General features: G+C 42.6%; 1 protein-coding gene and 1 long non-coding RNA gene across 2 annotated transcripts in view; both read left to right on the forward strand.

The window, feature by feature from the left end:
• The window catches only part of CALM1 (calmodulin 1), an 11,544-nt gene extending 9,514 nt beyond the window's left edge, over nucleotides 1–2,030 (forward strand). The window contains exon 6 of the mRNA XM_054275172.1: nucleotides 1–2,030. This exon is cut by the window's left edge and continues 1,352 nt beyond it. The gene's annotated coding sequence lies outside the window, so the exon portion shown is untranslated.
• Nucleotides 2,031–29,693: 27,663 nt separating this feature from the next.
• On the forward strand, nucleotides 29,694–38,441 carry LOC128936638 (uncharacterized). The gene is made up of 3 exons (XR_008482995.1): nucleotides 29,694–29,802; nucleotides 30,592–30,629; nucleotides 38,170–38,441. It is a non-coding gene; the product is annotated as an uncharacterized LOC128936638 (long non-coding RNA).
• The last annotated feature ends 33,648 nt before the right edge of the window (nucleotides 38,442–72,089 follow it).

Raw genomic sequence — 72,089 nt, forward strand, 5'->3', positions numbered from 1 at the left:
CATTTATCTGCCCGCAGAAAGAAATCAAAAGGACATTTTACAGTATATATTAAAAAAACCAAATTAAGCCTTTTTGGAAACCGGGGCTATTATGTCTTGACTTTTCAAACACTTGCATGAATTTTGTGGGGTGGAGAAGAGGACTAGGGTTAATTTAAAAACGATCTTGTTACTTCTGCTTTGCATGCACTAGCAGTGCTTAGTCATTCCAGTTCTCTGAATAAGTGTTCTCTGATCCTTCAGCTTCCCCATGAATGAGTGGCAAAGCAGCCGTGTGCACTCTTCTTTGTCTGAAAGAAGAATGCTTCTTCTCTTTCTTTTTTCTTATTTTTTTTTTAAGCAGAGCCTCCACGTGGAAGGCTTTTATGCTTGGGAGGGAGGGACTACAGCATAATTACTGACTGCAAGTTTTTGTTTCCAAATGTAATGGGTTGAAAACCGTAGTTGTTTGATTGTATTTGGTTTTGGAGAATATTGATACCATCTCTAGGAAGAGATACAGGTCTCCATTCATCCTGTCTAACTGAGGTGCGTGTGTTAAGAACTTGATTTGCTCAGTGGGAGGGTCAAGAGACACCTCCAGAAGGCGATTGAGACTGCCTGCCTTCAGTAATTCTTATTTTTTCCCCTGGGGGGTGGGGGGAGTTCTGGGTGACAAAGGACCCAGACACCTTAACCAAGTGCCTAAAAGTTAGATGGGCTGAATGTAGGCAATTGCTTAGGTATCTATTTGTTGCAAAGGCTTAGTACCATGGCTGTGAATGCTGTCCAAGCAAACTGGCCTCAATGATGGGAATGTCTGACTACCATTGGAAAGTAGATTCTTGCATAGCAGCTGCAAACTACTACTTTAGTAGTGCTTGAGAATGGCTGCACTGATTCTGTAGACCAGCTACTAAAGAGAACGTACTCAAGAGACAGGCAAGGTAGGAAGGATGGTTGCAGCTCTGAACTAATTACTTCTGCCTGGGTGTGCAGAGATCTTGTCTAGTAGGTAAATGCTTCTTACCATCTATCTGTCATTCACTCATGGTTGGTAGGGTAGTTCACCTAAGAACAGCTGCTTTTAGCTTACTCAGTGTGCTCTGTGCTTGCTAGCAGAGACCTCATCCTGCAAGAGGTTCTTGGCTTGATTAGAAATTGTCTGGCAGTGTGCAGTGTTGGTATGCCCTGTAACTGAATCTGCCTGGAGGTATCTAATTATTAACTGACTTCAGTACCACATCAACCTCGAGTAAATGTATCCTCTGTACAGGACTTAAGCTCTGTTCCCTTCTGCATAGTGAATAACTAGAAAAATGAAATGGTGTCATCAAGGTCTTTTTTAATTTTTTTAAAACTTTTTTTTCCTGTGAGTGTGTGTGTGTGGCTTTAGCTTTTTCCAAATGTGAAAGTGTGGGCTGGATACACTTGGTGCATGGCTTAGAAACATGGGACTGGAAAGAACTTCCTGGGTCATCAGATCCAGTCCCCTGCTATTGCAGGCAACCGTGTCATATAATCCTTTTAATAAACTGATCAAGCTTAAACACCTGCTTGTAAGTGGCTTGTTTTCATGGAAGTTCTGTAACTCATGTTGCTCTCAACTGATGCAAATAATATATGAAATATGAAGTTAATCAAAAGGTCCTCCAGCTTAGCTTTAGGTTTATCATTACATTTATTTAACTGACTTTCTTGAACCTGTTATTATTTGCACAACACTCAGGAAAGTGTTGAGTCTTTACCCCTCTTGCTATGAATAAGAGTTGGTGTGCTTGCTTATTTTTTTTAATGGAAAAGATGGATGTCTGGCTTGTTGAAACCTGTTAGATATGTTAATTGTCAAGGCAAGAAACAATTGAGTTACTTGTATTTGATACATAAATTTAAGGCTAGAGTATACATAACCATTTTTAAAACACATCAACTTGCAGTGTAGTTTTATATTTAATACTGAAATTGTACTGCTAAAGTTTAAACTGCTGTTAATCATATTCCTCTTCTGATCATAATGAAAAAATAAAGGGTAAGAAAATGCTTAACATAGATTATTCATTATCATGCTTATTTTATTAATAATTCAAGCATGGAAACATCTCCAGGTATGGGGCGTTTGTTCTGTTTGCTGGGATGGGCTGGAGTGAGGGGTGGGGAGGGTTACTGATGTAGGAAATTCTTAACCCCCAACCATTTGTCTTACTTGCACAGCTCCAGAGGCACAGACATGCTAAAAGCTGTTTAAGAAAGGACCCTGTGCCTTACTGATGCCTTGGATGCATGGGAGGGTGTGGGGCTGCTCTGTGGGCAGGGGCCAGTGCTGTGGCTGCCAGGCCCTGTGCCCTGCCCAGAGGGTGAGGCTGTGTCCTGGGCCCTGGAGTGCAGCACCTGTGTGGTGTGAATACAGATTCTTCTTCCCAGATGACAACATCCTAGACTAAAACCAGTCTCGGGGGTTAGAAATACCAGAGTCAATACAGCTTGCTTATCCCCTGCCATGAAACTCAGTGAAACACTTTGCTGCAATCCAGTTAGGGTTTGGGTTCTTTTCATTTCATAGTGTTGTTTTGGTTTGGGGTTTTTTGGTTTGGTTGGTTGGTTTGTTCATGGAGGAGGGAGGAGGAGCTGCTTGGGATATGGTTTTATTGTTGTTTAGGGGTTTTTTTCAATTTGCTAAGTGAAATCTGACACAGGACCGTGGTAGAACCACAGCATGTTCTTCTGATACACAGACATACAACTATCGAGTGAACATTGGCAATGAAGACTGCTGCCCTGGTTCTCCTGACTGACATTTAGGAAACCAAATATTTTATTTCAAGTAGAGTGGGTGGATCTTTAAAATCAGCAAGAAAATATCAAGTTGTGTGGGGATTTTTTTCCTAAAAGCTTTGCAATTCCAAAATATTAATGATGTTGGGTTTTTTAAAACATTCAAATACAAGATTGTGAAGTAATGAATTACAAGATGAATTGTATAAAGAACTGGGATTCCAAAGATTCTTGATGTTGTTGACTATAGAAACTTTGCATGAAGGCTCAAGTACTTAGTAGATTTTATGTTTTTTAAGACCCCCTATCAGTGAGTATCCTAGAGTAGCAGTCAGAGGACATTTGAAAGAGTTGGTAATTTCTTTAATAGTAATAAATTGGGTTTTGAACTGAAGTGAACAGGTATCCCAATAAAAGGCAGACCTGCTGATTAGGTAGACACCAAGAAAACCTTTTACAGTCTCATAGATGACTAGGCAGAGTTGTTATCTAGCAGTAAATGAGTGTGTTGCTCTCTGACTGATGACTGTAACCAGGAGCAGAGCACACTTCAAAGCACAGCCCAGCCCTTTTGGCCTTACAGCTGTTAAACTGCAGGAGAAAAACCCACAAACATTTAATACAAAAAAATCATATCATGGGGTTAAATTTCTCCCACATCCCTGGGAAGACCAGCACCACGGAGCAATGCTACAGAAAGCTGAGAAGCAAGTCTCCCAGCATTACCACCAGTGACCCTCAAAAAGAAGTTGCAAGTTGTCCTTTCCAGCATCCCTGTAGGTGAGGGACAAGACTAGATCTGCCTGGCAGTGGGTACCACAGCCTGGTAATTTTTTGTTTTGATCTTTCATAGAAGTTTCATTGACTGGGAAATCTTGCACAGATCTCCTCTGAAGAGCTTCATTCATTTCAGTTGCCTTAGAAGTCAGCATCCACTGAAATACTGAAAGAATTATTCATAGTGCAGCATTTTCCTGACAAAAGCAACTCCTAAAATAGTGGTTGAAGTACAATATGAAAACTGTTCTAATAATCTAAAAATTAATCAAAATTATTTCTGAATATTATTTATTTCCCAATCTCTCAATATGATATAGTTCAAAAACAGATTCTTCAACAAATGTCATGCTTGCTCTAAAATTTGTGGTGTTTAAAATGAACACAATATTTGAATAGGAATCAACTGAATCAACTGAGAAAGCATAAGAAGGCATTAAAAAGCATTCCCCATTTTACTAGTTTGCAGTAGGATTGGCAATAATAATGCTGTCAGTGTAGCAAGTATTATTAAAAAGGGTATGGTGAAAGAAATGGATGGAGGGAGAGTAAAAAGAATACCTGTCACTGGAACTGCTTTGTAGTCTTGTCCTGCAGAGTATTTGTTGTCCATAAGGCTATAAATATTTAATTGTGAGCACCCTGTTTTTTTTAGCAGTGGTGCTGTTATTCAGTTTTTGCAGTTTTCCTGGCTCCCCATAGCTCCACCTTGCTCCATGCTAACTTAGTATTTACCTGAAAATAACCTGGAAAAGCTGTCATCCTGCTGCTGATCAGAACTTGCCAAATGTGCTCTGCTTGTTCTCAGCTTAAAAAAAAAAAAATATTTAAAATAATAACTTCCTCCAGACATTCTTTAGGAGACAAAATATAACCACAATTTTATTGAGGTTTTACTGACTATCTTGTGAAGTGAAATTTTAGCCCAGAGTATTTAGCTGTCTAGGAATCTCTGTGCAGCATCAACAAAATTAGTTTCTCAAAGGTTTTGACATAAAATTTGATAGATATTTCCTAATAACTAATTTTTTTTCTTTAGATATTAATAAATAAAAATTCCTACACAAATATACCAGATGCCCTGACAATCAGTGTATATGATGCTGCCCACCTTACATAGCTGAATTAAAGACAAGTAGATTCAATCAGTAAACTAAATCAGTAAGTACAACAGATTTTTAGTATCAAAGAAGATATCCTGCACTATCACAGTTACAAAAGCACAGCTAAAGTGTGAAAATTGCCTTGCTGATTTATTTTCCATCAAATTAATTTGTAGAGGAAGGTAATTTCTTAAGTAGATCAGGTTATTATTCTTTTCTGTATTAAACACTTGCACATGTGGAAAATACTATAGAAGAAAAAATGGTCTTAGAGCTACAAAATTAAGTACTCAAATTTAAAAAGAATCCCAAACAATTAAGGTTATCCCTGAAACTCGAGACTGGCCTATTGCAAAACATCATGGCACTGTCTTATCTCATTCTATACTGCCTTCAGCATCTTTCCATCCATGTATTAAGCATTGCATTGCAACTTTCCCTTTGAATTCATCATTCTATCCATACTCTAGTCACTACCCACTATGCAGCCCTTGCTCCAAAGTCAGAATTATTATTTTCTTATGGCTCTTAGGTGTCTGAGTGCTTCACAAATGCTGTGTTCTTTTAAGGACACACAGTGAATTGAGGACATGCTTTATCCTCCCAAACAAAAGGAGCCAAGGTGCGCTGAATTCCAAAGCAGTATTTCTGAGAGTTCAATCTGAGACATTTTCATTTGTCAGAATCATAATCATGCCTTATGTGTGCTACAAAGACACCTTGTCAGTAAGAGCATCTTTCAAGTCTGAAAACCATTCTAAGCCTCTGGGTCAGGCCATTGGAGTTCAATGTTATTGGAAGAGGCGTCTGTCTGTAGACAGCAGAGTCTGAGTGGTCGATCCCACCCCTCAGAGGGCTCCAGGGGTGCCATGGCCTGCATTGCCCAGCAGGTCAGCTGCCTTCTTTCAGCCCCCATATCACTCCCTATGTGTTGCCTTGCTCATTCAAAAGAAGAAAATATATCAACTATGCAGTATTTCTTTCATTGTGCCAAATCAATTCATGCCCAGAGCAGCAGGGAAGAGAACAAACTGAAGAAAACAGGGTAATTTCATGCTAGGACCACAAAATAGGGGGGTGCTGGTGGAGGTGATGGTTTGTGAGAGGAGAATAGGGGAATAAAAGTGGCAAACCCCCTCAGTTGCAGCACTCTGTGCTTTATAGCATAACCTTGTACTTTCATTGCTGTTTCAATCCTGTAATTTATTACCACAAAAGGGAAAGCAGAACTACACCCCCAGCACAGGAAACTCGGTTGTGTGGCATCATGGTGACACCCCAGTGAGTCACCATCCGAGCTGCTGCCAGGGGGTTCCTCACAGACCTCTGGGACCTCTTGAGGAACAGTGAGCAAATCTCCTCCACTTCCTCAGCCAGCCCAACATGGGAGGGAGAGCTTTGCCCACAGATTTGCAGAGGAGAGGTGGATTCAGGACTGATGGAGCAGCTCAGAGCTCTGCAGGAAGCTGTGCTTTCATGGTCCTAAGCTTTTCCACACATCCCCTGTAACCATGACCCCATACCTCCTGTTCTCTTCCTGTCCTGCCTGCTCCCTTCCTCTCCATTTTATTCTCTACCCATGTTGGGCCCAGCTTGTACCTCTCAGACTTTTCTAGGTCTCCTTGTCCCACAGTCCTTGCTCCTTTTTCATTTCTGCAGTCATGGGCTAACCCCAATTGGGAACTCAGCCCCACCAGCCACTGGCTTGCTCCCCTCCCCAGTGGGATGGGGGAGAGAATCAGAAGAGTAAAAGTGAGAAAATTCATGGGTTGAGATTTAGACAATTTGATCAGGAAAGATCATGCACATGCACAAATAAAGCAAAACAAAGAATTAATTCACTAATCCCCATGGGCAGGTGTTCAGCCATCCCTAGGAAAGCAGGGCTTCATCCCACATGATTATTTGAGAAAACAAACACAATAACTCCAGCAACATCCCCCCTTCCTTCATCTTACCCCAGACTTTATTGCTGAGCATGATACCTAATGGTATGGAAAAATCCAATGGTTTGGATTGGAAGAGACCTAAAAGATGACTGAGTTCCAACCCTCTTCCACTAGACTGGGTTGCTCAATGCCCCATCCAGCCTGGGGTGGGCATCCATACCTTCTCTGGGCAGTTCCCTTGGAACAGTTAAGTCAGCTCACCTGGCTACATTCCCTTTGTGCATCCTCGGCCTGCTTGCTGCTGGGGTGGGGTGAGAGGCTGAAAAAGTCTTGATGATGTGCAAGCACTGCTCAGTGATAGCTAAACCATCCCTTTGTTGTCAACATTTTTTGTGTCACAAAAACCGAGCACCACACGAGCAACTATGAAGAAAACGAACTCTAACCCAGCCCAAGACAGCACTCATCTATTTCTCTCACTAATGAGGGCTGCCAATGATGTATCTTCTTCCAAATCTCCATTTCCACAACTTTTGGTCCTAATTAGTTGATTTCTCACCAAACAACTTTATTCTCTGTGTTTCCTAAGACAGGGTGATCACTCAGGTCAGGGCACAGACTAAAGTTTTGCTGTGCTCTGCTCAGGCCCCAGGTTGCAGGTGTGGATCTGAGCCTTGCCTGACTTGCTTGACTCACAGCAGCAGAGAGCTGTGGTTGCAAAAAAAGAAGATACAGCACAGGCTGCCCCAAGCTGCAAGCTGGAGATACTTAGTCTAGGGTGAGGCAGCTGTTGGAAGTCCACCACAGTGCTGCCTGTGAGGGTCCCCTGCTCTGCCTCACCTCTTCCCTGAAACACTGCTTTTGTCTCAGAAGAGTTACAGCTTTTGTAAACATGGAGTGCACCACTCATATCTTCTGCACCACTCATATCTTCTGCACCGCTCTCATACCTTCTTGCACTCACAAAGAGCTTTGCTGTCCATTTTTGAGCAGAATCACACTAGATGTAAGCTTAGGCAGTCACTTCATCCACCACTGATATTCAGCTATCTTGAATCTAAAATGTGGCAGATTTATAAGACACAGTCTTTGCACATGGGTTGTTCCCAGCAGACATCAATGCATTGTCTTTTGAACTTAGGGCTATAATGTGGGGCAGAATAAGTCTGAAACAGGGAGGAAAATTATACCAGGGTCTGACACAGAGATCCCTCCCAGCCCTTTTCTCCTACCAACCCTCCTCTCCATTTGTCTTCCCTAATCTCCATCTCTTCTTATGTATCATGACACATTTTATCTATTCTACAAATCCCACCTCATTGAACCTAACTCTGTTAATAGGCAGCTTTAGATTAGGACATCAGTTACTATTTGCTAAACTACTGCAGGAGTACCCACACAGAAAAAGTACAAGTAAGAAGCTCTCAACTGCAGAAGTCTGCCCACACAAAAAGTCACATAAAGTTTGATTGCACTGATATTAAATTATTGTGGTAGTTTGAAGTTTTATGAAGCCATATTTATAATAATGTCATTTTAGTACTCTGTACTTAAACACATTAGACCTGATTCCATACAGTAGGTAGTTGCTATTTGGGGGAAAATAACCTTCCTACTCTGATGTGGCAAAAAGCTTTTTCATAGCAAAGCTGTGGCCACTAGAGAGTATATATAAATGAAAAGGTAGTATCTAATAAAATATATATAGCTAGGTACCTTTTCCAGACTTTTGCAGTACATTGCTTACTAAGAAATAATGGAATGTAATTTAGTGTTTCTCTTTTTAGTAGGATAGGGAACAATTCCGATTCTAGTCTACAATTAATGTCCATCACATGCAAGCTACTTCACATGGCCAGTCAAATGATGGTTTTAGTTCAAGGATGAAATATGAAGCTATCTGTTTGCAGATTGTTAATTACTAGAGCAATACTGAGCCTCACATGCAGCTTTGGTTCCTAAGATATTACTCAGAGGTCATATAATCTACTTGTATGGCAATGTAGGTATTTTTAGTGATTTACAACATGCCAGGTATTGTCTTGACCAAATTTGAGATTTAATTAATATGAACAGTTAATACAATAACAATTGGAACCAGCATTAGGTCACCCAGCTGAATAGGTGAGAAAATAGAACCATTTTTTTAGGGCTATTGCTGGCTGTACATTGTTGACTGCTAGTTTGGGAATTTATTTCATCTCTTCAGTTTTACTCTATTAGGTTGGCAAAGTCCTCTTACCTGCAGATTTTCTAATGAATTTGGTATACTTCTTGCTGAGTGAATTGGTTGCTGTTAAATATTTCAGTCTGGGATTTGACCCATTTTGCAAATTTATCACCTTCCAGCAAATTTTATCTCAATTTTATGTTTCCAAATAAGAAAAGTTCATCACTCTTTTCAGCACAAACCAGCGAGAGCACCACTCTGTGATCATTTTGTTCTGTTCCTGCACTGACAGCTCAGCGCCCATGAACTCTGGCAATTAGGCATGATTAGCTGAACAAGGCAGATTCATCATTAGCTCAGAATTTCTTTGATTCTGGCGATCTAGGTCAGACAAAGTTTTACAAAATGAGGCTTTGTGGTTTAACTTAATTTTGTATTATAAAAAGATAAGAAAGATTTAAAAGGAAAAAGGTGTTACTGACATAAACAAAGGTAGAAAAGCCTGACTGATGGACTTAGGGAGGAATAAAAGATGAGTGTGTTTGGCAAAGCACTCACACAGAAGAGCTCTGCTAAGGATGATGAGAGATTTCTGTAGAGCCAGCTCTGGGAGAATCCCTGCAGAGAATAGAGGCAAGTGGGGGCAGAAGTGTGTGAGGGAAGATCTAAAATAGATAAAAAATAGATGAAACATGCAAATGGCCTTGGGAATGCAACCTACTGCAAATGATAGCAGCCCTGCTGCAGAGGCAAAGCTGCCACAGCCTGTGTTAAGCTGAGCAAGGGTTTGGGGAACAGTGACTTGGGAGGAGTGGGATGCAATCCTTTGTGTTTCCAGTTCCTGCCATGACTAGGGATGGCTTGGCTTTCTGCCTAGTCTTCAAAGCTGACTCTGTCTCTTGTGCTGCAATCCATGTTTCCAAGCTGGGTACTACTTTTTTAGGGTGTTTGCTCTATATCCAGTTATTCCCACATGCATAGTTCTCCTCAATTTTTAAAATATTAGCAGACCTGAGTTTAGGACTTATCTTACAAGGGACTAAGCTTGAATATGAGCTAGTTGATTGAAAACTGTCAGATAAGAGCTTAAAACAGATATGGAACACTAATGAGTGGTTTAAAAGACAGAACTATATTCTTCAGTTCCTTTTTTAACCCCTAGCCCTATTTTTCTATTTCATCCCACCAGTTTTAAAACTAGTGAAACAGAGACTATGAAAAAGGTATAGCAGGTCCCAAATTAACACTTAGCGGCAAAATCAAGTGCAAGCACTTTCCTCATTTTGAGTAGTTTAGGAAATAGTCCAGAGAGAGGAATATGGTGCAGAAACATCCAGACCAAGTTCATTGGTTCAGATACGACTTGCAAGTTGAGTTACTGCTAGCAAATGTCTGCTCTCAGTCTGCAGAGGAGATCTCCTTGTAATGTTACCTCACCTATGGTTGCCTATTTCCCTTTCCCAGGGGTTGCTGTGGTGGGGGACCTACTGTCTCCCAGTCTGGTGCTACTCCAGCTGCTAAAGAGATGTCTGTCCTTGCTTTCAGCAGGCTGAGGACACACAGCAGTGACTTTAAACAACGTGGCTCTGCAGGCCACCCTGCAAACAGAGCCCAAGGCTCCGCGTGGTGCAGTGGTGACCAGGGGCTGCTCGAGCAGCAGGGTTTGGCCAAGTGTCCTGATTGGCACCCTTTGTGGAGGGACAGGGACTCACTGCTGTGGTGACACACATGCTGGCCTGCTGCAGACTTGGGCCCACCTACCTGCCAGGCACCACTCACTTCCTGGGCAGGTTTTGCAGCCTGTGCCAAGCACAGGCAGGGGATGAGCCCAGCCCAAACCAGCCATGAGAGCCCCACACAATGCTCCAGCTGCTGGGAATTATTTGAAATCCCTTCTGGCTGTTCCACAGGACTGGGCTGGAAAAAGAGATTTATTGTTATTGTTGATACCAACATTCATGCAAACAGGCTGGTGTGAGGTCCCCACTCACTGCTTTTATTGTCCTTCACAAGGAAGTCAGCCATGGAGCTGGCTCCTTCCAAAGCTTCCCTGTGCCCACAGGAGCAGAGCAGCCACCAGGCCGGACCCTGTCACCATCTGATTGCTGTCCCCAGCCCGGCACCTGCGGCTCACTGGCCCTGCACCCAAATGCCTGCCCAGGAAATGTGACAGGACATTTGCATGCTGGCAGGTGGGGAGGACTGGGGGAAACGGCTCAGCAGCTCCCAGTGCTGCCACCTGGGATACAACCACAGAGAAGGAAACACCTTACGGCTGGATGCTGGCAGTACACAGCATCATTTCGTTTCATTTGTGAATGAAACATCGACAGCTGAACCATCAGAAATTGGCAAATTCAGGTTTAAACTTTATTAGTGACTTCTCTCTTGTTAATTAAATGAAACACCCCTATCTCTCTCTGTCGGGACCCAGGACATCCCTCTTTCTGTCCTGCCAAGACCCTGCCAGGGGGCTCAGAGACCCTGGCACAGAGCCCAAAATGCCTGTGGTTTTGATTATGACCCATGGAGCAAGTTACCAACCTTACATGAAGATCTGCAAGCCATGACAAATTAAGTAGAATGATAGTGAATTTATCACTAGGTGAAAAAGTAGATTTTGGGGTTTTTAGAATGGGGATTCAGAGGCGCAAGATGGTGGGATCTGGGCATGTCCAGCCTTTCTCCTTCTTCTTTGTGGCCTCCATCTTCTGCTGTGATGTTGGCACTTTTAGACTGGTTTAGAGTAGAAGCTTGCTGTCTAACATAGGTGATAGGTATTGGAAAGTAATTGTAAATATTGTATATGTAGTTTTTAGTATAAAGACATAACACCGCCCCGGGGGCAGGCAGTGTGCCTGGACTGTCTTGCTGAGCAGACCTCAGCAGGACAGGAGAAAGACTTTTATAGATAAGATACAATAAACAACCTTGAGACTGAGAAATGAAGAGCTTCTTCAAGCTCTTCAAGAAATGACTTCTTCTTCAAGCGCCGGGCTGGGAAAAGAGACTTTCCAACTCTTCTCGGGGTCACTCTGACAAGCAAGAGATCCCAACATCCCTCTGATCCTCAAATACAGTATATTTGATATTCATGTGCACAGGGAAATTTTACACCTTTAAACCTCCCCATCCCCCAGCTATTTATGTTATCTCAGTCACACAGTTCACTGTTTTTTCCTTTCTGGGTCAATATGGACATCTTTAGTACTTTTACAATTGGTCTCTATAAAAATTAACAGGGAAAACATATGCCAGAAAAGAATGGTCATTTAGATCAAGGGGTAATTCTAGAAGGACAAATGGAGGGCCCCAGGGAAACCTACCTTGGAAATTAAAGTTTTCCTGGCATTGGAATAATGGCAAGGATTTATGGCAAAATTGTTGGTTTTCCTTTGTCCAGCCAGTCTCCCTTTCCTAACTGAAAAGTTGTCTCATTTTTTGGCTTGAATTTGGCTGTAGATTTTAAATATTGTGTAGCAATTACAGATCATGCTCATTATGCCCACAGCAAACTAAGCAGCAGAAGAGCTTTCAATCAAATCCATCAAATTCTGGCTGTCTTATGCAGCTCCCTTGCTTTGTTTTGGGGGTTTTTTCCCAGCTAAAACACCCTGAGTGTTTTGCAGTGATGCTATTAGGGAACTGCCTGCCTGCATATAAACAGCATTGTCACATTATTTCCATATGTCCAAGTGATTAACTCAGCTTCTGCCTGCCTTCATTTTGTCTTTTTTTAGATAACTAACAGAATTTCTTAAGTGTGTACTCAGGTCAATGAGCTCAAGAACTAATGGTCAAAGAGGAGGACTTACTGGGAAATAAAAAGAAGAGCTCAATAAGGATTTATGACCCTCTGTCTGGTGAGGTTGAAGGCTGATCTGAGGCAATAGTGACAGGTATGCTATTATCATATGCCAAATATTTAATTTTTTGCTGGAACAAGTTCGATAGTGACAGTTGACTTCCCCCAGGGCAAGTGGCCTCTTATGGATGTTATCTTCACTGTCAGCCTTGTTGGATGTCTTGAAGGACAAGCTGAGACCTAATTGGGAGCTGGATAGCAAAGGGCTCATGCATAGGGATCAGCCCTGGGCTGTGGGTAGGTGGGATAAGGAAACCTGGTGTTATGAGTTCCAGGCTGTATGTGTTATGGGGTAATTAGAAGATTTCTATCTTCAGGGGTGCACAAACTCTGTTATCCAAACAGTCATTGCCTGAATTATTCACAACCCACTTAAAAAGATAAGGAAATTAAATATAAGATATATGCACATAAATCATGGTGAGATCTTCCCAGTTCCTGCTGTGGCCAAGAATGAAGCCCAGCTTTCATTACTAGCTCCTTTTCTCACCCCTTTCTAACTCAGAAAACAAAATGAAAAGCAAAACATCAATTTTGGAGCAAATATATTTGGGTTGGTCACTCTTCAAGATTAATATTATGGAGGAGATTGACTATCACCTTTATGCCTTCACCCATTAGTGGTTTTTGTGGGTTTTTTTTCTTCCTTTAAATGAAAATGAACAAAGAAATTAAATGCAAAATGTGGAAGTGAACAAGTTCCAGGATATGTCAAAGAGAAGTTTCTAATCTCCTCGTTGTGCAACAGTAGGGTTAATATAAAGTTATATAAAATATTTTCTCTAGTTTAACTCATGCCTTGCAGACTATCCAGGGACCAGGTTTCCAAAGTCAGTAATATCTCAGTTGAAATGAGAACAGCAACTGCAGAATGGCAACAATTCTGGAAAAACATCCGTCCTCTTTTCAATGCAGTGCTATTCTGTAAATCCAGTGCCTACATGGATGATGTTAGAGGATGCAAGGTCACAGACCAAAGGAACTTCAAAAATATACTGTGCAATAATCTCCTCAAGGAAAATGCACGTGTATCTAGCAAGTGTCTTGTCACTATTAAGAAATTGGTAAATTGAAATAAGAGAAACGACTGTGAATGGTGCTATAAAAGAGATCCTAGTATCAAAGAAGGCTCAGGATCTGGGGTTTGGCTCAGATCCTAAAGACAGTCCAAAAAGCTCTGTGGATGGCTCAGTAAATTCCTAGGCATCAGCAGTATTTGTAGGCAACAAGATTGGTGGATTCAGTGTATGTACATACTTTATGATACGGAAATATTGCAAAATCATTTTACATGGCTTGATCTGCCTGGCTGTGATATGACACTTTCATGGATGGCTAAATGGGTGCACCCTTTTTGACACAGTGAAATAGTGCAGGTGCTCACTAGTGTTTGGATTAGCTCTTACCAATGCTGTATCCCCTCAGCTATAATTTGTGTTAACAGCTGATGCACTTGGGGCTGCACTGATGAGGTCGATATTTCCAGGTGCTCTGCAATCCTATGAGGTGCTGAGAGATTTCTAGTGAAGTCAGTGAGAGGGAGACTGTCAGCCTCTGGCTGGCTTGAGGCTTTGCAGAACACAAATTAGGTCCTATCTACTTCTCTGCACTTTAGCTGGAAATGCTCACTCCTTCATGCTGGGTAGTTATTGCTCTGCTTTATTACACCTTATGAGAAACTAACAGAGTAATAAGAGTCAGGGTTTTTATAATTGTATTGGAATAGTGATTTAACAGGACATCATGTTTTTCTGGGGAGACTTTACAAAGCTTGTTTTAGTAATTTGGAATGAAAACACACAAAGCAGTGCCATCCCATTACCCAGTTAAAGATCATTGGAACAAATACACAACAACATATATAATAGAGTTGGACGGCTTATTTATTTGGAGTAAAATACTGAAGAATTGCTCCAATTAGACTGATGTTTGTCCAGACCATCTTTGTAGGACTTGAAAAGCAATTACTGTGCTCTTCTTGCTGTTCTTTTCTGGATTTTTCTTGCTCTCCTCACACTTGCTTGATCTCCTAGCTTGCTTGGTTCATGGCTACTGCATCCATGTAATTTAAGAAAAGACCTACAAACTGGGCTGTTGTGTTTTTGCTTTGTATATGTATTCAAACAAAAAAAGGAAAAAGGCAGTATTTGAAGATAGACAGAGTCTACTGACATCACCATAGAGATCTTTCTGAGGACCTGGAAACCTGTCAAATGAGGCATGGGAAACAGGAGGACACATACTTTCCCCTCCACTCTTCATTCGCACAGAAAACACCAGGGTTTAAGCTCTCTCTGTGTCTGGCAATCTCCTGGACATGAACATTTTGCGCAAGATCACACAGGAAAAGATGGCATGCTCTTGAATCTTAAGAAGACAACAGTCCACAGAGATGCTGCCCTGCTGGAGCCGGCCTAGCCTGGGTGTGCAGACCTGGCTCTTGGTGCCACTCCCACACTCTTCCTGCCTGCAGTGCTTGCTTCTGCTGCTGGTTTCCTGGCAGGCAGCTGTACTGCAGCTGCAGTGGAGGTCCTTGCTCTGATTCCCAGGGTGGATTTCAGGTTTCAGTCCTGCAGTAAAAGCCATCTCAGGACTTTTCTGGAAGTTGCATCAACTCAGGGACTGGTAGCATTGATCAGGAGAGGATGTGAGCCTGGGAGGTAGCCCCCAGGTGCTTTATCCCTCAGGATTTGCCCATTCCAATGTAAATCATACCAGTGTTTAGATTTAATTTGCTTTCTTCACATAAATTTTACTTAAATTTAAGGTTTACGGCTAACTGCCTCTTTCTGCTTTGCATCATATAGGATGAACATAATGTTCTATAAAACATTGAATGATGTTCATTCAGGAGGGCTGCAAAAAATCATGACCTATTCAAATAATAACTGCATACCTCCTGAGAGCCCTGATAATATTTTAACCATCATCATTCCCCAGGCTAGTGAAAAAACCCTGTATCACCCTATGTCTGCACATGTAGCCCTGGAATGATTCATCACACTTCCCTTTTTCCTCAGAAGCTGCCTGCACAACCGTGTGGACCTCATATGTCCTTCTGCAGAACTGAACTGGGCATCTTTTCAGAATTACAGAGAAAAATGTTCACACCATAATCACAAGAGGGAAGGAGCTTTGGGTTTTTTTGCAGGTATTTGGACATATGCATTTGTTTGCTACAAGCTATTTCCAGCTTCAGTGGTGAATATAGTAGTGAGAAAAGGGTTAATAACTTCTCTGCAGTTGCTAGGTAATGCTGTCTTATCATTGGGACCACTTACTAGTTAGTGACAGCCTTTCTGATGATGTAATGCTTAAATAGTCATTGTGGAGTGCATTAAATTACATTTTTATTTTTCTTGTTTCCTTTAGAAAGCTAGGAAATGAAACATAAAATGATATTATGGCTGCATAGATAAATCAGCCAAAAGCCAGAAAATACAGGAGCTGAACATTAGTCCAAGGAGACATCTTCATCTCTGAGAGAGTGAGCTCTTTTTGTAATGGATTGTAGTACAGCTTCTGTTAAAAAGTATTGTTTCTTCATAGTTCTTGGACCAAAGTAGGTTGAAATGACAAGTCCAAATGATGGGTCACTTCAATACTAAGCATGGAAATACCAAACAGGCTTTATTACAGTCAAAAATTCTTTGTATGCTTTTCTTTTCTTATTTTTGTTTAATTCAGCAATTAGAGCCACTCAGAAAACAAGAGGCACTGTAGGGATTCAGGTTGCTTTTGGACACAGACCAAACCTCTCAAACCCACATGCAGACCAAGGTGCAGCCAGAACTCATGCAGTCAGGTCAGTTCAGAGGTGCATTCTTTGGGTATCAGATCCAAAGAAATTGCTAATTTGTTTCTAGGTAACAGGAAAACACATTGAAGTGAATACAGCTATTCAATAAACATTTCATTCTCATTTCTATTCATTTCCCTCAGCCAAGTGGTCCAACTCCATGTCCCTCCTTTCCTAGACCGGGAAATACTGCAGGGAGGAGCTGAGTCTCAGTGGGGTTTTACACCCTTAGAATCCTCAGGGTTTGGGAGTCCTTGACCCTGACAGTGGCAGACCCCACCTGTGCTTGCTTCCAGCCTCCTGGGACCCCTTCCTCCATTCCCTGCCATTCCCCTGCTCCCTGGGGACTGGGGCTGCTTTCACAAGGCAGCACAACCCCAACCAAGGCTGCGTTAAAGTGAGCACAGTGCAGGCTCAGCAAGTAATCCCAGACCAGCATTCAAATTCTTCCTCCACATGGCCTTTTCTTTTTCTCCACGAAAAAGAAACAGTATTGGGAGTCTGGGCACTTGGGGCAATTGCAGTGTCTGACCATCTTTTCATGCAAGCAAGGCAAATCCCCTTGTGGATGCTGTTCCAGAGGCAGGACAGGACCTTACACTGGATTAGACAGCAGGCACATCATGGAGAAGCTGGTATTTACCTGGCTGCCACCAAACAATGGAGAGAGAAAGGTACAGTTAAACACCAGGTTCTTTTTTTCACCTCTTTGCATGACCATTTGTGAACCTTGTGGTGACTAGGAGAAACTGCATGCTCACTCAAACCTATATGAATGTGCTGAACTAAGCCCAGATGCTGCTGAGAGGGGCTGCCTTAGCCAGCAACAGTGACAACCCAGCATCTTTGTACTTCCCATTTGTCAAATTAAAAGGTCCTATTTCAGGCTTTCCCTCATGTATACTCCTACAGTGGACACATGAAAGGAGACCAATTGCTCCCTGACAGAGATATGTGTGGGACTCAGTGTCAGGAGAGAACTAGAAATCTGCAGGCTTCAGCACCCAGCTTTTGTATGCTGCTGACAAAACTAGCAGGAATAAAATATGCATGCTGGAAAGAAAAGGGAAATAATTGTTTCCTTACATGAGCCTTTCTCTGGGATCTAGGACATGCAGTCTTAATAATGGTGGACACTCTGCAGAAAACAATACACAGGGTGAGATCATTCTTGTAGTCAAGTTCAGTACAGGCATTATTTAACAGGACTGTAGAGCACAGGGATTGTTTGCAGGGCAAGTCTCTCCTGTGACAGGTCATTCAAATGCTCGTGGCAAGTGCAGTTACTGCTGATATGACAAAGTGGTGGCAGGAAAATAACTGACTACAGACTGTGAGCCACTTTAGATAGAAAGATTTTATTATGCTGAGTTTTAGCCCATATGTAGGTAGCTATAAAAAGTAGGATGAAGTATCACCATAGCTGGGAATGGCATTACCAGTCACATTTTATTCCATTTGATTAGATAGGAGAGTTCATCCTACTCACTTGTTTGTCTCATCTCAGAAAATATAATCCTCCAGTACAAATACCTGCAACAAACCATCATCCCAGCTGAAGGAGCAGAACTGTTTTGAAGTTGTCCTGTTGTGCACTTGTGTTTCTCCCCACACAGAGCAGGTGGTAGGTAGATGCCTGCTGCAATGCTGAATGTCTGCACGGAGGGCTGACAGACGCGTTTGTGAGGTGAAGTCTGGTGTTCTGATTTGCTCATTTCTGAATCCTTCATTAACAGTGGTGCCATGTCTGATGCATGAGAAGCATTTGAGAGAGTTACAGAAGCAGGCTTTAAGGGAAGAAGGTTTAGCTCCACAAATCAAGACCAGAGATAATCCCAGCTGATGATTCTCTCACTGTTTCCCACTTAAGTAATAAAATCACAACAGAGAGTGAAAGAGGATGGTAAGTGATTGCGCCACATTACTAGTGAAACTGAGCTATCATGCTGATACTCTTTGCAAACACTTTTCAGTTGAAGGTTCAGTGCTCTCTGCAGCCATCAGTTCCACCAATGTACACTTATAACCATGGTCTCTGAGCTTCCTGCCTGTGATGCTGGCAATTCTTGCTGCCCTGCATTCCAGAGAAACAACACAGCATGCCAGCAGTCCTCCTGTCCCCTTCCAAGTATAAACCTTGTCAAAATGTGGGCCAAAATTCTTTACCTGGTCTGTAATGCATCCAATTGCAGATAACCACAGCCACCTGAATCAGTACCTGGTGTAGTTCTGGTGGTGCTCCTTGGAGTGAGCAGTGTTTCCTCTTCAATTTCCTTTGGCTTGGGAGAGGCAGAACATTGTCCTCATTCACTGGCTTTGTTGCAGCAGACATGGACTTTGCTTAGCTAACATGAGAAATACACAGATCAAACCAAATAGTGGAATAAGCGTGTATTTCCAGTTTCTATTTTTCTAAGTGTATCTGAATCTAGACCAGTGTCTGCCCAAAATGTCTCCTAACACTTTGTGGCTTCTGCATGGATCCACAAACCTTCCCCCTTCTTGCAATCATTTTCTTTGACTATGGCTTATTCTGCAAGTGACAAGATTTTAGCTCATATAAAAGCCTTCTCCAAAGCTTTCTTTTTGTCCCTACTTGCACCTTGCCAGGTTAATGCATTCTAGCAACAACATCTGGCTTCTGTGTCCAGCTGCTGCCAGTTTCCAACCTCTGTTGTCCTCCACCCAAGCCCTCTCATGGTAGCTTTGTCTGCAGGATTGGGCTCCTGACAAGTTATTTCCATTCTGTGCATATGCCGTGTCATTCTCATCAAATGGCTGCACAGGTTTGTTCATGCCTCTGCCCTCCTCAATAAATCTGCAATTTGGGAAGCAGATTTCATTTTGCTGATTTTTTCTGACTATTTATTATGCTGGGTTTCTAAGGCACTTGCACTTGGCTCAGTGATTCCTCAAAAAGGGAATGGTGCCTATTGTAGTTAACCCTGTTCAATGTCTAATGAATAATTAAATAGCATGTTGCCTGTAGCTCAGCTTTGTCAGTTTGGTCAGTGGATTGCTGGTTTGCTGCTTCTATCAAACAAAGACCTTGCTGTGAAGCTTGCTTAAAATTCAGCATTTGCTAATTAGCATTGTTTCGAATGTAATTCTAGAGTGCCACTTCTTCAGGCAATTCAAGAGAGCAATGTAGAACTTCAGTGTCTCTATGGAGACCACATATAATTTCAAAGACAGAAACAACAGTTTAATGCCTTGTAATACTTAAAAAAATCACCAGTAGCTCTTTCTAAAATACCCCCAAAATACCAATAAGAAAGGATGGGGCCCTGCTCATATACAAAGCCAATTTGTTGAAGATCACTGAATTGTCATAGAGGTGATTCAGTGAAACTAGTTGAGGGCTAAGTTAAAGCACCAGGATTAGTCTCAGGGGTGTAAATTAAATATTGAATAAATATTTAAAACGCAAAAGATCAAATCATTAGGCACATGTGCCAGCTGTAGGAAGGTAAAACCATTTTGTTAGATTTATGTACAGAAACACCAAGAAATAAATTCAACAGCCCTGCTAACCATCTGGCTCCCAGGACCTTAAGCCACAAGAGATCTTGATTTCAGAGGCAGAAGTGGAGAGGATAAGATCACCCACACTGAGCATCTTGCCTCCAGCAATGCCTTGTATCCAATTCCTCAGAGAAAAGCAGCTCTGGGGTGACACAAAGGCAGAATCTCCTGTGCAGAACCAGTGACCATGACCACACAGGCAAGCTCTCCTGGATGAGCAATGCAGGATTTGTGTACAAAGCTGTGCCTCCTCCTGTACAGAACACTACAGCTGCTCAAAATCCAGGGCTGAAACTGGTGGTGCTGCAGCCCAACAGGGAGAGGAGAGCTGACTGCCTGCAGCAGGGCACTGGGATAAACGCAGCTCCTTGGGATAAATGCAGCTCCTTGGAATAAATGCAGCTCCTGGGGATAAATGCAGCTCCTTGGGATAAATGCAGCTCCAGGGCTTGCAGAGGGGTCACTGATTCCTGGGAAACTCTCAAAACACTGACAGACAACTGTGCTGGGTATGATATGGGGAAAATAAGCAGAGCAAAAGCCATGTTCCCTACAACTGAAGAGCAAAATAAGCTCCTGAGGAGCAAAATAAGCTTTCACAGCAGCTGTGAAAGAGCCCTGTTCCAGTTCAGATCTGCCCTTAGCACTGGGCAGCTTCTGGGAGCTTCCCCATCTGATGGCATGTCAGGACAGCAGGAAGGGAGGGAAAGGGAAACCAGGAAAGGAGGAAGAGACAGGAGAGAGACTGGGTGGGGAGCAAAGCCCTTCTCAAATTTGGTGGAGATGCCAGATATGAGGAGGGAGAAGTCCTATCCCACAGTCAATGGGGAAACAGCACCTTGAAATGCCCAGCTCTGTATCTGGCAGACTTTCGGCAAAAATGCTTCGTGCCCTGAATTTCACAGGTCAGACAGAATACAATGAGTTTAAATCTCACCATGCAACCTGTGAGAAGACACAGGAAAAAAGGTATGCTACTCTGCCTGAAAAGAGGCAGCAGAAGTTAAAGAAAGCATCTAAAACTGAGGTCTTTATTGCTTAAAGGTCCCTACCTTTTCCAAGGTTTCCTTGAAAATGTCTGCTCTCCCGGTGTGAAATATCCTAAAATTAATAATGCTGTCTTCTCCAATGGTGCATTATAATCAGAGTAGGAGTTTTTAAAAAACCAAGCGGAAATGTGTGGTGTAATTTCTAGCTGAGCTGATCAGAGATCAGCTCCCTTACATCCTTAGAGGTATTTTAATGTAGTAGGATTCTTTATTGTACCTTGTTAGATCACAGGAAAGATTTACTACTCAAAAATTGTAAAGGAATACATTTTACCATATTCATTGTCTCATTTCCGTTGCCCCTTTGGCAATAATGTTCATTAGTGTCTATAAAAATAGACATTTAATGAGATGTTTACTTCATTTAATTAAAGACTAATATTTTTTTGCCTGGAGTACAGTATCTGCTTAGTCTTTTTTTGTACATTAGATACAAGTTAACTACATAACTCGATATTAAGAGGGATTTTATTCTTTAATACAAATAGTTCTGGCTTTTTCCTTATTATTCACTTACTGTTCCAGCTGATGCCAACTCAATGCACTTCATGTTTCATATGCAGCAGCATTTTTCTAGAAGAAACAAATGCTTTTTCCACACCAGCTCTAGTTTTTAGGTAGCTTATTAGGGATTTCTTGTCTTGCAACATCTTCATATGGTGCACTAAGGTATAGGCAGCTATAGGATGAAAGGAATGTTTTGGTGAGGGCAGATTTCACAAGTCCTATTCAGCATATAGAATCACAGAATCACAGACTGGCTTAGGTTTCAAGAGACCTAAAAATCATCTGGATCTCTCTGCTGTGGGCAGGAAGACATTTCACTAGACCAGGTTGCTCACGAGCCCCATCCAGCTTGGTGGCTCATTCCACTGCTGTCTGTGCCAGCTTGATGCTCAGCTCTCTCATTTTTGTTTCCTCTTTCACCTTTATCTTTCTGCTGTCCCAGTGCTACTCTTGCTATATGTGAGCAGTTATCAGAGCCTTCAGCATCCATGCTGAAATTCTTTCCTCATGGAAGCTGCTGCTTCACCCTGGTCCAGCCACGGAGCTGTGCACACTGCAGCTGTCCAGTGTCTGCATGAGCACACAAAGGGTGCAGTTCTGCAAGCAAATGTCTCACAACCACAGGTTTGAGTCTTGCATCACAGCTGTGAGCTGAAAAGAGTGAATAGCTGGGAGCCCCAAATCCACAAAGCAGGCAGTGTACCAGGGCAGAGCTGGCCATGCCAAGGCAAACAGCAGCAGGGTTGAGTCAAGCCAGATGTATTTTTCCCAGAGTCTTACCCTCAAATATCATCTTTTTTAATCAGCCAACATTTAGCCTGAACTTATGCCTCATCAAGACAGCCATATTTTTGTTGAACTTTTTTCTTTTCTGGTGGATCAGCATTACTTGACAAGGAAAAAAAATAAAATAAATATCCCATTAGAAATGCTATCTCCTTTCAACCCAGCTCCAGTGAGAGAATGCTTCATGGACCCAACAGCTGGAATCAGCTGGACTTGGTACCACTGAGGTATCCTGCCTGGAGCCAGAGAGGCCCCACCTCTCTAACCAGATGTATAACCATTTTGAAAACAAAAAAATGAGGATCCCCCCTTATTCCACTTTCTTTCTGTTTGCTGGCATAAATAGATACATGACTTAACTCAAGAGTCTGTGTGATGCCTTCTGACCCACTGGATTGCACTTCAGATCTCTGCTTCAGACCTCTCTTTTAGTATCATACCTCTTGCACTTCAGACTGGGTCAACTATTATTGTGTTAAGAATATTATAAGTGTTTTTAAAACTGTAGTGAATCGAAACCTACCTTTTCTTATGTGTCCCTTCCTCCTTTCCAATGACATTGTTTGGGCAATATATCATAAAAAATACCTCACTAGTGTGATGTATGGCACTAATCTATCATGTGAGCAGTATTTTTTCGTGATATATTAGAACAGTGCATCATTAAAACATCATTGATGTAGATACATATTACTCAGCTACCAACTGGCTAGCAGCAACACATATATATAAATATATGGGAATTACACAAATTTAATGTATTAAATCAAAAGTGCATGGACTTGAATCTAAAATAGTAATATCCAAATACTGTTAAGAATGGTCTTAGGTCATATATTAATAGCTGTAATGAGAGATGCCACAAGACATTTCAATTAAAAAAAAGAAATGCTGTTTAAATGAAGTGGTGGAAGCTGCCCTGCTGCCACCCACATTGTTTTCCTGTTTCAGAATGGGCCAGAGAGGAAAGCAAAAGTACGAATGAAAAGATATAGGGCAATAGTCCAAAGGCATCACTGCCTCCCACAGTTTTGATGGAAAATAGGAAAAACAAGAAAAGCAAATTAAAACATTTAAATGGAGAAAAGCAATAAATTTCTTTTAGAATTTGCTGACAGCTTTGGATCTTTGTCATATGCCTGACTTTGAAGGTTAAACAGGGTCCCTGATCTTTATTAAACTGAAGGGAGGTGGATCATGTGTGTGGGCACCAATAAGAAGAATAAAGGGAAACATGATGTATGTGATTCATTAGTGTCTAGCAAATTATGTGATTTTTGTTCTAAAGTATTTGTTGAATTCCCAGTCTTTCTCTAGAATGATTTCTCTTGCCCAAATGAAAATATGGGGTCACATCTGTTGAGGGAAAACTGTATTGACAGAGCCCTTTCCAGACTATTTCCACTTATGCCAGAACATGATGAACCTGCTGTTTCTCAGTGTTGTTTGTTCTTCCTGGCCCCTCATCTTTTGGGAGTATTCAGGAAACAGGGGTTAGGAAAAGGCCATTGCGTTATTCTGTAGGAGTCCTTTTTGCCTCCAAGTGCAAGACAAAGCAGAAGCTGTGTTACGAACCTCTGCCTGCTCTGGTTCCATTGGGGGATGTTTTTGGTTTTGCAGGAATTCTCAATTACCTGGAAGCTAATTTTTTTTAATAATCTGCTTTTCATTTTACAGGGTAAGGATATTCTACATGGTTAGTAATTTCATTTTATAACCCACCTTTGAACCATAGAAAAATTAACAAATTTTTCAGAAGCTTATTACAACAAAGCATAACAACTCCTTCATCCAAACTCAAGAAGCATACAGTTGTCCAAGCTGGAATTGCAGTTAGTAAGCTTCCTCAGTGTCTTCCTAGAATTTTAACTCTATTTACCTTCCAGATCTTCCAACAGTCCTTCACATTTGTTAACCAATTTTAGCCAGTCTGATTTCTTGTATTACCACATTACTAAATAACCAAATTTTCACTGCCCACTGTCACAGCACAATAGATTAATCTCAGTAATATAAAAAGTCATAGAATAATTTGGCTTGGAAAAGACCTTTAAGACCATCAAGTCCAACCATTAACTCAGTTCTACCTACTCCACCATTAAACCATGTCCCTAAGTGCCACATCTAGTGTCATTTAAATAAATCCAGGAATGGAAGATCACTTCTCTGGGCAGCCTGTTCCAATGCTTGATAGGTCTTCTGGTGAGGAAATTATGTGGACAGGGTTGGGAAAGGATAATCCAAACTCCAGAGTAATCTCTAGGGTGCAGATGTGCCATGATATGCAGAATGAGAAAGCTGCACATGAATATTGGACTGAAATCTTGAGACATTGTGGTTCAGTGATGAAACCACAAATTATTCAGCTCAGTTAACAGAAGGAGAGAGACAGAGGAGTGAGGAGCAGCAGGTTCAGCACCATGAGGAAACCACTTGGTAGCATTTTGTAATGGTGGGGGAGGAGGAGAGTGTGTTTCCAGTGCCTGAGGCATCATTTTCCACACAAAGACCTTTCCCAGTGCACTGCCTCGAGTACATCCTGCACTCCACCAAGGCACTCCACATTGCCAGGCACTGGGTCATCATATGCCCTATAACTTGCAATAATTAATTTCCCTTTCCTTGGAAAGACTATGTGACATCAGTGAATATCATTGACACAGTGAGGTGGCAGCAAATATCCTGGTTCTGCTGTTAATAATGCAATACAGGACCCAGAAAACAAAGTGCCTTGTAGTTTAAAGGTCTGGGAACATGATGTGCATGTAAAAAATTGGTAGTACAAACTCATTTGTTCTTTTGCAGTTTGGGCCATATTTTTTCTGTGGCTTTCAGCAAATCCCTCAGGTTTTCTGAGCCCAGTCTGTAAAATCTGGCTTGCAGTCTTTTGTCACGTCCCACATAAGGGACCATTAAAGATTGATTCATTTGTGTTTGAAAATTGCTGTGAAGATGAAAACTGCAGTATAAATTCTGCCTATTGTTCCAGTGGCCTCCTGATTTCAAAGGCTGCCAGGGTTAAAGTGGCACTAGACTGATTTAAGTGGAAATCAAGACACAGTGTGGCTGATGCAGGAGTCAGACAGAGCATGTTCAACCAGCAGCAGCCTGAGAGGAAGCGATACAGAGAGATGATACATAAAGCTCTTCAATGTCATAAAGTTGCACATAAAATAAATCTCATTACTGCCTTTTGCACTCTCTGGCCACTGTTCCTACAACTCTATTGGGCTCTGGCTGTAGTGAGAAACATATTAATGAAACAGAAGAGTATCTGGGAAGGATAAAGTGTCAGATTGTATGATGAGATACACAGACATCCTTTGGAGTTTACCAAGAGTGAGACAGTAATATGCACAGAATATGCTCAGAATAAAACCCTGGCCTTTGCAAGCAGATAGTGAAACATCAGAGGGGCAAAGAGGTGGGAAGACAAGCTCACACTGTGACACACAGTGACTCTGTCAGAGTGCATGAAAGGAGCTGGCAAACGTTTCATCAGTGCCTTTCATAAAACCTGTCAAGGTAAGAAAAGAGGTGAATACCAAAGCAACGGATACCAGTGTGCTTGCCTTGATAAGAGCCAGAGCACAAACCCATGACTCCACCCCACAAGGGCACAGCTGCTTGTTGCTGCAAACAGGAAAAGGTCCAGAGATTTTCATTCAGATTTTCTGTCTAAGAAATGAAACAGCAAAATTAACAAGGTTAATTAATAACCCTAAAAATCCATCATTGTTTAAAAACCAGTACTGGCTTATTGAAGTCCAAGGATATTGGCACTCAGAGTGTGGATGATGATGCTTGAGACAGAGCCCTAATCGCCTAATTGAACACGCTGTTGATCTGTGCAGCCTCCATGGCCCAGGAATGGGAGTGCCTCTCACTGGTGTGTTTGTCCCTGTGCCTGTGGGAGATCTGAGAGCCATGGGGAACCCTGGGCAGCCTGAAAGCAGGAGCTGCCCCTGGGAGCCAACCAAAACCCAGAGTATCTGTAGAAAGCGTCCCATATGAAAAAAAAAGGTGTTCTAACTTGTGTTACAGTGTTGTTACCATCACTGCTCTCCTTTCTGGCTGTGTCAGTGACCCATGGTGGCAGGATCCACAGAGCCACTCACACCTGCATGACAGCCTGGCCCCACAGCTTAGAGCAGGACAGCCTGCTCCCTGTATCAACCCAGAGACCTGGAATAAGATGGAAACAACACACAAACATGGGGGAAATGCCATCCAAGTGGTGAGAAACTGCAATGATTCAGTAGGGTATCCGACTCAGGGGTGTCCTGCTGAGTGCCGGCTGCCGTGCGGTGACACAAGGTGTGGGAGCAGCTTTCCCAGCACACAGGGAAAACCAAGACTGTCTGGTGTGCATGGGAGCAAAGCAGCCCAGGACAGTCCTGCAAGCTACCAATATGCCACTATGCTTCCTGCAGTAGCCCTTTTCCTGCACATATTTCAAGGACTAAGAATAATTTATTAAAACATTGCCTTTCAGTCACAGCATTTTGTAGGCATTGCCAAACAATGCTTCCCAATCCCTCTGGAAGGTGAGTGCTATCCATGTTTTATGGCTGACAAAGTCCTGGGGAGATGAAAGGCTGGCTGCTCCCAGCCTTGTCCAAATGGACAAGGAAAGATGTAGGGGCCATAAAACCTCCCCTTTCCTCTTGCATGGCCTTTCCTAGCCCAGCTATCCCACCAGGAAAGAGAGCCTGGGAGTTCTGGTGTATCTGTCTGTCCCTGTGACACACAGGAACTTTCCCAGAAGGATGGGATTGTGTGTTTCACCACACCCATGCCAGGAGCAAAGGGACCTGTCACCAGGACAGAGAAAACAGCACAGGCCACCTAGCAGATAATTTGTGTGCACCAGCAGGGAATTTTTTGCACTCAGGATTTTCAGGGCTGACTTTGCCCCTGCCAGCAAGATGGCATGACTTAGGGTTGGCTGAAATGTGCAGTCTGTAAGTGAGCAGGCCAAGTTTTCATCATCTAAAAAAGGGAGATGATCAGGGTCAAGACATTGGAGTGACTGCTCATAACCAAGCTGTCTTATTAGATTGCTAGCTCCAATTTTGGACCCAGATGTTGTAGCATATAAAAACTGACATAAATTTATGGTAGAAAAGTTGCCTTTGGGCTCTCTGGAGTCCATCATGAGCAGTGCACACAGTAATTTAATGTTTCCTCTGGGCATCCAGCATAAACACTGCTTTTATGTAACATACCTACACACATGCACATATGTGCCGGAGGATTTGGGAACAGTTCCCCTGAATTCTGAGTGGAAAAATTAGTCTACCTGAATGCCATGTTGAATTTCATTGTGCTCATATCACCACACATCTGGAACAGCTGTGGCTCTCTCTGGCAGACTGACAGACGGTGCCTCCCACAACAGCTACATGGCAAAGGCCTTCTGTTTGTAACGCTGCCTTCTGCAGCCCTCTCCTCCCCTAAGAGTCTTTAGATCATATAATCCATACCACTGTTTCAGTTGTTCCTTTTTCATCCAGCAGATAAATTTTTATGAGGACCAGCTTTGCCTTCACCTGACCACAACCTCCTCCATATAGTGAAGATAAAGATTTAGACGAGCCACTCATCTCAAAAAGCATCTAGGAAAGCATTCATACTATTTTAAAATTTTTCCCCCAACACCATAATAGCCTCAAAAAATCCCAAACTATAAAGAAAGTAAACAAATAGAATGTCACTGAGAATCAGAAGAAAGCAACAGTATTGCTTGCTATTCTGCAACCACTTCAAAATTCAAAACAAACCAACCCAAACTGTTTTCCTATTTCTCTTTTTATCCTTTTCCCTAAGCCTTTTCCATAAGATACCTCGTGGAAATTAAAGCAATAGTTTTATATAGATAAATCCATAGCATTGAAAGGAGTCTGATCTCTTTTCCCTCGATGCTCAAAGACTGCACCAGTCTATATGGTGTTTGAAAACCATGTGGGAAGGAGATCATTCTCTCTTAAATTCAATAGGCTTTTAGAATCACATTTATTCTCTTCTATAGAGTTTTTTCCATATGGGATTTCAGAGCCTTTTATACAAGAAGGTGCCCCCTTTTCTCCTCTTCTCTCCTTCCTTTGTGCTTGTTCTTTCATCAGCACAAAGCTGAAGTGAACAATAGTACACACTCAGCTTTACATCCAGCAACATCCAGGACTCTGAAGAACAAAGAAACAAATACCCGGCCGAGGGACTAAAGATAGCAAATTCAGTGTGATGGTAACTTTAGCTACAGAGGAAAGTTCTGGTGCTGGTGGAAGAAGGTTCCTTTTAGGAGCCAAAGAAGATGAGTACTGAAAGCTGGGTCTGATGTGGGCTGGCTATAAAATCCCAACTGAGTCACTCTGCCTCTCCAAGCTGCATTTTCTACAGCTGCAAAATGGGGTTTTAGCCCAGAAACACAGGTAGTGCTTTTCTAAGGCATTATAAAGGACTGCAAGGAATAGAAACAAATAACTATTTTTTCATGTGGGAGAGCAGGACCAAAGACAGAAGGGAGAAGAGCAAATATATTGAGTGGGAGTGTGGGGACAGCAGTTGGGACAATATATTAATTTGGTTTCCATCTCATTCTCATAAACAACCTACAGCTGAGTGAATCTGCTTGTTGATCACTCTCTGCCTGCTGACTGTATCCCTGTGCTAGGTCCTTGGTCCTGCTGCAGGCTGCCCCTTGCTGCCCTGCCTGCAGCCAGCACCTCCACCCTGTCAGAGCTTGCTCCCACCTCCGGGGGCTGAGCCCAGCTGCTCCCTGCTCTGGTCCATGGGGGCAGAGGGGGTGACTGTGACTCTGCACCCTTCGGTCACTGCATCATCCTGTTTGCCCTTGCTCTGGAAACTGGGCTGGGGAATCACATATCCTTCCCCAGCTGACTTGTTACAGGAGGAGAAAGAAAACTGTTTTTCTCTCCCTGACTCAGATGTCCCTCGGAGAGATCACTGTGAAGCAGATGCCACCTGTGGGACATGGAAAGCAGGGAGGGGGAGCGGGGCAGGTCAAAGCCCTGTATGGTGCTGTGCAAGGAAAGACAAGAGCTTGCATTTGTCCCCTTCTCACTGAATCTCTGGTAAATCATGTCCTTGCCTGCTGCTCTAATCACTGATTACATGCCGTTTGCCTGTTGCATTAAAGCTGCTTTCCTAATAAATATAATTTTAAAGGGCGGGCTTGGCACGAAGGAGACAAGCTGTTTGGAACTCCAGCAAACACATTTTGTATGTGATCATCCTGAGCAACTCCTGCAGCCTTTCTATGGCGAGCAGGCAGAAAGCACCCGAGCTAATGAACTGCGTTTTAACCACCTGATGCTGGTCAAGGTTTGATCTCTCCGGTTTGAGGCTGGGTGGAGGAGGGGAGGCAGAGCGCTCTGCCACGCTCCCCAGCACCACCAAAAGTGTTAATCAGCCTGCTCTGCAGTCTGCTGCAGAGTTTGCTTTATTAAAGCTCCCTGCTGCCTGCACACGTTGGCTGGCACAGGCTCGGAGAGAGAAGCAAGCCCTTCCCCAGTGCAGAGCTCAGTGCTGCATTGCAGTCTGCTGCCAGGGAGCCACGGGGTAGGTAACGCAGGTGGGGACGGGTCCTCCCTCGGCTCGCCCGCATCTGCAATCTCCTGCATTCCTCTGACAGGGCAGCAAGGACAGCTGGCAGCAAAACACGCTTTGTAGGGTGCTCTATCCAATTCCTGAGTATCTGGACAGCGTGGCTTGTGCTAGTCTCAAACGTAGTCTATACTGCCTGATGTGGTTTCTGTTCACAGTTACTCTAAAAACCTAAAAATTAATTTCCTTTGAGGTACTTAAAGGGGTAAGCATAATTTTATTTATTATTGTTATAAACTTACCTTGCCTCTGCCTAGAGGTCCTCTCTAAGGCTGAGGATGCCATTGTGCTGTTGAAGTACTCAAATTAAATTCTGCTGCCTTTCAAGGACCTGGCAGCCTGACTATTACAGGTTTTTTGGTTTTCCTATAGGTTGTCTCACAAAGAAGATTGATCAGGATTAAGTCACTTTTGGAGGAAATTGTAGGTGATTCAGTTAATTTCCTTTGTCCCCTCCTACCCCTCCTTCTCCCCCCCCCCCCCCCCCCCCCCCAGTTAGGCTTTTTTCCTTTTCTTTATTTCTTCTGTGACAGCACAGAAATATTTTATTATTTCTTGAGGTTTAATAGCAAATAGCTGCTCTGTTTTGTAATATCTGTAACCACACTGGATTTGTTGTTTTTAACAGACAATTTTTTCTGGAAGAAAGCTGGTATTTGTTTAAGAATTGTTAGGCATTGCATTTCTAATCTGTAAATATGCATGTGGAAATCTGATTATAACAGTTTTGTTCTTTGTGAACAGCTGATTCAGGATTTCTTAGTTCCCCTTGTATTTTTCAGGTATGTATCTCAGCTGCTATTTTTTTTTTCCTTTTGTGAAACAAGGATGGCTCAGATTTCTTCTCCTTATGTGTTTCCTGGTGATACAGTACTGCAGTCTCTGCCTTACTCAGCTTTTGTCTAATTGCAGAGCATTTAGCAAAAGAATTCAAATGCAAGCTTTAGATGTGCAGTTAACCATCTATTACACTTGGCTTTGTTAGAAGATGTCATCTGAACAGCAAAGATAGTCTAATAAAGATAAATTAATCTTCAGGCCTATGTGAAGGTGGGCTTGCATCAGTCTGAATCAAGAACTTGTGGCTTCATAGAGTTTAGGGAAAAGGAAATTTTCTTTCCACTGCAAAGCCAGGATATATCTGTGTAAGTGTGACATCTGTTGCAGCACTGCTTACTGACAGTCTTCTGGGACAAGCTGGCCAGAAGGACTGGATATTGTGGGAATTAAAGCTCAGTGCTCGTATGGCAGCTTAACTGCTGAGTGCACATGCTCTGAAGGAAAAACATGATTTACCTAAAATGATCTACTGGGGCTGCATTTCTGGAGCTGTTGAAAAAAATTTCTTGACTGGTGGGAGTCCTGGCTTCCAGGTGCTTCCAAAAGCAAAGTCTCATTGTCAAGATGAAGGCTATAACAAAAGAAGCCAGATATTATTTCATTATTATTTTAACCTTCCACATCAGAGTTTTCACATGACTAAAACGTGGGTGACACCTGACTACCCTTAAGGAATGGTAAGGGTTAACATAACGTAATATTCCTGCAAGGAAGACATTGGTAAGTGACATAGTTGTTATGCTGTTAGTGGCCATTTTGGAGCAATTTTCCCTCATTGTTCAGATCCTACTTTAATTCACTTCTTCCAGTGACCCTTGCATGTTAATCCACCACACAGAAGCGTTGCAGTTTTAATTAAAAAGGAAATCTCTATCTCACTAAGCTTAGTCTGCCATCTGATCATGCAGTATGGTTTACAGACGGTATTATCTGTCTAATTTGCATCATAAAACCATGACTTAAGCAAGGCAGAAGACATTGGCAACCCTCAGCATATAATGCTGCTCTAACCCAAACCAGGCATGTTTTAAGCAAAACTCGACAGTAAGAATGGACATGTGTGTCTCTCATGGTGCTGCACACAAGGAGGGTTACAGGGGCACACAGAGCTCAGTGGGATACCTCTTTAAAATAAAACCTGTAGACTGAATTTGGAGCAGCTCCTGAAATTATATGCTCCATCTTGACAACAAAATAGGAATTTGAGGCAGAATTTACTGGATTAAATTTTTTTGCTTCTGGTATAATGAAGGCTAGTGGTGCCTACTGACGTTTAAAACCTGTGATCTTAAATACTGGCAGTTGTTGTGTCCTCTGTCGCTTGGAACTTCATTAATTAAATTGAGTGGTAAGCTACAAGGCTGTGAACTGTCCTGAGGGCCTACACGTGACAAAAATTCACACTGGGCTGGGTAGGATCCCCAGATCCCATTCCAGCAGGTGACCAGCAGAAGTCCACGACTGGACAAAAATCTCCTTTTAGCAGTCCTTACATTTGGATGGAGGTAAAGCAGCTGTCCCAGGGCAGTACAGGCTCAAAGGAGAGCAGTAACACCAGCCTTGCTGCTCAGCTCCCAACTGCACCAGCACATCAAATATAATCTGGGAGTCCCTGAGTGACAACAGAGCCATACAGAACTATTTTTTGCATTATTGTCAGATTTTTCAAACGTTGTGGGAGGAAAGCAGTGGGGGAAGGGAGAGAGAAACTGGATCTTGTATTTCTTATTAGCAGAGGAAGGAGGGAGGTACAAGATCTGAGTTACTCTGTGAGCTCTTTACCTCAGAGGAAGGTGAACCCCACCTGGCAGAAATTAAATGTTAATGTGTCAAATTATGTCCAAAAGCACATAAAGCTCAAGGGACACCTTATGATACCCTTTGAAAACAAGATCTAATTTAATTCATTTGCATATCCTGATACCCAATACTGCAAATTGGTCTTGGTGGGTTAATGCACTGCTACCATTAGGCTCCCTTGAGCTTATTGGAAAACTGTAGTCAACAAACTGCAGGCACTGAATTGAAGTGTCTGGTCAGGGAAAGCCAGATCAAACTACATTGTCTTAATTGTGACCCGTTTTGGGATGCAGAAGGGTGGCTGAAACCCTTGGTGGAAAGAAACAGTAAATTGATTTTGCTGAGAACCTCATCAATCACTGGTCACAGTGACCCATGGATCATTAATCTCATTAAAAACTTCAGCCTCGTGGCAAAAGTAATAGCAGACACGCTAAAAGCGTGCAAATTAGATATGCTCTCACAAATGCCAATGGGTCTGGCTGGTGTCCCTCAGGAGAACTCAATTTCTAAATTGGGCAAACTTTTCACTGACTCCAGCTTCAGCCATCTACTCTGTGTCAGGTGGCATCTTTAGGAGCTGTGATAACTGTATGGAAGGGATGTGGTCTGTTAGTGAGTCATGTTTATGTACTCAGTTCAGGGAAGTGAGAGCTGAACAGTGGGCATGGGACATGCTTGGACCTTCCTGACAGCCAATCTCTGCTGCCTGAGCTCTTTGGGTGAGGTGGTTCAAAAAGATTTTGGGAAGCTGCCCTGGTTCTGGCCCAAATCAGTGGGAGGATATGGCCAAGGCACTGTGTTATGGGATATCATCTTATGTCATGGGCTGGGGAAAAGGACTGCCTGAGTAGGGACTTCTGGGAAGAAGAGGTGTGGTTTCCAGTTGGGAACAAATATGGCAGATTGAGAAATTGGGGTGGGGTGCCACTGGCTGTGGTCATGTCACTTGGGCTCAGTGAGCATCTTGCATGTAAATCACCTTCCTTTTTAGCACACTTTTGTTATTAATATTGTTGCTGTTACTGTTCATTTCCTTATCTCATTGCTGTTTCCAGTAAATTGTTCTTATTTCAACCCATGATTTTTCACATAATTCTCAACTTCATCCCTGGAGCAGGAAGTGGGAGGGAAAATGGGGGAGCAAGTGCTTGGCATCTGGTTTGGGTGAGCTTCAAGAGAGGCTGTGGCAGCAACACAAAGTCAGTACACAGGCAACACTGACTTTCTGTGTGTCTGTGAATCCAAGGAGTTCGCATTTTCTTGGAGGATGATATATGTCAAAGAGTATAGTCAGTTGGTCGTGTGGGTCCTTTCAAATACAGCAGAGCCCATTGTATCACCAAGATCCAGGTTTTGCTGTCATCTGTAGAGTTGTAAGCGCATGCATGCAGTTGCCAAAACTGCTAACGGGCACAGTACAGCTGCAAAATTTGTACTTGGTCCTCTCAGGCCTTGTGAACACAATCCATGACTGAGTGCATCTCTAGTCAGGTGGCACCTGGCCCTGCTCTCCCAGGCATCCACGTGCAGCCATATCAGCCCTGCTGAAGCAAGCCAAATAGCTACCTCTGTTTAGGTATTTAAGTGCATTTCAGAGGGTTGTTCTCAGAGATTTGCACACCCCAGACACTACCTACAAAGGCCAAGACACATTCACTTCCTCCTCCCAAGAATGTTCTCCAGTGGCCCCAGATTTACACACACAAATCTCACTCAGCTGTCCTTACCAGCCTCCCAGTTGGCCCAAAGACCTGGGGAGCTCTATATCAATCCTCTTATTATTTGACTGCTTGGAATTTTTATTGAAACTTGTCAGTAAAAAAATCTAAAAGCTTTTTGGGTGCAAAAAACTCAGAGCTGCCATATCCAGCGCTTCCAAGATATCTGCACATCACATAATGGAGGCTGGTTCATGCTGTGGGTCTGGCCTGTAGCAGTAAGTACTTTGACTTCAAATTCATCCAAACAAAGGCTGGGCATGTAGAGAGCTGTGATGCCAGTGATTATGCTGGAGCAGCTTGGCTGATGTGCCTCCATCTATCATGAAATACACCAGGTCAGGGCCCATGTGCCATAACAGTAAACTCCAGGTTGCACTGTCACCTAGGACTTGAGCATCTTGCTGGGTCTGAGAGGTCTGGGACCCTAACAAGCCTTGCAACTGATGAGACTCTCTGAGGCCATTTATTCACCCCCTCCATCCTCACTGCCATGCTCAGGACAAATGGAAGGGCCCCAGGCATGAAGCCATGTTTCAGGCATTGCCTGTGGCTCTGGTAGATGTGTTGGCTGAGTTACTGAAGAGATGAGAACAATAGGATGTGTTTAGGTACAGCTGTGCTTAGGAAAGACACATAGTGTAATTAAGCCATTCTCCAGCAGAGGTGGGCAGCTCGTGGCTCAGGACAAGACACTCACCTCACCCTGTGCCCTGGGTGCTGCTAATATGTCCACACACACACAAGCAGCCTTTTCCAGTAGCCTCCTGCCCTTGTTTGCCAACAGTGACATCCAGACCCTGCAAGCACTTCCATATAACAACTTGCTATGTCACAGCTTGGCTGACAGTAAGAGTCAGGAATATAACTGGGGCAACAAACACCATCTGGCCAAGGCTGGCTCTAACAGGCATCTGTGTGTAGCCATCCATACCCTAGTTTGAGCTGGCTCTGTCAGCAACCCCAGTGCATGAGGTTTTCTGTGGTAGGACTGGCATGGTGTACAGAGGAGGAAATGGCAGCAGACATGGTCAGAGCAGAAGCAAGTTGTGTGCTTTTGTAGCAGCCTCTGCACTCCTTTATTTGGCTTGGTCACCTCATGAGGAGGATGCTGATGGATAATCTGCCATGCCTGGGGCAAGTGCATTCTGACCCTGCTGTTGGGAGAGTGAGGAGATGCTCACCTCCAGGTGCAGACTGCAGTGGAGGCTGATAAGATGCCAGGTTTGTTCCCAGAGACTGCAGTGTGGTCACGGTTTGTGTGCTCCTGAGGGACACAGGCCATGCTGTGCAGGCTGCCGGGGAGCCAGGGCTTGCTCCAGGTGAGAGCTGCAAAGACAGTGTGAACAGGGCTTTGTCTCCTCCAGAGCAGGGTCACAGGACGTCCTGGTGTGTTTGAACACGGGGCACAAACCCAGGCTCAGCCATGAGTGCAGGGGAGCATAGCACATCATCGCTTTTAGACTGCTGAGCTAAATGTGCAATGCCTAATGTTAATATTAACCTATATACTGAATGGTTTGGAATGTACCTGTTTGTACTGAGCTCTCCCAACTGAAACATTTCAACTGCAGTGTTCTCAGCACAGAATTCATTATTCTGAGACTTGCTTTCCCAGTTAGCTGGAAAGAGCCTGATTGTTTTCAGCCTTTCAATGATATTTTAGCTCCTCTAATAGGAGGAGCTTTACCTGAGGTAGATTGATGAGCAGAAATTTCTTTTAAAATGCTAAGAATATGGACACGTTACACATTCTCTGTGAATGGAACTTCTCATGTAATTGGTGTGAATTGAGGGGAGAGCCTTTTTAAACTTCATTAGTAATGCAGCCAGTTCTCTCTTCTGACTGGTACAATGCACGTCTGTCATACAAGAGTATAACTCTGAGCTGTGTCCTTTATTAAATGTGAATGTGCAAACATGAACTTAGACCAAACTCAGGGTTCTGCTTACACCTCAGCATGAGCCCAGGGTCTCTCTCATGTAATTTTGACTGTTCCAGATGCCTGTCTCAATGCTTTCCTGATTAAAGAGCAGATAATATGATCCCAAACTATTGCCAGCAACGTGGACGGGAACTGCACAGCTCACAGGTACAGCATGGCTGAGCCTGTGGTCAGACTGGTGATTTCACCTCAAGATTGTTGGTTTCATTTATAGCTTGCAGAATATCTGCCCTGCTTCCACAGATAATACACCATGGAGCTAAAGAGCTTAGGAAAAATATACTTTGTGAGAATAGATGGAGAACATTTAGGTTGTTTTGTTCAGAGAAAAGTTGACTGAGGAAGAACTGTGTTCAAACATAAAAACGCACTGCAGAGAGGAGGGGATAACCTGTTTGTTACATATACTGTGAGCAAGACAAGCAAGGTTCTTGAATTGCAGTAAGGTAGAACAAGGCAAAAACTTCTTGTCAGTAAAGAGGTAAGGGGTGGAAACCACTTATGAGGAAGGGCATGGAGCTTCCACCATTTCCCCAAATGCCTGTTGGGCATGCCATTGGCAAAGGCAGGGCATGGACCAACACAAGGCTGAGACAGGCAGGGTCAGAAAGGGGAAGAGACTCAGCTCCCCATAGCAGATCTCAGGTCACCATGAGCAGCAGCAGAGAGGCTCACTTCCTCTAGCTCCTCCTTCAATGGGGTTGCATAAATATCTGCCACAGGTACAACCCGTTCAAATTTAGTTTCAAAGCACAATCATTAAATGGCAGAGCAGAGGCCAGGTAAGCTAGTTCTTAGTTATCTGTGCTGCCCACCAGACCACAAATACTCCCATTCTCCTGACACATGAAATTAAGCTAGGCTGAAAACTTTTCACCTCAGTATGGTCTAACATAGGGGTGTTAGCGGCAGCAGCCCCAAGTTCTAGGGGACCAAAGGAGACCTTAATTAGGAGGTGTGGCTTTTTCTAGAGAGAAGTGATTTGGTGGGCTACAAAAGTATTCAAAGTGCCCTCTCATGGAGGCCATCACGAGCAATAAGTGATCCTTGTGCCCCGGGTTTGTAAGCGGGTCATATTTTTACGATGTCAAGCATGCTGCTGTCTTTTCTGCAATAAAGCTCACCTAATCAAAACAAGTCAGAGCTTATCTAATCCCCTAGCCAGAGATATTTCTGTGGTGGCTACAGAGCCATGTTTCCTAGCAACCTAAAAGGCATTAGACAGGGCTTTGTCGACATTTATCTGTTACACACAAAACCCCCTGTTTGAATAATATCATGGGTGTAACATCAACTGACAAAAGCCAGGAAATTCAGAGCTGGGGCAGATTTTCTATCCTTGCCTCTCATCAGGCTGAAAAACAAAAGGCACAGTCATGTGAATGATGAGCAGAGCAAACCAACCTTTATGTTTCCTGGCTTTCTCCCAAACGAGATGCCATCCAAATGAGGCGCTTGGTATTAATTTCCTCTGTTTAAGACAGGTTTAATGCTCACATTAGGTAGCATGTTGGCAGTGCTGCCACTTTCTCCATGGGCTACCATTTTTCCTTGGAGGGACCAACTGGAGTGAGGAAAGGGATATCCCAGCCCATCTGAAACCTTTGGTTTCTCCATGGTGAAACTAATTTTCAGATCCATGGGTTCACAGGTGAAGGCTGCAAGCCTGCTCCGTGCAGGGCCACCATGGCGTCCTCAGGAGATCACTGTTAGCCCAGGGTGGAGCCAGTGAGGACACACAGGTTAAAAACACTCTGTACACAGGTTAAAAACACTCCATCTTCCTGCTAGTGCCCAGCGCTAGATACAGGAAGAGGATTTTCAAAGGTTTCAAGGGATTCTTGAGATGGATCTTGGAATGGATATTTTTTTCAAGAATTTTGAAAACAAAAGGTCAGGGGGAAAAAGGATTTCATGTAGGTGGGAATTTTTTCCCAGACCAAAAATATACTGAGGACTAATGAATGGTCTGAAAAGTGATACTTCAGTAGTGTCTTTTATTTCTTCACTTGTAGCAATAGCAGTGTTTAAAATCTTACAACTGGAAGTTTGTGGAGGAGAAGACGAACGAAGGGATAGAAGAACAGCCAGTGCTGCTGATTGTCACTTCAAATCCTCTGGGGAAGAGACTTCTGGAAGTGAATGGGAACTGATCACCTTTCTACAGAGTTCTTGAGTCATCTCACAGTATTTAACAGAAAATAATTATTTCACTTCAAATTGATATAATGTGGCTTAAAAGTGCTTGAAGATAAAAAATGTGTTAATTTACACAATATAAGTTATCAGCTGGGATAAATTAACTCTGAATTCTGTGCAATTCTGTATGTGTGCCATCTCTAAATAGGTAGATTTTCATATGTGTATTTGCACTGCTTTAGTAGTTCCATCTCTGGAGCTTTCACAAAATCATAACAGCCATTTCTACATTTGCTTGAGGCCTGACTGAAGGGTTTATCTCCACGCAAATTTTCCAGCCCAGCTGTGAAACCTCTGAAATGGATGGTAAAGAAACTTTTGATGAAACTTAACTATAGTTGGGTACTTGGCTGCTGTAAGGGAAAATCCACCAGCTGGGCTTCCATCCCTCCATTCTTCGCTGTAATCTTCATTAACATTAGAGTTGGTGTTTTGCTCCCCACACATGGATTCCATACTGTTTGAGCTCCAGGAGGCTGCTGGGATAAAGGCATGTGTACAGGCCTCTCTGCTGACCACAGCCAGCATTTCTTTAGCCAGCACAGCATGAATATAAACGTTACACACACCACAATGGAGAGGAATTACTATGCACACTATCACTTTCAAGCCTTTGAAAGAAACAGAAGCAGAAGGAGGTTCTTGCACTTTCTGTCGACATCATCTTTGCTGTCCATCCATTTGTTCCCCATTTAGCCTCCCCACTGGCAAAGCCTCTATTATGTGCTCAAAGAGCAGACAATGGGAGCCCACTACGCCTGGCAATGCAGGCATTGTTCCATGGGCTCCCTATAGAAATCCCTGCCTTTGCATGACCCCTTTTCCAAAGTTTGGGTTTTTTCTCTCCCGAAGGGGGAGGGTAAGAGGAAAAGGGACGGAGTCTCACAGCTCTGTGCAGATCAGTGGTACGTTTGTGCCCATATATTGAGATGGATAAAATAGCCATAAATTTTTCCCAAAGTGCTTTTTTGTAACGCATGCATGAACTCACTTAACAAGCTTAAAATATTTAGTGAACACTGAAATGAGTGGAAAGTGTGGGAGGGGGGGGACAAAACTAGCAGAGATAATTGAATACACTTAGCAGTCATAGCAGCTTTACATAGCTGTATCATATTCTCTATGGATAACACAGCTGGGAAAATATGGTTAGAGTTTTAAAATATCTAGAGACTTCTGTCTTAAGATAGTTATCAATAATTGCAAACTTAAACGTTAAATATTTTTGGCTTTGTTAAAATATATACCTTTTATTTAATGCATGATAAAATATCGTAAAATGGAGAACATTCTCCCCTTGGCATTTCTTCAGGACTCAGGTAAGCAGAAGGATCTCTGAGTGGGGCTCTCTAGGAATTAAAGTCTGTCTTGGGGAAACCACAGGCTGCCAAAAACAGGTAAATTAAAACACAGCAGACACAAGTCCCTCAGACTTGACAGCGTTTGAAATGCCAAATGAGAACAAGGAGATGGGTTGCTATAACACAGGTTCACATTACCTGTGAAACTGGTGAAGTCCTTCAGCACTGGAGACAATCTTGCCAAATTAAATCATAAGTTTCTGCTTATTCCAACTGAGCCAAAATTTGCTCCCTTGCCCTAGTTCTGACTAGGACCTCAAACCCACAGACTGCAGCAACATATCCATCTCAGCTCACACCTAATTATCTGCTTAATTAGGGCAGCACTGGGGAAAGTCTGCTTTTTGTTTTCCCTTTCTCTCTGGTGCCTGCTGCCCCTTGTAGCAGCACAAAGCTCTTTGAGTGGCTGAGCCTTCCTGGTCATGCATGGCAGGTTCAAGGTGAAGGTCTCTTCTGCTGGGCTTTTCCTCTCTCTTCTGAGATAATTGACCTTGGTGTCACCATGCAGCTCCTCCCCAGGCCACAGCACTGGCACTGCTGCCACTGCCTCGGCTAGAGCTGGAGACTAACACATGGCTGTTTAATTTGGAAGAGCAATAGGAAGGTCACTGAGGAAGGTAATGCAGTCCTGTTGATTGAACATGTGGATAAGGGCATCACAAAAGCATAATCTGCTTTATTGGGATGCGATAAACCAGGTTTATGTGGGCAGTTGGCAGCAGTGCTTCTGAGTGTTACTCCATCAGATAATCCAGGCAGTAGAGCACTGATGTGTCCTTCTGGTCCCCTAATATGGCTTTAATCTAAAGATTAGGTAATTTTCATATTTGTAGGGTTTTCTAAAACAGTATTATTTATTTCCTACTTGTTTCCTGTTTTTTTTACTTATGAAATTCTTATTTCTGTAACCACGCAAAGGTAGTCTAAGAGGAATATTTCTGATATTCCAAGGGAAACCCCCTCCTTTTCCACCCAGGGTGAAATGTCCAGAAACCCCAGAAGATTCACTGGGGTTTGCAGACAGACTCAGCAGCTTTGCTGCATGTGAACCTGTGGCTGGGGTGTTCCTGGTGTGAGACTGATCACACACATGGAGCCCAGCTGGTGTGTGCCTGGGCAGTGCATTTGCTGTATATGCCTCTCCAGCCCAGGTGTCACAGCATACACCAGGGAGTTTAGGCCTTGTAAAACAGCCCCGCACAACATTTGCACACCCTTCTCTGCACCAGGGAGGTTGTGGGGGGAAGGAAGGAGGTGGCTGCGTTGTTAAGGTATGATGGATGTGATCCAGAGGAAGCTTTGGCAGAAGACAGCCCTATCTTCCATCTCCTGGGATCAGGGTCCTGAATCAGAGCTGTGAGTGGGTTTGTGTGATTCAGCTGCTAGGCAGAGGGACACCTTTCTGACCAGGGAATGTCAAGTCTGTACACATATTTGCTATCAGGTATTTGGCAGCAGGTCAGACATAGAGACAGTTTAAACTAAGCATAAAATCAGAACTGTGAGGTTTACATCCAGGGACAACTACTTAAGCTGTAGTTAGGGCTACAGCTTAAGTTCCACAAGATGTGAACATATTTATGAATAAAATTAGGCTAGAAATTAAAAGGATTTTAGCCATGAGAGGAGTGAGGTTCCAAAATAGCTTTCCAATGAGAGTAGAAGGGTCCAGAAGCAGTCAAAACAGTCTGAGATTGAGATTTACATGATACAGTTGCTGAAATATTGAGGGACATGGGCCAAATTCTTGAAGGTATATTCCCACCCTGTCTTCCATGCTTGCTTTCCTTTTGAACCTCTCTGTTACTCTAATTTCTCCTTCTCTTTTTTCCTGTTCTTTTTCTACTTGGATGACAGGCCAGAAAATCCTCTCTGTGCATTTTTCCTGTCACTGTTACATCCATTTGGTAGAACAAAGCAAAGGCAAATCCCATTGTAGTCCATCTCAGTGGGCTCATTGGGGTCTGCAGGCAGAGCCAGTGTGGGGCTGACCCTTGGGGCACAGGAGTAAGGGCTGTGGAGGCCATCAGGCCCTGGTGACACTGCAGAGTCCTTGCCCTCCTGGTGCATGGCTGCTTCCTTTGCTCTGTGCCACTGACACGCTCATGCCTTGGCAGGCATTCAGTTTCAAAGCTCTGGATTTCTGCTTGATAAAGCTGATGACACGGTATCTACCCAAGAAGACTGTTGAGGGGTGAGATTCATTTAGGGGATGACTGCTGTGTTTCTGTGCAGCAGAAAGGTGCAAAATGCAGTGAAATACACTTTCAGCTGTAGTGAACATCACTGTAAAAAGAATATTCTGTTTAATTGGAAAGGGAGAGGCTGACCAGATAGCACTTTTGGGGGGAAGTAGGAGATGCCCTCAGGACCCAGTGCCAGGAGCTGCAGGGCACCTTGACCTGCAATTGGCACTAGCTGTGGGTGCCCATCATTTTTGAAATCCAGTCCTCCCATGCTCAGCAGGGCTGGTCTGAGGCAAAAGAACAGTGCCAGGATCCCTGCACTGTACCACTGGCACTGCCACAGAATGCCAATCAATCCTGCACCTACCTCTAGACTCTGAAATGGAGCTTGCAGAGAGTAACTTGTTTTAACATACAATAAACCCAAAGAGGGGCTCTTTGGCAGGGGGTATAATGCTCCTGGCACTGGCTGCTTCAGCTGCACTTGTGCCCACTTGCAGGGAATGGATTTTGCAGCTTGCTGAAGAGTTGTTTGTCTTTCACTACATGTTTTTCTGAAAAAAGTGAGCATGACTTGCAAGAAGTTTGGCCAGTTAACACAAAAGTGATTTAGATGCTAGTCAGACCTTGTCACTTTTTTCTTCTATCACTCTGTTGCAGCAGATGTTTGGGTCATAGGCAGCCACCTGAGAAGTTGCCACAGCTCTGTTAGTTGGCATCAATACCTTCTTTTCACAGAAAGAAAGAAAGAAAACTTGTTTTTCACTGCTTGGTCTGCAATTTGACAAGCACCTCAGCTGTGTATCAGCTAGCTGCCATTGGTCATGCTCTTCCCTGCATCCTGGCCATTGAACCCTGCCTCCTTCCTCAAACAGCTCCAACACTCACCAGCTCCAGTGCCCTGGCATTGCAGCATGCCTGACTGGCAGAAAGATATTCACCTTCAATTTTAGCAGCCCAAGGGGGATCTCCACATTCACAGGAGCTGGCCAGAGTACAGCCGAGCCAGAGGATTCTGCAGTTAGGTGGGCTCAGGCTGATGAAGAACACCATCCATGTGTTGCTCAGAATTTGTGGGGAATTAAAGGCATCCAGTGGCTGAATTCACCTCGTGTGTGATCCTGCTGTAGCTTTTCTTAATTGCCACAGCAATGAATTCAACTTCTTTCTGTGAAACCTGGTCATTAGAGATGATGCCCCACTACAAACATATCCTTCCTAGTACAGTATTAGCAGCTGAGTGAAGGGGACTATTGGAACTATTGCAGTTTTCTTCTCTTGATCAGTGTTCTGTGAGTTTTCCCTTGTTGGAAGAATAAGTTAATACTAATTAAGATAAAAGCAGAATACAAAGTGGAAACTTCCAAAGTGTCTGTCACTTGCATTTGTGCAAATTAAAACATCTCACATCCAGCAAACCCAGGGCCTTTCTTTTCTTCCTGGAGATTTTGTATTCCACAACCAGCCTGTGGAGCGAGATGTGTGCTGTCATCCTGCTCACTCTGATGCAGCCCATGCTCTGGTAATCCCACAGCACCCAACAACAGCCTGGTGTCCTACACTGGCAGCTGTTTCACCATCAGGTGCCTGCAGGAAGGGCTGCCAGCTACAAGCACCTCTAGCAAAGGCAGGAGGATGTGACCAGGTGTCCTTTTGGCACTATAAACCCTCTGAGTGGCTAGGCAATATTCAGAGCCTTTAAATTTTTGGTTTTTTTTTTTCCTTTTTCTTTGGAAGTTTCTGATGAGATTTAATCTTAAAAAAACCCATTTTATTTACAGCTAATGACCTCAGAATCTTGTTTGTCTAATTGCAATAGAAATAAAAAACACCAAAACCATTTTCACAACCTCAATCTCCCTGCATTCTGTGGCCATAGACCTTCCTGCTGACTCCTTGGGGATGTTCTTGCAACATGGCCCATTGTTGTTTGGGCAGTTTTTGCAGTTTTTTCCCTAACACAGGCACACATCTAACTTGTGTTGGTTTTGGCCATAGAATCCCTGGCTCAGCCCATCACTGGGCCCAGAGGTTGGCCCGTTGCATTGGATGGCTGCTACTTTTATCTCATACCACAGAATTACAGAATGGATTGGGTTGGAAGGGACTTTAAAGGTCATTTAGTCCCAACCCCCCCTGCCATGGCCAGGGACACCTTCCACTAGACCAGGTTGCTCAAAGCCCCATCCAACCTGGCCTTGAACACCTCCAGGGATGTGGCATCCACAGCTTCTCTAGGAATCCTTTTCAAGTGTTTCACCACCCTCACTGTAAAGAATTTCCTCCTAACATCTAATCTTAAACTCTCCTTTTTTATTTTAAAACCACTTCCCCTTGTCCTATCATGACATGCATTTGTAAAAGGTCTCTCTCTGCCTTTCTTGTAGGCCTCCTTTAGGTGCAGTTTATTAGGTGTTTCACTCTACAAAGGGTCTTAACTGGGCCTGAAGGACATTTTCATAGTGCTTTAATCAGAGCAATTTTGAGTAAGACAGATTAAAGCCTTCCAGTATTATGAGTTCTCTTGCAGCAATGGGTAAAGTATCAGATCTTAGAGAAACACTTATCAGCAGTAATGTACTTCTCATAAAAATCTGAGCCTATAAATAATGAAGTTCTTCCTTTTCTGGAACACCCTTGATTATCATAAATCCAGAGGGATAGTTACAACCCTAGTTATGTGCATGATGTATCCATGCACATAACAAAATTTTGCATGGTGCCAAAATATTCCCTGTAGTTGGAGGGGTCATGTAATAAAATAAAGAAGAAATTGTCCAGCAAGGTGGAAATCATCTGCTTAAAATGAATCATGATTGAAGGAACTGCCTCAGGAGCAGAAGGAACTCAAAGAATCAGCAGAGCCCATGTTCTGGGTGCTAATGATAGTGCCTACTGATCTGGCAGAAATGTGGGCATTTATATCTCTCATATGTGGAAAGGCATGTCAGCTGAAGGGAAAAACCAGCTGGTATTCCATCAGGTTAGACCTGATGGACACATAGAAGCTAACATAGCATCTGTGTGCTAGATACCCCTATGTAATGCCCAGACCACAGGATAATCTGTAGCAACCTGACTTTTTGGTAAAGGACTTCATTTAATGAGACAGATTAAGTATTATGAGAAAGAAGAGTGTGGGGAGGAATTCAGCAGATGTTTGTGGTAGCCCAGTGAACTACAGATATATTTTTCTGCAGGCCTCATTGCTGCTCCATCCTGTCATCACATTGCTGGATGCTCTGCCCCTCCATGCTTCCCTCACTTCATTGACCATTGCTCACATGGCAGCAGTGTGTGGTGCCTCTTCAGCCTCCAGCCTCTGCACTTCTTGCATGAGGTTACTGTTTTAGTTTGGATAATGTGGGCTCAGAAGGAGCCATGGATCTGTGGAAGGTTTCCTGTGCTCTCCTGCCTATTCCTTATTGGACTGTAGTTTCACATGTACAGTTTCATTAGGAAGGCCCATAACAAAGATTGCCTTCCCACTCTTTCCTGTTTATATGATACTACTTCTGTGTGAAGGGCAGAATGGTCTTTTCCCTCTCTGCATTCCCAGCACAAGACATTTACAAATGCATAGTGGCCACTTTAGTCTAATTTTGTAGTGTCTCTGTAGGAGGGAATGTGGAGCTAAAGCAGTCCACTGGGGCCTAAGAACACTGGGATCAATTCTTCACCTAATATACAGCTAAACTGGGTAATTCAGTTCACTTCCTTTTTTATCCTAGGTGTCTTTTGAAACTGGGGACAATGACATTTACCTAGGTAGGACCACAGCAGGCAGGGCTGACTGCTGCAGCACTGGGCATCGCCACCACAGCTCCAAGCTCACGACCTCTGGCAGCAAGGCAGGAGATTTCAGCCCAGGCTTCCACACTGGTGCTTTCTGAGATGCCACAGCCATGCCTGCTGGCTGTGCTGGCTGCTCCAGGTGTGTGCAGGTCAGGCTTGCTCATGTACTGAGCTTGTTTTTGGGGTGCTGTGGGCAGCCTGGGGAACAGCACAGCCCAGAGCCTCTCAGTGCTCTTCTAAGAGAAGCAAGAACCACTTGCTAAAACTTCCTGGGCTGTCTTTTATCCCTTTCTCAAAAGAGAGAAGATTGTTTTGAAGAGGTAGAGCTGCTGCAATCACTTGGTGTCTGGATAGCCTGATATTTTGTCTGGTAAGGACACGCACCAGGCATCCAGAAGGACAAGGCAAGAAGAAGCACAGAAGGGCAACAGCAGTAATCTCCAACAAAGAAAATCTCCCTTGGAATCCCCCATGCTGAAATACTGCAGTGAACATGATTTGTATCTGAATTTGTGCTTGTGATGTACTTGTAACCCATTAAAGTGCCTATTCTTCCCTTGAGTCTGCACTTGGATTCCATTCTCTACATAACAGTCTGTGACAATGAGTTTCCCTGTCTAATTATTTATTGTGGGGAAAATTATTCTTTGAATTACCAAACATTTCATTTGCTGAATATCCTCTGAATCTCTGCTAAGAATATTCTCTTTTCTGTATCAGTTCTACAGGACTTTGGAAGGATGCCATATGCTATATGGATATTTCAGTATTTTATTTTCCTTTGGAGCCCTAGTGTTAAAATTATATATGGTATTTTTTATAAAAAAACAAGTAGTATATTTTCTATCATGATCATGTCCTGCTCAAACTAGAAGAAAAAAAATAAACTTTTTTTTACTTAAAATCAGAGACTCATAGAATCATTTAAGTCAGGAAAGGGCTAAGTCATAAACTTTCCTTTTTTTTTTCCTGAGTTCCAGCCACAGCTCTCTTGAGCAAGGTCACCAGCTCATCTTTTGGCACATGTGGACCACATGAAAAATCTGAATTCTTCCTCTGGGAAGCTGCTTGGCTCCTTTCTCAGCTAACCTATGTCTGCTACAGGTATATACAAATGCATATGAAGAATTCTCTATTCCTTCTGATGAGCCTGGTGCCATGTTTTGGCAATTAGCTAACCCTGAAGAGTCCAATGATGAAAGTAACTAGTTATGATTGATTCCCATTGTTTTATATTACTAAATTTTGAAACTTTTCAGAGACTGAAGATATAACTGAATGTGCTATTAGATTTTTACCTGTTTGATCTTCTATCTTGCCTTAACTGTATAATCTTTTGTATTATGTTTAGTCCCTGGTTCAAGTACATGCCTACATGGTTCAAATACATGCCTATGGCATTGAATCACTTCCTTAAGGAGAAGACACATTTCCAGATCTAGAATTAAGTCAGTGTGACCACAAGTCCCTGAATATATACTGCATTTGGATTTCATCTGAGTTTGCTTCTTACAAATATTCCTTTCCCTTTTAGCTTATTCACTCACATGGAGTGGATATTTTCAGTAGCTGCTTGGAAAACAGGGTGACTTAGATGGGCTGGAGCAGATCTAAGGCTGAGATTCAGGAACTTTGCAGCGCATTTGCCTAGTGAAGACAAGGAGCTAAAGAGCAGGGACTAATTTATTCAACAGTGATTATAAAAACATTTTATTCTCTGCCCATAGTTAACCAATTCATTCAGAAACCACAGAAGCAGGAATTTCTGATGTGAAAACCTTTGGGTCCCCTAGGTGTCTTATGTGCAAACAGCAGGGCAGAAATGAGGAAAAACTGACACTTGTGTGAGAGTTTCGGGTACTGACTGCCACTTACATTTCAAACTTAAATAACCATATTTTTTCTGCTTCAGAGGCTGACTTTGGATGTCCTTGAAGTCTGGAATTATGCATTCTGGCAGGCAAGTGGAGAAATGAACCAGATGCAGCAATTTAGTCATATAGGGAGGTTTCTAGTAAATTTTGCACAACGGGGTAGTGACAGTGTACTTAGTAAAGCCACATGCCTTTGTAAAAATAGTGCTATTGATTTTCTTAGTGTGTGTATCAAATGTTAGCACATTCATTAGAACAGCAGCCTTCCAAACACTGCTGTAGAACAACCAGCAGGCCTGGGGTCAATATCCATCTGAATACTGGCTCGCTTTCAAAGGGCAAATTAATATTAGGGCATTGACTTTTCATGTTAGAGAGGAAAGATTTTAAAGGCAGCATTTATCAAATGGAGTTAGGCAAGATTTAACAAATACAGCTAGGCTGCAGGCCCTATTTGAACAGGCAAAGGTGTGGGCATGCAACCATGTACAGCACTAGCAAAAAAGCATAATACATGTTTTTATATATATACATGTATTCATTTAGGGTATTGGTCTAATACAGTTACAGGAAAAAAATGTGGAAGATACTTATGTAAGGAAACTTTCAGTTCTAAACTCCTGTGTGAGTATATTGAAATATCACTGAGTAGGAATGTAATGTATTACAGTGATTAAATAAATACTGTGTCTGTGTCCTCATAATGTAACTTCTTGTACAGTGTTGTGAACAAAGCAGCACATTAGTCCAAATATAACCTTGGCTGGCAGTAGCTTTGCAGGAACAGAATACACTTCACTGAATCTGTTGAAAAAGAACTAACAACATAGTGAAATCAACTTCTATTCTCTCCCCTTGTAAGGATGAGAGATGAAGGAAGATGAGTAAAGGTCATTCCACTTCTCATAAATTTACTAAGAATTTGGGATTTACCTGTTCCTAGTGTTTCCCCTTTGTATCTGTGCAATCATTCAAACTTTCGTGGTCCCTGAGGAAAGGCCTGTGGAATGTGCTTGGTCCTTGTTGTGCCCATCTTAATTTGGTTCTGTATTCTTAAACCCATGAGGATGAGCATCTCTGGAGAACAAGTGGTGTCATTATCAGGGCACTATTTGTTTCACCCACTAAACTGTAGGCTTATCTAATTTCTGGGGGGTTTATTTGGTTGGTGTGTTAGTTGGCTGGTTGGGGCTTTTTGAGTTTTCTTGTAACCCATTTGACAACATTGCTCCACTGTCAACAACCTACCTGTGCTGTGGGTGGGGAGAAGAGGAGGTGAAGATTTACATTGCTGTAGCTACCAGCAAAAATTGCCCCTTGGAAACAAAGCCAAAGCCACCTCCTGAAGTATCCCACTTCTCTTTCTTACTTAGAGAGGGGTGCCAAAGCTTCAAAGCTCTAACTGAAGCACCTTAGTTAGGTGGAAGAGAACAGGCTTGTGCCCTTACAGGTAGTTAACAGATTTTAGCTGTGTTGATTGACCCTTCAGAACGTCCAGCACTGCTGTGACTGCAGAAGGATGCTTTGGTGAGGTGCCTGATCACTGGTGATGCCACAGTGGTGGCTCCCAGCAGTCCCATTGTGTCTGAGCCAGGACTGCTGCTATAGATGCTGAATTCAGTGAAATCTTCACAAAATCCCAGGTGGATCTCTTCCTGCTTCCTAGCCCCATGCTGCAGACATTGAACTGCATTTTCCTTCCAGTCTCCATTTTCCTCACTTTCTCTTTTGTAATGCAGAGTGTCAGTCTAAGAGGATGATTTAATTTGTTTTATTGTTTACAGGTCTTGTTAATTTTCAACCTACATGCCCCAGTGAGTTTTGTGAGCTTTGGGTTTTGCAACTTCTCAAGTCTCAGCTGTCACACACTGCAAAGTGCTTTTGTGGTATTATTGTGTGCAAACATTTAAACAAACATTTTGGAGGTACTCTATGTTTCTAATGGAAACAAAAGGTTTCTGTCTCTGTATTATTTTCTCCATTCAGATGTCCTTGTAGCTGGTACTGGATGCCTCTTTCTATCCCATTTTGAACCAGATTCAAGTGTTCTTCATGGTGAGATTTCTGTTGGTTTATTTATTTCACGTTGAAGGCTTTATTACTGCAAATGAATTTTACTCTTTTCTCAAGATGCATATCCCAAATATTTTTATTTCCTGCTCCAGAAAAAAAGGCCATGGCTTTGGGCAGCCAGCCTGTGTAAAGGCCAGTTTTATTGTTCCCCACAGAATATGACCTCTGAAATCTCTCTGAGTTCCTGAATCTCCTCCTCCACTGTTGCCAAAGTTGTGCTCTAGAGTCTGAGGGGTCACCCAGAAATCCTTACCATTATGATGTATTGCATTTATCTTTTCTTCCTTGATGAATGCTGAGCAATAATGTTAAACCTTTCTTTGCTTCCCAGCAGGATAGATTTTCATCTGGAGTTTGGTGTCTCCAAAATAAATCTGAGATAAAGTCATCAGCAGAATGAGCAAATGGAGCATTGAGGGGTAAATATGAGGCCCAGTGAGGGTTTGAGTCTTCCTTGTTATAATACCACCAAAAAAGAACTATTGTAACCAGCAAAGTTAATTCAAGACTTCTTTTCCACTTAAACCGCAGGTTCAGAGGGTGACTTTAACTTCATCTTTTAGACCATTAATTCACAGGTGGCAGCAGATTCAGGATGAATTTTAAATGCTGGTTTGGGAAACTTGAACCCTGTGGCAGAAAAGTTGAGCTCCAAAATGAAGTGCCCAAAATATGGACTCCTCTCTCTGCCTGATTTTATTAAATAAGACTGACATTCTTTAGCATGTTTTTAAAACCCTCTGGATCAAGGCTGGTATGCATGGGCAATATATTAAACTACAGTTATTTAGGTAACCTTTTTCCTCCTTAACCTTCTTCTCTTTTTGAGAACCTTGTAGCTAACTGTGGCCAGTCTGGGATCTGCCACGTGGATTGCAGAGCTCTGAGATGTGGCAAGCTCTGAGAAACACAAAGTGCAGGCACTGTGTGGAAATTAACCAGATTACCAGGCTCAGATGACTTATAAATGTTAGCTTTTTATGTCCTTTTTTAAAAAAATAAAATGAAAAATTATAAAAGAAAAAATTCCTTTAAAAAACCCAGATCCTTTTGGAGCATGACAAACAAAAAATGTAGCATTAATTAATCCCATGAAAATTTCCCTTTGCAAATGCCTTCCTGTAAGTAAAACACAGTCCCCTAAAAGTGTGTTCTAGAAGGAAAAGGTTCTCAGTTGGCCACTGAGATAATAAGAGAAAATTCCTTTTGGAACCATTTGCAGCCAAAGCCCCTCAGAGGAGCTCCTTGCTGCTTTGATAGCTGGACACTTCCAGTGTGGAAGGAGGAACAATCTGGTTTTGCCATGGCAGCCCCAGCCACCCTGAGCCTACACCCACAGCTCAACCTGGGCCTATTTCTAGGCTGGTGTGAGATGTTCCCAGCTGGCACAGCTCTGCTCAGGGCTGAAATTCACTCTCTGCCTTCTCTAGGGATGAACACATCAGAAAGGGGGGAAGTGAGCCCTGTGCACCTCTCAGGGATGAATGGGACATGGAGCTGAAGTGGAAGGGATGGTAGAAAACTGCTCAGAAATCAAGAGGAGTTCTGCATTTTATGAGCTTGATTTATGAAATTACCCCCAGATTTTATTTTTTTGCTCAAAAATGGGCTTCTTCCTGACAAGAAAATTATCTGTTTGAAGTTTAAATTACTTGGAGATTAAATTAAAAATTAGATTTCTGGATTTTAAAATTTCATTTTAATTAAGTGTTGCAGCCCTTTGGAATTCAAAGAAACTGAAACTCTCCGAAGACAAATGGCAGACACAATATTTGAAATTTGATGAAACAATTTTTCCCTTAATTTTTCCAATTATATTAAGAGGTCTTTGAGTTACAAAGCATTAAAAAGCACTACTGAGGCCAGAGACACGTTAGTGAAATATTGTTTCTGTCATGTGGAGCCCTGTACAGAATTGTGTGGGCTTAAATAAATGTATCTTGATAGTTTACCTTAAAACTCTGTCCTTTTCCTCAGTTCAGCTGAATCCTATGAAATAGATACGCAGCTTGAAGAAGTTCTTCACACCCCCACAAACGCTAAAAATGGCCCTGATACAACATGTATTTATGTAACAAAATCATCTGCATTAATATCTTCCTTTCCTTTCTGCAAGAAGCACAGGAGGGACCCAGGCTGACACATTTTCCTGCAGCCCCTTCCAGTTTTCTCCTTGCATTTGGGGCAGCAGGGCTGAGCTGTGTTTTCCCTTAACAAAAAGGCCACTGAATAAACAGGAATTTGGTGTGGCTATTAATAGGGTCAGCTGCAAACCTGTAGCCCAAGCTTTTGGGTTTCCTTCCCTTGAATATTCAGTATCCTGTTAGGGATCAAAACTGTGTGATAACAAGAGTTCTGGTCACTGCTGTGATACTGATCTTTCAAATAAAGAACGTATTAAAACAAATATATTTCTTCCACTTTCCTGAAAAGGCAAGGGACTGGTTGATGGGATCAAATGTGATGTATTGAGCTGTTAACTTCTTCTTCATATCTGACAGAATGAATGGAAAAATGGCCCTACCTGGCAGCTGCTTGCTGCCCCGTTTGTCACCATCATGGTCAGGTGGCTGTCTGCCCACTAGGTCCCAGTGATGCCCCAGCACCTGGGCAGGTGTGCAGCTTGAGGAGAGGGCTCAGGTGCCGTGGGAACAAAGCCAGGGGCTCTGTGTTGGCCTCCCAGGACTGGCTGCTGGCCTGGGAGGAAGGGAAGGAAGACTGCATTGTAGCTACTGCTGCTGCCAATAGGGTCAGAGAAAGCTTGGTAACCCTGCCATGTTTAGCATCACCAAAGTACCTGGGAAAATCAGCAGCCAGCAAGCCTCCTCATTTTTCATATGGAGACTCCTGCCCCAGCTCTGCTGTTCCTGTCTGGATACTGAGAGCTGGAAGTGTCAAAGCCCTTCCTCACGGCACAGCTCAGCAGGATGGCACCCAGCTCAAGCTGGCTCCTTGGAGGGGAGTGCTACTCCCACAGGCTGTCCTGAGGAATGACCAGAGTGACCCCCTGAGTCTGCTAAACCAGCACTCACTGCCCCAACTTGCTGCCTGTTGTGGAAATAAATCCTGAGCAGCAGTGAAAATCAAACCAATATTCTCAGCAGCAGCTGTAAACTCGATAAGCTCTCTGTCCTCCTTTCCCTCCCCCTGCCCCATCCCTCCCTTTGGAGTTGAAATGAAGGCAGAGACATGCTGAGAGAAGCAGTGCAGTGCCCTGTTTGCAGGGTAATATGCAGACCACATGTATGTATTAAAGACTGTATGGAGTTATAATTGAGCCAGGAGCATTTAAATGCAAGCCAAGGGGAATTTGCTATTCTGTGTGGGCAGATTTCAATTGTAAGGTTGGCAGCTCTGGTATCCTGTTCTCTAATACCATGAGATGAGAAAAAACAGGCTTTTCTTTCAGAGCAGTTGATTATTGAATCCGCACCAGCTGTTCACCCTAATCCAAGCTTTCTGTGCTCATTCCTTGTAACAGAGGCGTCCCTCATCCCTCCCTCCATCCGTCCATCTCCCCACTCTCATTTCCATGGGGCTTTTGTGATCTTTCAGAAAGGTGGTTAGCAGATATCAGCCACCCAAAGCAACAAGAGCATCAGTGCAGGCAAGGGTTAGAACTAACAAGAGAAGGAAGCCCCCCCAGCTGGATATTGAAACTCAAATTGTATTTCACATCCATTGCAAGATGGAAAAAAAGCCATCATGAATCAGAAGGCAGAGAACCATTTTTTAACAGTGACACCTGACTGTGTGCCCAGAAAACTGTGCGGGATCAGAGCTGGAGCGAGTCCTGAGCCAGCACAGAGTGGCAGCTGTCCCTGCTGCCCCACTGCCAGCCAGGGACCTGCACCCAGCCATGTGGCAGAGAAAAGGAAATAGAACTATTTTGTTTCTTTTGTTTCCTTTCCTTTTTTTTTTTTTTCATAATAAAGGGGGAGGAAGGGGTGAGATAAGTGAGTTCCTTCTGGGTGCTTCTCACTGAGCCTGCAATGTTATGTAAGGCTGGTACAGCTAATGCCTGCTCTGCTTCACCATCAGCCTGGCTGCTTCATCCCCACTACACAATTATTTCATCAGTCTCTCCTACTAGACATCACAGTGCTATTGCCATTAGTCACATTTATTAGGAGAGCAGCTAAAATAAAATTAGCAAGCACAGGGGCCCAGTTACTCAAGGGACTGGGTGAACACAGCTCCAAGTAGTCCCTGCCCCAGAAAGATTCTAATCCCCTGGCGGAGGAGGACTAGGGACAAGGGAGTGACACACAGGACCCCAAAGAGGGCTGTGAAAGCAGCAGGAGGAATGCTGTTTCCATGAAGAGCTTTGGCAGGGGAGGGTGAGTCTAAGTCAGAATGAGTCAACTGGGAATAAAAGGCAGCAGGAGAAAGGACATTGTAGGGGAAAGTAGGGTGGAGGAAAAGGTAATACAGTAAGTGACAGGCTGAAGAACAGAGGTTGATGGTGGGGAAAAAAGACAAGTTTATGCAAAGAGGCAACCACCACAGCAAATCCTCCCTGTCTGCCTCTCCCCTGACCATTTTTTCTGCTGCTGCTGCTGCACATTTTTGCCCTCCATGCAGTTTCCTCACAGTTTCTCTGTCTGAAGGGTGCCTCCTTCCCTGCTCACCGTGTCCTCCTGGGCTCAGAGGATTACCCCACGCTCTGTGCATGGGCAGCCTATAGCATCCTCTCTGGAAATCTTGGCTGAATCACAGAGGCTGCTTGTAATGCCAGAACCATGCAAACTGAAAAGCTGCATTAGCACTACAGATTGTATGTACAGATTTGGAAAACAGAATACGGAATGTTCTGGGGCATCCTGGGGAAAATGGACTGGATGACCTGAGAGAGGACAAACAGACAGGCATGCACAATTGCATTTCTGTATGTTGTGGGCATATGGATGGAAAAATCAGCCCTTGAACTGACTAGTGGACTTTCAGGAGCTGGAGATGCCAAATGGTGTATGTCATTTAGCTATCAATTTAAATCAGGGTATCTGGACACTTTATAGATAAAACTCCATAAAAAATTGGCTTGGCAACTCATTAGATAACAGACCTTAATATAAAAGGATGTCTGAATGTGATTCTTGGATGAGTAGGGAGAAAAACAAGAAAGTGCATATTTTTCCTTTGCAAATGGCATTGACAATACTTCAAGTGGGTTGCTGGATAATGCTCAGGTGTCCACATTTTCAACAGAATATTGTAAAAATGATGAAGTTGCAGAAAATATTTCCAAAAAGATTTTGAGAAAATAGGATTATAATTTGATATAATACTTTCTATTAAAAAACTTGGAATGCCTAATCTGTTATGCTCATCAAAAAGAAAATTGAGAAGTGTTCTGATTATGGTGTGTGTAACTTCACAGTGAGAAAATACCAGCTACTAAAGACTGCTTTAATTTAGTGGAGAAAAGCATAATAAGAAACAATAGTTGTAATCTGCAGCTGACCAGAAAAATTTAAAAGAGAAACTAAAAATAATTCTCTTTTTAACAGAAGTAATTATTTCTGAATGAAATTCTAATTCACCTCTCTGTCAGATGATGATTAAACTATTCTCATAGAGGTTCAGTCAAACACAATCTTTCTGTTTTGCTGCCAATATTAGGTATTGGGTGAGAGTTGATGGTTTGTGTTATAACTTGGTGGTGTTTTGTTGCCTAGAACTCCATGAGCAGCTTATGTACCCACCAGAGCTAAAAGCTTTGTATTCCACCCACTTTATCTGGTTACATGCTTTGTTGTCAGTTCACAGGTAGAATATAAGATAATGGATCTCTACACACTTGCAGAGCAGTTAGCCCAAATCCTGGAGAACCTCCCATTCACCTGGTGAATAACTGTAATTAAAATTTAAAAGCTTACAGCCTTGGTTTCAATCAAGACTAACTTCCAAGGGTATTCTTTTGAGCTGATAACAACAGGAAGGCAGATATGAAGCTTATATGAGTTGAGGGAAAATTGGACAGAAGAGAAGTGTTAAATTGTCAATATGGAATGTTCCTTAAATCTGGCACTGAGCAAGTACCTAAAATGGTTAAAATTGACACACAGTTCTTTGCAAGTACTGCCAGAGGGTGGCTGCTGTAGTGCTGGGAACCACTTGGTGTAGAGTAGACGCTGTGTGGACCCTTCTGGATTAAACAAGTATTACATGAAGTCTGCAATCAGGGCTGGATTCAGTAATTCAGTTGCTTCAAGTCATATGGTCCTAAAACATCTGCTGCTGGGCAGAGCAGGTATGCAGCAGCAAGAGCTCTAATCCAAACCCTGCAAACACCTTTGCTTGATCCAGTGTGTCTCCCATTGCTGAGGGTGCTCCCTGAATAGTCTGACAGGAGAGCTGGTTGGCATGAACCTTGGCGTCAACAACAAATAAGAGCAAATATGTCCCAAATTTAGGTTTAATAGACATAGTGCTTCATAAGGCTGCTGAAAATGAGCCACATTTGCCAGGCTGCTTGTTTTACTTCTACCACTCCATGAGTTCTGTTAAAAATTGGGAAAGAACATCCTGGTCAAACAAAAGCCTGGTACAAAGCCTGCCCAAATGTGAATCAATGCAGAGCCCCTAAGTTCCTGTGGCCCAGCCCCACTTTTGGCAAATTTACCCCATGATGAATCAGGACTAAAGTTGTCACATCTCTCAAGCCTGTCTTTCTGAGCACAGCCTGCTTGCTCCTTTCTCACACCTTCAAATGCAGAGCTGGCCCATTTTGTACACAGCTGCCACAGTTTGATTTGCTTTGTGTTTATGCCTTAAGCTTTGCCTCTCTGTTTCCATGTCCACCGCCCCAGTCTATTTTATGTCATCTTATCTGGAATGCCTGGGAGACAAACATCCCCTTCAGTCAGCCAGGCATGAGGGCATCAGGGCTGCAGTGACACAGAAGAATCTCACTTCATTTCTCTGACTGGCTCTGGTGGTGTTGTGGGGTGATGGGGTGTCCTTGCACTTGCCATCCCACCCAGCACCCCATCAGCTGCAGCTGGGCCATGGATCCCAGGGTGCCAATCTCTGGCACTGCCTCCCGTCCATCATCCAGGGAAGCTGCTGATGCAGCACGGCAGAGAACAGCCAGACTGACAGACACAGTGAGCACCTGGCCTCGGCACCCTGCAGCTCCCAGCTCCTTCCACAGCACCCAGGCCTGGGTCCCAGCCTGGAGCAGTGGTGCACTGTGCGGGAGCGTGGGTGTGAGTCAGGAGCTGCACTTTGGGGCGGGGGATGCAGCTCTGTGTGCAGTGACGCTCGGGGGCTGGGCTCTGCTTCCAGAGAGGGAGGGAGCGCCAAGGTAACCACAGAAACATGGTATCCTTGGATATTAGCAATCCTGACCTACTTCTGGGTATTCACTCGCTGCTGGTGACTAAAGAGGAGTAAGATGGAAGGCTTAAAGCTCTGAGAGAGAAAAAAAAAAGGATCTTTCAATCATTTTCTAGGATCAAGATTATTCATGATAATATTCAGCTAATTAAAATCTTTAAGTTTTATTGCCTTGCACATCATGTGTTTTCATCCCTGCTTTATATACTATAGAAAATATTTTAATCATATGTTACTGAAATATAATGGCAGAGATGTATTGTTATGTATAGGGTGTAGATCAGAGTGACTGATGGAGGTGTCATTATGCATGTATAACCTAGTCGTTGTCAGTGGTGTTAATCTTGCTCTGCATTTCATTTAGATCAGTGAGAAACCCTTTTCCTCAGTTGTAGGTCTACTGGTGATCCAGATCCAGCTCTCGACTTGCATCAGTAAAATCACACTGTTGTAATAGCAGGAAAAATCAAGCCTGGATTCCATGTGGAGAATTTACACTAGCAAGTAACTGGGAGCAACTCAGTCTGTCTATTTTATACCAGATTAAATACCTATTTCAGACCAAAAAACAAATGACAGGGAAAACAACTGTGAGATGCACAGTCATCCCTAAACTATCAAGGGGAGAGGTTTTTTTGATAAACAAAACCAGCTGGGGAGGCAAGAGTGCTGTCTGGTGTTGGGCTCTAAGTGTCCATTGCAAAGCATGGAAAATACATTGTTTAAGGCTCCAGCTGAACCCCATTAAACTTTCATTTCAAGGGACCATGTACCACTGTCTTGCAAAAATCTGTACCTGGTGTGTTAATAAAGACTGAAATTGAGGTTTAAAGCCATAACTTCAGCTTCTAGTCTTTTCATATTTTTGACAGTTCTGTGACAAAAAAAAATAATAATGAATCAGGGCTTGTCAAGGTGTTTTTAATATTTTTCTCAGCTGCAATTCTTTTCTGCATACACAATCTCAAACATTTAGACTATGCTAGCAAAATGAACCAAAAAGAGACTGAAGGGGAATGGTAGCAAAAGTGGAGTTTTCCAGCATGACTTTTTATTAACTGGTAAATGGAAACCAGATTAGGTAGTGATGCTAATGGTGCCTGAAGTTTGTTCCAATATTGGGTATATGCAGAGCTGCCTTCTCTACAAATTGAAATGCACAGATATTTATACATCATCTGCAAAACTTGCATCTCTACAACATGGTACTGACTAAAGACATGGCTTGAAGAAATCCCATGTAGCCCTTCCCCAACACCAGGCCTGGTTCAAGTCCTGTTGTTAGTCCTCAGAGCTGTAAATTATGTGCTCAGATTCTACAATTCCCACTTTATTGGTGAAAAACTTGTATTAGATGGAAGTTAAATAATCTACCAAATGCCACTCAATGATTATTTTCACAGGATTGAGTGGAAATTCATGAATTCCCAGTCTGTAGAGTGCAAGATCAAACCCTTGCCTTTGTAGGCATTGGTCCAAATATTTTCACTATTCCTTTCATCTGTTCAAGAAGGATTCATTGCTGGTTTCTGCTGCTAATTCAGGCATTGTCTCATGTAGAATTGCTCTGATCAGACTTGGACTGTCTGTATTGGAATCTTGGCTCCACTGAGGTCAGAAGGAGTCTCACCATAGAGATCAATGAGTTATGGTAAATGGTACTGAATCCTGCCAGTTGCTCTGGCTGGGAGCCTTGTCCAATCTACGTGGAAAAGCCTCACACATGCAGCACTACCTAGCAGTAAACATTGAGTGACCTTTCAGTGGAAACAACAGCAAATTTGGAGCATGCACTGCACCCTGCCTCTGCCTGCCTCCCCTTATCCCCCACTGTCAGCAGGAACATCCTGGAAAGGGTGTCACACAGGCAAATATGGAGGGGGGAGGAACGTGTTGGTGGGCTGTGGATAATGCTGAGCAAAATGTGCAGTTTTGCAGTGCTGTCTAATGCCCATGTCCTCAGGGAAATACACTTTCTTATTTGAAAAGGGCTTGTGCAGCAGGTTCGTGAAAGATTTTTCAGAAAAAAGCCTGTCTCAACAACCTTTTAGTAACACAGCCTTATGAAAGACTCAGATATATTTCTAAAGCTGTTGGCTTAATTTATTTTGCTTGGACTGTGGGATATGAGACTTTATTTTTTGAAAGGAAGCTTTTTTTCCCCCTGTTGCACTCCAAGTTTGGTGTTTTTCAATTAAAAATACATGACACATGACTCTTTCTGGTCAGATTTCTGAATCAGCCCCTGCACCATGCTAAAGTGTCTCTGCTGGTGGGGTCTCATTCATTGAATAGTATTTTCCACAAGCCTGCAAATTTCCTTCTTCATTCAGATAGTTACTAGATAGTTTACTCCAAAGTTGGACTTAAATGAAATGTAATTTACATAACAAGTCACTCAGAGCCTATTGTGTGTCAAATGGAAAAATCTGCCATATTTTATCCTTTCCAGCTGACATGTAGAAAGAAATATGTTGAAAGGGACATACCCAGTTATTAAGGGAGTCTGACAGTATTTTATTATTTTATTTTAATTTAGCAGTGTCCTTGCAACAGATTTGGATTTTTAAAGATAAAATATACTGAAATATTAGATTGTACTATGTGGACTTCATTCTTAACAACAGGCAGGATCACAAGGTAAATGGCTTGTAGGAAGAAGCTCCAAAAAAGAGGCTAATAAGCCTCTAAATAAGCCTCTAAACAGCCTCTAAAACTAATAAGAAATCCATGATGGAGTGGAAACCAGGAAACTGGTTCTTGCATACCATACATGAGCAATTCCATTAACTTAAGCAAAACATTTTATACTAGGTCCTCTAATTCTTACTCATCTTCTTGAAGATGTGCTTTGCTGTATGGGATTCACAGTGAACAGTGGCTTGAAAGACTGAGGTGTAGCTGGAGCCTAAGCTTACAGTTATCAAATATCCAAAGCTGTAAGGAACATTTGGGCAGCAGTAAAGCCTCATAAGCTATGAAATGCACAACAGAGGTCATGACCACCCGAGGATATTAAATATCAAACGCAGTTTTCTCAGTCTAGAAATTGGGTTTGGTGTACAGTCACATTTCAAAGTGGCAATAATCTACCTATGGCAGTTTTACCCACCTCCACTGTTATATTCTGTCCCAACCCACAGTATGACACGCTCATCACTGACAAAAAACTCCTGCTCTTCGGCACAGAAGTTTTAGTCTCACAGTGGGCAGAGATACCAGAGTGCTGCAGACAATGTGACAAGGAAATATTTGCGGTGAACAGAAACCTGTAAATACAACCTTTTCTTTGAAGAAGGTGTGGCCTTCTGGGGCTTGACCCCACCCATGACCCCCCATGGGCTGGAAGTTCTGAGGCTGAGCAGCACCAAGGACTGACAGGTTTGTTCATGGCTGCATTGGCAGCAGCCGTTTCTTCCCGGTGTCTCCATGGGAAAACAAGCCCTGTACTTGCATCTTTTTGCCAGTGACAGGATTAGTGGGAGCACTGGGTATACCACTGAGGAAAAATCCAAGAATGACATGAATAATGTAATCCTTGCAAACCCAAGTGTGAGCCATTCTTTCAGAGGCAGTGGGAAGGACACGATACGTCCTGCAGCTAACACAGTGACTTCAAAGAGCACGGGCAGCCACACACAGCTGCCCACAGTGCCACTAAGTGATAGAAATGCTTCTCTTAGCACTCCATGCTAGCCTCCCTGCTGATACAAGCTGTTCATGAGAGATCCAGGCTAAACCTGTCCATAGACACAAGGAACACAAAAGGTTAGGATGTTTTAGATAGGAGGTATATGAAGTCTCTATGCTCCCAGTTATTTACTAATTATCCCATACTTCTTGAAGGTATCATTTTCTTTTGTGAGCCAATCTCTGTATTCTACAAATTGTACATATTTTATATATTTTACATATTTACACATAATTATTTATAATATTTTCCATATTTACCCACCAGGGACAGTTTACTTTGGGAATGATGGGGTTTATCCTCACCAGAATGATGCAAAACTTTGTAGGATCCTTTTGAGCCATATTGCCACCTACACCACACAAGGACAGTGCACACATTAGCCCTGAGCCCAGCACCACAACTCATCACACTGAGAAGTGCACACCATGAGGGGGGAAGAGCACTGTGCCTGTATAATACTTTTAGCAGGGGTACCCATCAGTCAAAAGCCTCAGAGCCAAACACAGATCTCAGTCTGGACCTAATAAAAAAAAAAAAAAGATATTATAGAACTGCCTGAAACAGGATCAAAGCCATAATGGAAATCCTGCAGTCTGAGGATCTGGCTACACATGGCTCCATGCTGGCCTGGGGACAACTTCTTCCCTCAGAGCAGCTCAGCAAAGCAGAGGCTGTTTCTGCCACTTATAACAGTGCTCAATGACAACACCACAGCAATGCATTCTGCAAGCAGGATGAGTAAGAATGCTGGCTGTACCAGGCAGCTATAGAGATTTGGAGTGTCCATGATTGCATCCCTGCAGCGGGATACAGGTTGTGTTGCCTAGAAATGGAAACCACCCCAAAGGACTGGCTGGGTAGAATGAGCCAGTAAGTGGCTGGTGATCGCTGGGTGTTGCCTTCTCTCCCTAAAATTCCCTAGTTTCCAAATACCATGTTTGTGAGGAAAGTAGCTCACCTTTTCCTTCAGTATGTCCTTAGTACAATGACAAGTGCAGTCCAGCTGGCATAGGACTACCTGATTGTTTCTAAAATGGAAAGACAAAGGGTTAGCTTTCAAAAAGAGCATTATTGTGCTGTTGATCTCAGCAGAGGTGAGTTTGAATAGGAAAGGAACATTACCACAGCAACACATAATGTAAGCATAAAACCATAGCTTCCAGAAGCTCCTAGAAGCTGCATGGGTCTCATTTTCCTTTGGACAGCTCTTTATTCTAAAACAGATTTTGTGGAAAGTTAGTTGGAAGTCTACATCTGCTCTACCTGCTTTCATTACTGGTGACAGAGAACAGCAACTGGAGGCATTTGCAGATTATTACATTTTTAGAATATGGTTTTGCACAGCTTAGGATTCTATCTGCTTTTTTGCAAAAACTGCTCATTGATTAAAACATTAACTTGGATGCTCAAAATGCTCCTGGCCAGCTATGAAGCTGAGTGACCTTAGATAACCACTTAACTACTATATATTACTAAAAGACATCTTTATACGGTTTTGTTAGAATAAGAATATGAATGATTGCAAATTTTCATTGTGGTACAGTGGACAACACATGTTTAAGACAGATACTTTTGTATTGATAAAGCATGGGTCTTGGGTGACTTTGTTTGGTTTGCTTAATCATGCAAACTCTGAAGTAATCAGGGAGCTGATTAAAATTCTTCTGCATAACTTTGTTGAGAATACAGCAAGTTGTTGTATAGTTGTTTTGAAGAACATCTTGACAGAAAAGGACCTTGCAGTTCAGAACCAGACACTTTCTGTATGGCAGTCGGAGAGCTCACAGTGCCTATTCCTTTTCTTCTTTTACGTGTTCCTGCATTTCTGGTCCCTTCCCTGCCAGGATTTTTAAGAGTGACTATGCAGCTTGGAAGCTTCAATTTCTGGACAGCTCTAAGGTGCCCCCTCAGTGCCTAGGTGTTCCTGTCACAGGCTGCAGGTACAGCAGAGCAGGAGGTGCAGACCCAGAAACAGGCTCAGAGTTCAGTCTCTTTTCTCCCTGGAGATGCACATGTGCAAGGCAGGAAGTGTGCAAGGCTGCTCCACATTTCTGTGTGTTGCTCTTTGTATGCTTCCATCTGGGAGAAGCTCTAGTGAGCCTGGGAATACATGTATATGTATATATTTACACATGTATAGGGTGCTAGTTTACATAAAAATATGTGTTCTGCTTTTTTGCAGTCCTGTAACATGTTAGAGACAGACTGACAGCAGTCAGACCAATTAATCTTGGTAAACATGTTCAGTTCATCCCTGGGTACTGGAGGTCCTAAAATAGTGACCAATATGTCCAAGTGACCATGTGGCCACCAGCCTGATAAACTGGGTGGTTTGACTTATGAACAGAACTACACAGACAGAAATAGTAGATAAGTAATGAGATCCCCTCTGATTCTGGGAATAAAGATTTTCACTCTCCAGCAGAGCTGGTGCTAGCCAGTACCCTGATTCTGGGATTTGCCCCATTCCAAGCTCAGCTCCCTCAGGGGAAGCCATAGGAATATGTATTGAAAGGCTATGGAAAAATCTGCACATAGTGGAGGTTCCTTCTATGCTTACCATTAAGTCTAGACTAAAAATATGGGGAGAAATTGCCTTTAAAACCCAACTTTTCAATCTTGTCTAGTACAGTCATGGATATTTTTGTCATTCATATCAGAATGCAATTCATCTTCTCTCTCCTTTCAGGATGAAATTCTACTTCTGGCATTACAGTCAATGCCACTGCCTGCCCTTCAGAAAATGTGGGACATTGCCCTTGTTCAGCTGCTCATTCTTGCCGTGCTGTGTTCTTCTCTTTCCACCCTGAGAAACTAAAGCACCAAGCCTGACTGCATGGCTGCTTGCTGCAGGGAAGGACAGCTGCTCATGGCATGGGAATGGGACCAGGAGTGGCAAAAAGGGAATTGAAGCGGTGATAAAGACACAGGCCCAGGCTCCTGGTCCTTCCCCATGTCATGGACTGCAGGAGCAGCCTGCAGCACCTCTTGCCCTGCCAGGACCTCTCTCTCAGGTTCATGTCAGTCTCCAGTGGCTTTGGCCGCCTCCCCAGCGCTGGGAGAGCTGATGCTACTGTACCTTACAGGGTAAAGAAACCAACAGACAGAGGTCCAATGAGACAGATATTGTCAGATGAAGTCCTCATCTAGCCCTGTATTTTACTGGGGTTTATTAGTTTTGTATTGAATTCTTGTTCTGTAGGAAGAGTCTTTTCTGGAAATTAAGTAAATGAACAAAGGCCAAGCTGGACTCCCTTCAGCTACTGCTATTGCTAATGCAATGCAAGAAGTCTCAGCACTCTCACCTCCTCACAGCAGTACTCTTGGAATATGTTTCATACCAACCCAGGTCTGAGGCTCGTGTCTAAATAATCTTCTCTCCAGATAATGAAACAAGTGAAAAACAGACAATCTGTAAAATGATAAATTCAATATAGAAATATAATATAAAAGCACATCTATAAATGTTTCCTCTTTTTATTCTTCTCCCCCTCTTTTATACTAAGCTGTGTTGAGATTGGTCTTCTTTTAAATATTTTTAGAAATTGATGCATTGTAATACCAGTAGAGGCCTCACCATGGTACCCTTAGGCATTGCTCTGCTATTTCAGGCTCTGAAACAGTGCATTTTGATACAGTGAGAAGATCAGAAAGCTTTGTCTTTGTCCTAACTTGATGTCTGAGTCCTCTAGGATCTGCTTAAATGCCCTGGGACTTTTGCTTAGTTCTTTTGAGCATTATTCTGGTGCTGTAAGAGAAGCAGAGACCATGAGCTGGGACCATGCTGCATCTCCAGAGGCAGAGAACCTTTAGGGTGATCATTTCATTGCCTAGGGATTTGGGGGGAGCTTAAGGCATCATTGTGCCTTAGGATTCCAAGCTATATCAGGAATCAGAAAAGCTGCTGGCATACATCAGAGTAGCTTCCACAGCCTCAATCAGCTCACAGCCTCCAGAGCAGCACATGCTACATGATATTTTCTGCTCTTAGTGCTTTTCCTTTCACCTCTGCCATCTTTTCTAGACCTCACAAGGCATCTGTATTGGAAGCACAGCAGGGATTGCTCTTGTCTTTTGTTACTCAGCTCTGGTCCACATATGCCTTTAGAAATGTACACCACAACTTGACCTAGGGCAGAATCTGCCCCTGTTCAGATGGATTGCCAATTACTTTCAATCAATGACGTAAACTCACTATAGAAAAAATCTAGAGGGATTTCATACAACATAATGAGAAATTATTTACAGCACTAACTGAGCAATTGTTACGCTGTGCAAATGGTTGCTCATCTATTCCTATATTTAGGTATTCAAACCAACATTAGAAATAAAAATATATAACAAATAGGTAATGAATACAATAAAAATTCACAAGCGTAGTCATTCAGATTTTAAATGAATTCCCATAAGTTCTGTTCATTCCCATCATCAATGAATATTCAAGAAAAGGGTTCATGGACAAAAACGTTCACAAAAATAGCTTGCTTTAATTAAGTGATGCAGCATATTCACAGAAGTGAATTTCCTATTCATAACTGTCAAAATTGCATCAGAAACCTTTCTCTAATAATTTTGTCTAGTCTAGCAGGATAGAAAGACCTTCCACTGGACCTCTGTGTCCCACAAAAGTGCTTGAGCTTTCTACATGGAGGAACAAGGTTCCTGTCTAACCATTTTCTCTTTGAAATTCTGCTTGATGCTGTTGCATATCCACAAGAATCTAATGTTTTTCTATAATCTCATCCTCTGTTCTTGCCCAGTGTTTGTCATCAAAGCCCCCTTCTTGAGCAAAATTATTTAAGCAGCTGCAGTACTTGCCCAAAGCAGTGGCTAAGGGGAAAACATGACTGAGTATTTGATTTCTGTGAGCAAGTGTATCCACTGTAGACAGAAAAGCTCAAATTAATGGTTACCTATGGCAAAAAGCCAGGACCATGCAGGAACTGTTTGTGCAAGAAAACTGAGAAAACTGATTTTTTATTAAAATGTACTGTGATGGTGCATTTTGTGGATATCTTTTGTAACCAAACAGAGATCTGTAAAACTCAGTTTCCATGGACAACACACAGCCAAAAGGCATGATAGTTCTTTCAGAAAATACAGGTAGGTGTTTAAAAGCTTATATTTAGCTGATACATTAAAAATAATAATAATTTTAGAAAAAGAAGATGAAAAAAATGACAGAGGAGTTTAAACATGAGAGGCTGGAGTGGGAGGTCAGTAGCCATGGCTATGGAGTCTGTGTGGAGGGGCTGTGTGCCCTGTGGGCTGAGCTACTGCCTGGGCTGAAACAGCAAATGGAGGAAGGAGAAAAAGCATTTTCTGGTCCAGCTAAAATAAAATTGCTGAACTCTGGACCTGGCCACAGAATGGTGTGGCACCCTGGCACAGTGCAGGGCATCAGGAGCCACTACACATATGCTCAATACCTGCTTGAGGCGAGTGTAACAAAAACATTTGATTATTAGTAACAAATTATTCTCTATATAATCACATATTTCTGGGTCAGTCTTAAGGAAAATGCTACTGAACCTGTGCCAGATCAATGTATAGACACTCAAAGTTGATTTAAATTCTTAGTTTTTCTTCTTCTGCAAAACCATCTCCCAGAGATCACTTACAAAGCTGGAGCAGAAGGCAAGAAATGACTGTGTCTGAATGGTTTAGTTATGATAACAGGCTGCCTGAATGGGCTGGAGACAATATCAGTTAAAATGGATTTTAATGTTGGTAAGATGTATGGTTTGCTCTGCCTCAAGAAACCTCTGAGGCAGGCAAGTTATTCATATCCAGATGCTGAAATATGCCAAGATTAACTCTGTGTCTCATATATACAAAAAATTGCAGATTTGTCAGATTAATTACTTTATTTTTTGGCTGAAGAGGAATAACATGTGAGCATGAACAATTTTCAGAAGAAAAGAGTTTGTGTTTTGCAAGGTGTCATGCGAGTCCAGTCTCAAAAATGGCATTGGGTGTTGCAAGCCATTGGTTCAGAGGCATAAAACAACTAAACCCAGAAAACAAACTGAGGCAAATTCAAAACTTAGCTATCCAGCAAGAAAAGGATTTCACCAAAATGAAGGCATTTAGATCTGAAGAACTCTGGAAAGCCTGCTCAGGAGGGAGCTTTTCTAGCACTTCTGTCTGTAGGGTAAGTGGAAGAGCCCTAAAGGTTTATCTGCAATAACAATCTTGGTAGTAACTTATCATTGCTTCCCCAAAGGGTAACACTGAATGTAATAATATACCCAACTATAACCAGCATTTCTGTCCTAATAGATGTAAGGGGTGGAGAACAGTTCCTAAGAGGGTTTGCCTTCTTCATTGTTGACAACACACATGACTGCCAGTGGGTCCATCTAGGGAGAGACAGTACAAGATAGCACTAACTGCAAGCAGCTGGGAGGAGAGAAGAAAAAAGTCCCTTGATGGAAAGCTGGGAACATTTATAGCCAACTGATATTTTTGAATGGAGCTAAGAGTACTGTTTTCCTGCCTTTTGCCTATAAATAAATCACCAGAAATAGATTCAAGTGCTGGTGCAACTGTGCAGTCTGATTTTCTACCTCGCAGCAGGATAACCTGCTGAGGATATGTAAGACTGTCACTGTCCTGTATCTTGTTTGGAAGCAGAGAGTCTCAATGGGTTGCTCAGAAAGCAAGTTTAGACTGAGTAAACTGATGTGAGTTCATATAAAATATGAAAGTCTCACAGGTCTCAAAGACCAAATTCAAATACTGAGAATTCACTTGACAGTATGCAAACTTCCAGACTGAAAAACTCCAGAAGTTGCTGCCCTCAGTTGTTCCTGCCCAGCTCCATGGAGGGGCTTTACTTTCTTTGGATGTTCTCAGCTCTTTCTGAAAATCAGACATCATTGATGTGCTACTAATTTTGTTTGTGCTCCTCCAAGACCTTGCTCAGGTTCTGCCTTCCCAAAGTACCCCAGCAGCCATTACCTCTTGAGAGTCAGATGAGGATGAAGCCTTGTTTCTTGACTTTGATACAGTGCTGTAAGTTAAATAAAATTTACTGATTCAGCTTACTCAAGTATCTTTTACAGAGAAGCTGCCACACTCTTGACAACTTATCAGGGTGGTGTTATGCTCCTGAAGGAGCTGAATGCATGCTAGATGAAAAATGCTCTTCATTTTTCTGCTTGAATCTGTGCAGCTTTCATGGGGATTTTTCTTAAGCTCACTGCTGGTCTTGGTCACACTCTGTGTCAGCAAAAGGAGACAAGGTTTGCCCGTGGTACTGCTGAATTTAGGTGACTTTCCTTGGCCTAGGTCCTGGTTATCAGGGCTCTGCAGCAGAGGAGAGGAAGGAGAAGGGGTGTGAACATTCAGAATTACCAGCTGTGCTGGTTTGTTCCCAGCAGGTGGGACAGGCTGAAGCCATTGCAGCAGGTCACTGTGCCTGTTCAGCTGGCACTAGGGGCTGCCACATGAGCCATGGGTATTGGAATACTGTCATGCCACAGTGATGGCTCTTCTGTCTCCAGTGGTTGCTTTAAGTCATCTTTAGTCAATTCCACAAGTGGGGCCTTATTTGATAGAAAAACAAGTGTGTTGTTTCCCTTGTTGGATCTGCTGGACTGGCCTGCTTGCACAATCCCTTTCCAGCAAATCCCTTTTACATCAGTTCCCCCCTTTAAACATGGATTCTTTTCACTGTGGCATCTGAAAGGATGCGGTTACTTGAAAGTGGGGTGACAGCCTTGCAGTGAAACCTGTTTGCAAGTCTGTGCTCTTGCACTAAACCAACAAAATCAAGCAGATTTCTGATACTTTCTTCGCTGGTCTGTATTATTCTAACTACTGTTATGTTATCAATGTTTCTCAATATTGCATAGAGGAAGATAGAAAGCCTGTTTATACAAGCAAAGACTTTTAACAGATGTAACTGATTGTTTTTGTAGCTTAGATAAATGTGGACTTTTATTGGGAAGCAAAGGATTACCCTCAACATCCAAAGGTGTGAGCAGGCAAGTATAATCTGCAACTGCTCTCATGTCTTTTGCCTTGATTAGAAAGAGAAGGGTTGAAACCTGACCTCTGGTTATTAAATGGCCCTTGGGAGTCATCACTGGTACCCAAATAAATGTGGTTTCCTACAAAGAGCATAAGGCAAAAAGCCTAACCACAGTACACAAAGAGAGAGATCTGAACTGCAGGGCAATTTGCTCTGAGTGTGGCATCAAACAAGAACCCAGGTTGGAATTCGTGATTTTTGAGAAGAATCAGGAAATAACTAGAGATGGTAAATGTTCAAGAGATTCCCAGTGTTCAAGAGATTCCCAGTGATAACCTGATGTGTTTTTAACATCATATAGCCATGGGCTATTAATCTGACTGCAGCCTGGATGGAATTGCATCATGTGTGCTGGTAAGGAGACAAGTTTAAATAGCTCTAATAATCTCATTGGCCTTAAGGAATGTTGTGATTCCTTCTAAGTGTGGTTTCTGTGATGAGCCTTGTGTAAGTCATGACAGGCAAATGAGTGCCTAACTGTGTGCCAGGATTGTTCTTCTGCCTGAGAAATAGCCAGCAGCTATTACCAGACAGTACTGTGCCTTTAAATATTCTATTTTGGCTTTTCTGTTCTCTCATGAAAATAATTGAAATGCCATTTCAATAGAAATGAGGTAGAAATCAGGAAATAGGCACTATTCACTGAAGCAGTTGTGGTTTAGTTGTTGTTAAGATGTGATAAACAGTTAACTGTATTAAATATTTTTCTAGGGCCGACAATTGGGATGTATAATTTTGAAGTTTCAGGGTTTTTAAAAAAAAAGTTGCAAGCAATCCTCAGGTTAAGGAAATATATCTCTCTGTATAGATTTGGTATTTACATTACAGATACCTTGGTGAAATATGGTTGTCAGTGGTGCTCGTTTATGTTTCATTGTATTTTACATCCTAAACAAAAGGTGCAAAAACCTCTTGCAATGAAAGAGTTACACAGACTCTGTGCTTCCTGAACTTCCCTATTTGAGAAAGACATGAAATGGACTTAAATATATGATGGGAGGACTCCATTTTCCATTTTCAAAAAAATGGAAATACATCTGTAAAGTGGCAGTGTCAGGGGATGATTAGAACCTGCTGAAGCCAAAATCTGATTTGTGAGACTGAATTTTCTCTGATAGCAAGACAAAGATGAAATATTTAAAACTTAGTTTTCTTAAATCGACTAAAAAGTCAGTTTTTAGCTTGAGAAAGAAATTGAAAGTTAATTTGGTTGCCAAAGGATAGTTTTTAAGACATCTGTTTTCAGAAATGGCTGAAGCATTTGATCAGCAAATCACTTTCTGATTCTTGAGTCTTCTGCTGTATTTAGACTTCTAAGAGAATGACCTTTTCATACATAATGGCAAAACCATCCATGAAGTTCTTGGGAATTAAATATTGGTGAATTTCTTTTTTTAGACAAAGATTCAGCTTTCATAATTATAGAGGGGAAAATGGGGGGGGGGGGGTGGGGGAAGGCTGAAAGCTGAAGTCTCAGAACCCAGGAAGTAACATAAAAATATTGGTATTATTTGTTGAATTTCATTATTTTTAGGTGAATTGTAAGCCTAATTCATGATTAGTTCCTCTCCGCCCTTTGAAGTTAATTTTTTTCCTTCAATATATTATCAGAGTGGTGTTTCCACCATCCTGATGGGCCCAGCCCTGGCTGGCAGAGGGTCTGTGCTGGAGCTGGCTGCCATTGGCTCTGTTGGATTTGGGAAGCTGCAGCACCTTCCCACAGAAGCCTCCCCTGTAGCTCTGCCTGCTACCCAAACCTTGCCATGCAAACCCAACAAAAATATGGCATGAGGAACTGAATGTTGATCATTTTGACCAGAAAATTATTGTGATGATTTTGGTGCCCTTTGCACTATTGCAAACCATACTTTTGTATCTTTTTCTAAGGAATATCAATAATAGCTGGGAACAATATGGCTTAAGTGTTTTTGGAGGTTAGCAATCCTGGCATCAGTGAAATTTAACATGAGCGCCATTACTCCAACCCCCTAATCAACCTCCAGCAAGTTTTGATTTTGCTATTATAGGATGCATTAGGCAAGCTGACAAACTTAGATATCAGCTGGATTTCCTGACTATAAGAAGGTTGAGACAGGTAGGTGTCTGTCTTTTATTCACCTTGTCTAGCTTTTTAATCCACATCTAGCTGAAGTCAGCATGACATGGTTGACATTGAATTTAAATATAATTAATTCTTTATGTGATTTGTCATACAAGTGGGGTGGAGAGACAATGGTAATGTCTCCACTCAGAAGAAGGAATGCATTGTGAAATCCCCAATTTTATACACCAGAGGATTCACACAGGAAAAAGCAACCATGAATTTCCTGCAATTGGAGCCAGCTTTGCTCAGAATTTGTGCCTATTAGGCAGGACGTACATCAACCATAAGGCACAAATTCCTAGGAAATTGTTTCCTTAGCTTTTGTGTTCTAGAATTCATCTTATTTTTGAGTAGTAAAGCAAAGATCACAGTAGTGTTCTCCTCTAACTAAGGAGTTGTTCCAGATAATGTTTGCAAAGTTGTGTTTGAGGAGAGAGTAATTGCTGGTGTAAATAGACCATGATGTTCCGCTGGCAAGAACCCCAGGGGAGATAGAGCCTGGTCTGCAGGGGTGTCAGGACCATGCTGAAGGACCTTGCCAAGAAGAGATGGGAGAATATGGAGAAGGAAAGGCAGGAAATTGAGGTAGTCACTTTAATGAAATAAGGAATAAATACAGCGGCCTGAGGAAAGAAACAAAACATTCTGCCCAGTGACAGAGTTAATGAAATCCTTTCAATCCATGTTCTGCAGTTGAATTCCCTCGTACCAAATTTTCCAGTACAACCTGATAACCAATATTTTTTCCAGCAGCTGGGAATTCACAGCATCTCTTTCCTGGGTGGATTCACTGTGTCTGAGTAAGGGCTGAGCTTCAGTTTCAGCACTCCTCTGTGGGAAAACTAACAGGTTTAGAAGGGGATTGATAGGAACAGGTAGTATACTGGTGTTGGTTTTCTTTGAACAGTTAATTTATATTGAGTCACTGGATGGCTTGGACATTTTTCTGCAGACCACAATTTATGTTATGCAGGCTTTCTCTACAATGGTGCCTAAGGTAGCTGTGAGAATGTATTTCTCACTTTACCACTCATTTTGCCCACTAATACCAGATCATACACGCAGAGACATACTCACTCAAGAAAGAAATCTCTAAATCTAAAAATCTTTAGATTTTAAAGATTTTAAATCTAAATCTTTAAAAATGTATTTATACCTAGTCACACTGAGTTTCAAACTTATGCAGTTACAGTAATCATCAGACTCTCAAGGCTACAGATATGGGTTGGTATAATAAATAGAGAGTAGATGAGCTTTTATAATATTTTTA

Source organism: Melozone crissalis, unplaced genomic scaffold (assembly GCF_028551555.1).
Source record: "Melozone crissalis strain CALT ecotype California unplaced genomic scaffold, PUWL_Pcris_2 ptg000018l_1, whole genome shotgun sequence".
Classification (NCBI taxonomy): domain Eukaryota; kingdom Metazoa; phylum Chordata; class Aves; order Passeriformes; family Passerellidae; genus Melozone; species Melozone crissalis.